The sequence below is a fragment of the Plecotus auritus genome (assembly GCF_963455305.1).
Source record: "Plecotus auritus genome assembly, chromosome: 3".
Lineage (NCBI taxonomy): Eukaryota > Metazoa > Chordata > Mammalia > Chiroptera > Vespertilionidae > Plecotus > Plecotus auritus.
In genome coordinates this window covers 95098885-95170973 of record NC_137772.1, presented here as the reverse complement: position 1 = coordinate 95170973, position 72089 = coordinate 95098885, and positions in this window count along the sequence as shown.

Here is a 72089-nt window from a genome sequence, read left to right as displayed (position 1 = left end):
CACTGGACACGCTTTGGTCTTCTTTTTTGTCTTAGCTGCACTGTAAGCAAATTTGATCTGGCTTTACAGGGCCTGCCCACCAGAATCTGCACATGTCCTTCAATAATTGAGTTTTCCTTAGTCCTTGTGGTTCCTCTTCCCCTCCTCTCCTTCTCCTTTCCTGTTCTCTCCACTCCTCTCCCATGAATGGTTCAGCCGCAGGAATATTTAAAGGGAAGAAATAATTAGATACTATGAAAAACAGCAGAACCATATGTAAAACGATTGAACAGTTTACTCTGTGGTCCTGTAAGTAGGACAATTTCGCCACCTTTTACAGAATGACTAATAGTGAGAGTGCACCTGGACTACCGTGAACCTCCAAATACATGCTTTACCAGTGCTGGGGTATTTCTCAGCCCATGAGAAGGGCTTCTCAGTCTATACTGATGATTGTCAAACTTTAGCCTGTGTGTTGTCTGTTTTTGTAAGTAATTTTTTATTGGGACACATCTTTTTTTTTTTTTTTAAATATATTTTATTGATTTTTTACAGAGAGGAAGGAAGAGGGATAGATAGTCAGAAACATCGATGAGAGAGAAACATCGATCAGCTGCCTCCTGCACACCTCCCACTGGGGATGTGCCTGCAATCAAGGTACATGCCCTTGACCGGAATCGAACCCGGGACCCTTCAGTCCGCAGGCCGACGCTCTATCCACTGAGCCAAACCGGTTTTGGCTATTGGGACACATCTTGATTCATTCCCTTACCTACTGTCTGTATCTGCTTTCACACAACAGCAGAGTTGACTAGTTACAACAAAGACTGCGTGACCCACGAAGCCCAGTATATTTCCTATTTGACCCTTTATAGAGAGTTGACTGGCCCCTGGTCTATACAGACCAAGGATACCATTGATCTTTCAGCTACCTCATCAGTGTTTGCAGTTTCTTCATTTTGGTGACTTGGGATTGGGAGTTTCTCTTCAGGCATAACCCACAGAGGAAAACAGTGCTGCAAAACTCAACAAATAAAAAGCCTTCAAATCTTGAGTGTGGCTTCCTGTGTTAGCTTCTAAATGGTGCTCCCCTCCCCAAGAAATGTGCACTCCTTGGACAAGTGGATGATGTTACCTGATCTTTAAAAGATCTGGGGTGATTTTTTTAAAGTCATTTTAGGGTTTTCTTAAACTTAAAAACAGAAGAAAAAAAGAGCAAGAGCCAAAGTCTTCAGTTTCAAAGAGGATTATTCATACTGGAGAACAATAAATAATTTTACACAAAAAAGGACAAATCACTTTTAAATCTTGCTCTTATATCAGTTCATTGATTGTATTTCTTTTCAGATGATCTAAAACACTCATATACCTGTATAATACTATTCCTGTTTTAAAACTTCAAAAATATCATTGTACTTTTATTATTATTATTTTTTATTTTTTTAAATATATTTTATTGATTTTTTTTACAGAGAGGAAGGGAGAGGGATAGAGAGCTAGAAACATCGATGAGAGAGAAACATCGATCAGCTGCCTCCTGCACACCTCCCACTGGGGATGTGCCCGCAATCAAGGTACATGCCCTTGACCGGAATTGAACCCGGGACCCTTCAGTCCGCAGGCCAACGCTCCATCCACTGAGCCAAACAGGTTTTGGCTATCATTGTACTTTAATTTCCCTGCCAATCTTACAAAGGGGCAAGCATTATTTAACTTATTTTACCAATGGAGAAAATGAGATCCTGAGAAAATAAATAAAATTTAAGTATATTAAGTACACACCTTAGGGCAAAGTAAATATTGCTTAAATTCACTTAACTGAATAGATGTTCTCATGAAATTATGTGGAAAGTAAACCTCTATATGTGAGATTCTGATTTTCAATTTTGGAGGGAATTATTTTGGCTTCAATATATAATAAAATCACAGTAATGCACCAAAAGACAAGCTATGTTTCACTATTTGCATGTATGTACTGTGCAAACACTAAAAGAAAAGTTCATAAAATGGACAAAGAACAATGAGTTGCTGTGGTTTTCACTAAATTCTCATGATCTCTAATAAGATAATGCTATTTCTTTTGTGATGTTAATTGGGAAAGAACTTCTCAAAATATAAAATCATTAAAAATATGAGGTAAGAGATGCTCTGGGTAATTCTTAAAAGTATGGTCTTTGCTTTCAGACAGTTTATAGACTTTCTGAGAAATAGCAATAAAACAGAAAAAGTGTAGCCAGATTTGCTGAGCCTTTGCTTTGAAACAGTTATCTTCAAATTTATTTGTGTGTAAAAGTCCCCCTGTGGGGAAGGGGAACTTGATGCCCAGCACATTTCTGGGACTTACCCTGAAAGATTTTGAATTTTAGTTTAGAGGTGGAGCTCAATAATCTGCATTTTACCAAATACCCATGACTTTCTTACTTAGGTGGTTTATAAGCCATATCTCAGGAAGATGCTCCAGGTTTTTTAAAAGAACAAATGAGCCCAGCCAGTGTGGCTCAATGGTTGAGCATTGACTTATGAACCAGGAGGTCATGGTATGATTCCAGGTCAGGGCACATAAAGGTAGCCTATCAATGATTTCCTCTCACCATTGATGTTTCCATCTCTCTCTCTTCTCTTCTTTTCTGAAGGTGGAAGTAAAGCTGGCATTTGAGAAAGAGGATTAGGCATCCTCTTCAGGGGATAATTAGAGGGACTGATAGGACCATACTTCTTGCTGATTCTCCCAAAGAACTTTCTAACTATTATAATAGGAAAAAAAATTTATAACTAGAAATGCATTTGTTTGGCTTGGAATATTTTCCTAAAGAAATGCAAATAAGTTAAGAGGCAAAGATCATTTGGACCTTAGCCATCATCTATACCTCAGTTTGGCTGACTTTATTAGATCTTCCCTTAGAGAGGTTTTGATGGAGAACAGACGGTGCCAGGGACATTGCTGCCCAGAGTGCAGGGAGGGGAGGCTCTTAAAGTGGACAAGGCTATTCTATGACTTCAAAAAGAATTGAGGATCTGGGGAGGGAAATGGAAAGGAAAAATGAGGTGTATAGATGCCATTTACAAGTCAGCAAGGTCCAGAAAAGGTTGGGGATGTCCATTTACTTGTAAGATCAAAGTAATGCAGGGTTCTTAATAGAATTATAGCATTTATTTTTTGCTCTAGTTTGCTTGTTTGTGTGGATCAAAGTTCCTAAGCTGAAAGTTTGTAAAATGATGTGCTTCTGTATTTGCGACTATTGCTTCATATAGGCATGCTCTAGAATCGCAGCTTTCAGAGATCACCTATAACAGTGGTTGGCAAACTGCGGCTCGCGAGCCCCATGCGGCTCACGAGCTGTGGTTTGCCACTCTGTTGACTAATGAGTTTGCCGAGCATGGACCTAGACTCTCGATTCCAATCATTACAGGCTGTTGTTGTTCCTTGTGATTAAGTCCCTAAGAATCCTAAGACATCTCCTAGTTCCAGGACAGCACATAGATTTCAACTCATGTGCAATCTCCAACTGAGTGGTAGTGACTGCCTAGTATACTGTGTTGCAAATAATTATGTGAATGGTTAGCAGTGCCTTTTTTGTCTGTCATGGGAGTAGGCAAAACGCCATTAGTCTAAAATCCTAATTTTATGCACACCGTAACATTGAAATTCAGACTTAGTCACAGAGAAACCTCAGAAAAGATAGAAAGAAATAAGCCTATGGTTTGTGAATCTTTGTGTGGGCATGAATTTAAAATGACTTCTTGATTTCCTTTACTAGAAAAGTTGCCCACAGGACTCCAGATGTTGAGAGAAGGGTTCACTGTTACATTATTATGGTTTGGGGGTTGTTGTGTATACTATTTTAGTATCCATCCTTTTCCTATTTGTGCATTTTTAGAATGGAATGTACCAAGGGATCAATAAATGGAAGCCTAAATAGTGCAGGGGGGAAATGTGTGAGCAACTTTGTAGAATAAAATTCTTCATATATTTTCAAGCTCTTTTAGGAATATTTAAATTTCTGAGTGCACTAAGGGTTCCTTTTTCTTCACATCCTCTCCAGCACGTTGTTTGTTGATTTATTGATGGTAGCCATTCTGGCAGGTGTGAGATTGTACCTCATTGTCGTTTTACTTTGCATCTCTCTGATGATTAGTGACATTGAGCATTTTTCCTATGTCTCTTGACCATCTATTTGTATGTCCACTTTGGAGAAGTGTCTACCCAGGTCCTTTACCCATTTTTTAATTGGATTGTTCGTCTTCCTTTTGTTGAGTTGTATGAGTACTTTATATATTATGGAAGTTAACCCCTTATCAGATGTATCATCGCCAAATAGTTCTCCCGTACAGTGGATTCCCTTTTCATTTTGATGATGGTTTCTTTTACTGTGCAGCTTTTTATTTTGATTTAGTCCCATTTGTTTATTTTTTTCTTTGTTTCTCTTGCCCCAGGCAATGTATCAGTGACAATTCTGCTCCACGAGATGTTGAATATTTTGCTGCCTACATTTTCTTCTAGGATTTTTATGGTTTCACGACTTACATTTAAGCCTTTTATCCATTTTGAATTTATTCTTGTGTATGGTGCAAGTTGGTGGTCTAGTTAGATTTTTAAATATTTACTGTTGAAAGTATTACATATGTCCCTCTTTTTCTCCCATTGACCCCTTTTATCCCACCCTCCCTTCTCTGCCCCAGGCCTTTACCAACCTGTCCATTATTTCACACCATTTATTGAAGAGACAATCTTTACTCCATTGTATGCTCTTGTCAAATATTAATTGAGCATAATGGGGTAGCCCAAGTGCCCATCCGTAGATGAATGGATTAAAAACCTGTGGTACATTTACACAATGCAATACTATGAAGCTGTAAAAAAGAAGGATTTCTTACCCTTTGAGACAGCATGGAGGGACCTGGAGAGTATTGTGCTAAGTGAAGTAAGCCAGTCAGAGAAAGACAAGTATCACATGATCTCATTTATTTATTTTTTATTTTTTAACATTTTAAATTTTATTTTATTGCTTAAAGTATTACAAATAGTAGTACATATGTTTCCTTTTTTCCCCCATTGACCTTCCCCTGGCCTCCCCAACCCCCCCCCCTGAACATGCCCTTACCCCCCCCACCAGTGTCTTGTGTCCATTGGTGATGCTTATATGCATGCATACAAGTCTTTTGGTTGATCTCTTATCCATCCTTTCCCCAACTCCCCAGCCTTCCTGCTGCAATTTAACAGTCTGTTCGATATTTCTCTGCCTCTGTATCTATCTTTTTGTTCATTAGGTTATAATGTTCTTTATTATCCATAACACATGATCTCATTTATATGTGGAATCTAATGAGCAAAATAAGCTGATGAACAAAATGGATCCAGAGACATGGAAGCATGTAATAGACTGACGTATTTCAGAGGGAAGGAGATGGAGAAAGAGATTAACTAAAGAACTTATATGCATATATGCATAGCCGAGGTACAGATAATAGTGCAGAGAAGGCTTGGGGAGGGGTCGGGATCTAGGTGGAAAGGGTCAATTGCGGGGGGGGGGGGGGGGGAGGGGACATCTGTAATGCTTTCAACAATAAAGATAATTTTTAAAAATTGCTGAGTGCACTTCCACGTTCCTGACAGGACTAAGGACATGGAGCAGAAATCAATGTGCTCGCAATAAGAAGGCCGAATTCACCTCTCTACACACCATACCATTTGCCAGTTGTTGATTTAATAAGAAGTGCTAGGCATCCAAAATAATTTCTTGGGGAAGCCCCACACTCCCTGAAGAGAGAGTGTAGTGTCCCCTCGTATCTAAGCATTTGTCCAAAAGAGTCTAGGTAGGATTGGGCTACTAATGAAAAAGTTAGTATTCCCAGGGATATGACCACTGGTTTTGGTCTGTTCGGAGTTGTTAGTTATAGTAGAAAAGGAGCAGTCTCCAGAAACTCTAATTGGAGACAGGGATGGACTCTCCCAAATGCCTATAATCTACCTGAATCTTACAAAACATAATTCATGTCTGGTCCTTGGCCAGGACAAACACAAGAGCCTTTTGACAGTTGATTTTTAAAATTCCATTTTAAAAAATTAAATCTCAAAAGTACTCAGAAAGCAGCATCTTTCATACTTCCTCCCTCTGGACCTTGGCTCAAGGTTTTGTCTCTTTCTGGATAGTATTCTCCTCCATCTCCATTCTATAACTGGGTGTTAAAGCCCTGCCCCTCCTTCATTTATGGATTCATCTATTGATTCATTCAATTCCACTCAAGAAATATTTATTGAAACAAATTAAATACAGTTTCAGATAACACCAAATGTATCATTACAACTGTGTCTTGTGTCTCAAAAGAGGAGTGGAGGAGACTTACCCTTTATTGAGAAAGAAGTCTTTTATCTGAGCACTGAAAAACAAATAGTGTTGGACTAGGTAAAGTGGGAGATGGGAGGAAAAGTGGAAATAAGGGAAGAGCATTCCAGGGAGAAGGTGCTGGCCAGGTATGGCCACAGGCAGGAAGGAACACGATGAAGAGGACAAAAAGGCCAGTGTGGCCAGAGTAGTCTCTCTCTCTCGCTCTCTCTCTCTCTCTCTCTCTCTCTCTCCCCCTCCCTCCCCCTGTGTGTGTGTGTGTGTGTGTGTGTGTGTGTGTATGTCCTATTTTTGGAGGGTGCCTACTGCAAAATGCCCAAAATGGGACAGAGAAGTGTAAAGAGGAAAGATCCTGTAGATTCTTGTAGGCATGTTAAGTATTTTGTACTCAAGCTTATAAACTACTAGAGGCCCGGTGCATGAAAATTCATGCACTGGAGAGGGGGGGGGGTCCCTCAGCCCCGCCTGCCCCCTCTCACAGTCCGGGAGCCCTCAGGAGCGGGAGGCGACCCAGCGATCAGGGGAAGGTGACATCCCCATCACACCTCTGCTGCTGCCACTGCTGGCAGTGCAAGCCTTGGCTGGCCCTGGTTAACTGAGCCTCGACAGCCCTGGGCGGCTGGGGGGCTGAGGGCAGGTCCAGTCGCAGCATGCGCCTGCCGCTCCCCCTCCCCTCCCTGCCCCTGCTGGGCTGAAAGGACTGGGGGACTCCAGTGGGGCTGAGGAGACTGGGCGCCCCCATCTTTGTGATGGAGTGACTGTCAATTTGTATATTCCCTCTTTATTAGATAGAATGTGAAACCACCAAATGGGTTTAAATTGGAAGCAAAGCACACCTCAGATACCATTTCTTCTGAGAAACTTTCCCATTTTCCTCCAACATGTTATTAGAAAATATTCAATGCTCATCTTGTATTGGAAACACGTAAGTATGGATCTGTCTCCACCATACTGTGATCTCCTTGTAGGCAAGAATTATGTCTTTTTCATATTTATATAATTTGAAGCATAGCTGGCAGGATAATGTGGAAAGAGTTTATTGGCATGGATGGAGATTTGGAATCAGGCAGATCTAGCATTGATTCCTGTCACAATGCTTTTCCAACTCTATGACACTAACCATGTAACCAGGGCACTGTAGTTGGAGGCTCCCCTCCACCTCCCACCCATGCTGCCAATGGGTGCAGGCAAGAAGGCTGCGCATTGCTGTTTAGAATTTAAAAACAGTAATAAACCTAACTGAAAGTCGACCTGCTTTTTATTATCACCATGTGCAGACAATTCTAAATAATGTCAGTGATAAAATACTCCTCCCTAAAATAATCTTTTGTGGACCTTACTATTGAGGTCCCGCTCCAAACATTTTATTATGAAAAATGTCAGACATATAGAAAAGTTGAAACAATTTTACAGTGAAAAGTCACCATCTAGATTCTAAAATTAATGTTACATTACTTCATCTATATCTATTCATTTATCAATTATTTTATTCATTTATCAATCAATTTTTGGATACACTTCAAAGTGGATTCATGAGTCCATTGCTCTATAAATATTTTAGTATGCATATAATTAACCAGAGTTATTACTCATTTATAGAAGTTTGATATTTGTTTAGGCTATTCCTTCTTCTGAAATAAAATTTGCATAGCACAAAATGCATAAATCCTAAGGACAACATTTGATGAATTTTGACAAATGTATACACCTGTGTAACCCAAACCACCATTAAAATACAGAAAATGACATTATACCAACAATTTATCTCTCATGCCTTCCCAGGCAACCCCTCCTCCCATCTTTCCAGAGGAAACCTGTGTTCTGATTTTCTTCTAAGCAGATTAATCTTGCCTATTCCAGAACTTAATACAAAGGGAATCATAAAATATGTACTTTAAGATATCTTTCTCTCAACACAATGTTTCAGATTCAACCACATTGTTGCATTTATCTGTAGATTTTCATTTTTAGTTGCTCAGTGGCATCCCTTTTTATCAATATACCAGTTTGTTTAGTCATTTTCCTACTTATGGACAACTAAGTTGTTTACTGGGTTATGGCTGTTATGAATAAAGTTGCAATTAAATTTCACGTACACCATGGTGTGTGGGCTTATATTTCCATTTTTCTTTTTTTTTTCTTTTTCTTTTTTTTATTGTTTAAAGTATTACAAATAGTAGTTCATATGTCTCCTTTTTTTCCCCCATTGACCACCCCCCAGCCTCCCCTACCCCCCAGTACATGCCTTTACCTATCCCCCCGAACCCCCAGTGTCTTGTATCCATTGGTTATGCTTATATGCATGCATACAAGTCCTTCGGTAGATCTCTTACAGCCCCGCCTCCCCAAACCTCCCCTGCCTTCCTGCTGTAGTTAGAGTCTGTTCAATGCTTCTTTGCCTATGTATCTATTTTTTCACCATTTCTTTCCTTTAAAAAATCTTGCCACTGCAGACTAGAAATAAACATATAATAACAAAAAATGTTTGAGTCCCAATTTCAATGTCCAACAGTTCTGAGTCCCCGTTTCAATGTCAAAGAGTTCCTTATGTGTACATGTCAGCAATGATATCTGGATGGTGGGCACATGGTGGCAATGCAGGTCCGAACATCTCTGGTTTGGTCCTAGGCAACCTGCTGCGATGCACAGCTGCTGACTGCTAGCGTGGCAAGGCGTCGTCAGCGTCTTCCATCTCTGGACTGTTTCTCCTCTTGTCTTCGTGGTTGGAGCAGACCTGTCAATTCCTCTCTGTTGCAGGAATCCACATGGTCTTGGAGTTGTTTTCTGAAAATATACAAACATATTCTCGACCAAAAGTTAATAAAGGAATCTTTTCTATATAATTGATTTGGGATCCTTTTTATTTTTGCCCAAACGATTTTCCTTTGTCTTATTTAGACACCATGTGTATTTTTCATGGGTGTCTTGCTGTTAGCATTACAAATGAAAATGAATTTTGTAAAGTAAAAATTTTCTAGATGTAATTTACTTATAGGATATTTTTCCTTACATGATATTACCATACTATCCTCCCTTTTTTTGATTAATGGAGGCTTTTGTAAATTTTATAATGCAGTCTTGATAACTTTAAATTTTAATTTTTTGCACAAAAATATGACTGCTTTAGGTTCTTTGCATGTTCAGGAATTTTACCATGAGATGAACTACCAATAGAAATTTTAGTTACCACTTAAGGAACAGCTTTTTGTCCAGTACAATTAAATTTTCTTGAATATTCACTTATTTCAATTAGCCTATTTAAATTAATCTGAAAACTTGATTATTATTTTACTGTCAAATTTAATACTCTACCAACAATCTTAGTTTACCCTGTAAATATTAGTGGAAAGGATTATTTGCATTCTTGAGTAGGCCCTGAGCATTCCTGGTGCTAGGCTGGATTTAGATATAGGGCAGCTGCTGTTGGCCAAGTCTCTGTCTGTTACCTGGGTCCCAATCTGAGCTGGGCCAAGTCACTGTCACCTATGTCCCCATCTGAGCTGGGCGTGGGAAGCAAAGCAGCCATGGGGGCAGGAGACCTCCCTCAGATGGGGTGAGGGTTCAGGCCCCTGCAAGGTTGGGGGAGTGAGGGTCTGTGCCCCACCTCTGTTGACCCCCAAGTTCTCTCTTGATGGCCCCTCTGCGACTGTGCCTGTCTTAGGTTGTTCCTTCCCTGAGGAATCTTACCTGTCTCTGGCTAACCAGTCATCCTCCGGGGCCAAGCAAGGTGATGTGAGGTTCAGTTCTGTCTCCTTGGTAGCCTATGCCCCCGTGGCCTGCACGCCCAGCACCTGCCTTGGGATCCCCTGGCCTGCTGGCGGGGCCTCAGCACTGATCACATATCTCGGGGAACTCAGGTTTCTTCTCCAGGGTGGGCCCAGCTCATACGATTGGTCGAGAGACAGATCCATGGTATCAGCCACCATGAGGCTTCAAGCTCAGCATGAACAGAAAGCTCAGGCAACAGCTGAGGGCAATTGGATTGTGAGAAGAGGGTCCCTCTTGGCACAAAAGGCAAGAGGGGCCAATATAGAATGCTCAAGTGCCTTCCCAGTGCCTTGATTCCTTCTAAAAGGGATTAAATCCTTTCATGTCCTTTTTTTTTTTTTTTAAATTGCTGCCAAACATTCAAAGAATTAGTTTGTAAGTTTGTTTGGGATAATTGTACAATATGCTGTTGTAAAGTATCTAAAATTATAATGACATTGTAGAATAATATCATGTAAGGATATTCTTTGCTCTAGGCCATGGCCATCCAATTTCAAACTGGCTGTCAATTTCTTTTTGTAACTTTATATAAACTTTGTCAGGGAGGCAAAAACATTCAAGAGGCCAAATATATTGACTTTCAATTACAATCCTTACGACTTTTGAAGGAAACTTCTCTTTGTTTCCTTCCAAAATAATTTTCGGGCTACAGAGAGTTTCATTTAAAAATCTTTGTCACATGAAACAATGTCTCTTAAGGTTATGGTGACCACTAGTATGGATTAGATTTAATATTTTATTTTTATTTTATTTTACTTTTTTATAATTTTTTTAATTTTTATTTTTTACATATGTGTCCTTATTCCCCCATAACCCCCCACCCCCCACTTATGCCCCACCCCCTTGTTGTCTGTGTCCATTGATTAGGCTCATATGCATGCACACAAGTCCCTTGGTTGATCTCTCCACCTTAGCCCCACCCTCCCCTACCTTCCCTGAGGTATGACGTGCTGTTCAACGTTTCTCAGTCTCTGGATCTGTTCTTGTTCATCAGTCTATGCCGTTCATTATATTCCACAAATGAGTGAGATCATGTGATATTTATCTTTCTCTGCCTGGCTTATTTCACTTAACATAATGCTCTCCAGTTCCATCCATGTTGTTGTAAATGGTAGGAACTCCTTCTTTTTTACCCCAGCGTAGTATTCCATTGTGTAGATATACCACAGTTTTTTAATCCACTCATCTGCTGATGGGCATTTAGGCTGTTTCCAAATCTTAGCTATGGTGAATTGTGCTACTATGAACATAGAGGTGCATATATCTTTTCTGATTCGTGTTTCTGGTTTCTTGGGATATATTCCTAGAAGTGGGATCACTGGGTCAAATGGGAGTTCCATTTTTAGTTTTTTGAGGAAACTCCATACTGTTCTCCACAGTGGCTGCACCAGTCTGCATTCCCACCAGCAGTGCAAAAGAGTTCCTTTTTCTCCACATCCTTGCCAGCATTCGTCGTTTGATGATTTGTTAATAATAGCCATTCTGACAGGTGTAAGATGGTACCACATTGTTTTTTTGATTTGCATCTCTCTGATGACTAGTGACTTTGAGCATGTTTTCATATGTCTCTTGGCCTTCCTTCTGTCTTCTTTTGAAAAGTGTCTATTTAGATCAGTTGCCCATTTTTTGATTGGGTTGTTTATCTTCTTTTTGTTAAGCTGCATGAGTTCCCTGTAAATGTTGGAGATTAAACCCTTATCGTTGATATCATTGGCAAATATGTTCTCCCATTCAGTGGGCTTTCTTGTTGTTTTATTGATGGTTTCCTTTGCTGTGCAAAAGCTTTTTATTTTTATGCAGTCCCATTTGTTTATTTTCTCTTTAGTTTCCATTGCCCTAGGGGCAGTATCAGTGAAGAAGTTCCTTCGGCATATGTCTGAGATTTTTCTGCCTGTGGATTCCTCTAGTATTTTTATGGTTTCCTGTCTTATGTTTAAGTCCTTTATCCATTTTGAGTTTCTTTTTGTGTATGGTGTAAGTTGGTGATCTAGCTTCATTTTTTTTTTCATGTATCTGTCCAATTTTCCCAACACCATTTGTTGAAGAGACTGTCTTGACTCCATTGTATGATCGTGCCTCCTTTGTCAAATATTAATTGAGCATAGTGATTTGGGTCAATTTCTGGGTTCTCTATTCTATTCCATTGATCAATATGTCTGTTCTTGTGCCAGTACCAGGCTGTTTTAAGAACAGTGGCTTTGTAATACAGCTTGATATCTGGTATTGAGATCCCACCTACTTTGTTCTTCTTTCTCAGGATTGCTGCAGCTATTCGGGGTCTTTTTTTATTCCAGATAAATTTTTGGAAAGTTCATTCTAGGTCTGTGAAATGTGTCGTTGGTATTTTAATGGGAAGTGCATTGAATTTATAGAGTGATTTGGGTAGTATGGATATTTTGATGATGTTGATTCTACCAATCCATGAACATGGTATGTTTTTCCATCTGTTTATGTCTTCCTCTATCTCTTTTTTCAGTGTCGTGTAGTTTTCCACGTATAGGTCTTTTACCTCCTTAGTTAAGTTTATTCCTAGGTATCTTAATTTTTTTGGTGCGATGGTAAATGGGATTGATTTTTTAGTCTCTCTTTCTGTAATTTCATTATTGGTGTATAAAAATGCCATAGATTTCTTGGCTTTAATTTTGTATCCTGCTACATTGCCGAATTCATTTATTAAGTCTAGTAATTTTTTGATGGAGTCTTTAAGGTTTTCTATGTACAGTATCATGTCATCTGTGAATAAGGACAGTTTTACTTCTTCTTTTCCAATTTGGATGCCTTTTATTTCTTCTTCTTGTCTGATCGCAATTGCTAGTACTTCCAGCACTATATTGAACAGGAGTGGTGAGAATGGGCATCCCTGTCTTGTTCCTGTTCTTAGGGGAAATGGTTTTAGTTTATGCCCATTGAGTATGATGTTGGCTGTGGGTTTTTCATATATGACTTTTATTATGTTCAGGTATGATCCTTCTATTCCCACCTTGCTGAGAATTTTTATCAAGAAAGGGTGTTGGATTTTGTCAAATGCTCTTTCTGCAGCAATTGATATGACTATGTGATTGTTATCTCTCAATTTGTTTATGTGATGTATCACGTTTATTGATTTGGGAATATTGTACCATCCTTGCATCCCCGGGATAAATCCTACTTGGTCATGGTGTATGATCTTTCTGATGTACTGCTGGTTTCGATTTGCTAGAATTTTGTTGAGGATTTTGGCATCTATATTCATGAGGGATATTGGCCTGTAATTCTCTTTCATTGTGTTATCTCTATCTGGTTTTGGTATTAGGGTGATGCTGGCTTCATAGAAGGAGCTTGGAAGTGTTCCTTCCTCTTGAATTGTTTGGAATAGTCTGAGGAGGATAGGTTGTAGTTCTTCCTTGAATCTTTGGTAAAACTCCCCTGTGAAGCCGTCTGGCCCCGGGCTTTTGTTTGCTGGAAGCTTTTTGATGACTGCTTCAATTTCTTCCATAGTTATCGGCCTATTGAGATGTTTAGAATCTTCCTGAGTGAGTTTTGGAAGGCTGTATTTTTCTAGGAATGTGTCCATTTCCTCCAGGTTGTGTAGTTTGTTAGAATAGAGTTGTTCATAGTATTTTTTAACAATCCTTTGTATTTCTATGGGGTCTGTTGTTATTTTGCCTCTCTCATTTCTGATTTTGTTTACTTGAGTCCTCTCTCTTTGCTTCTTGGTGAGCCTGACTAGAGTTTCATCAATCTTGTTTATCCTTTTGAAGAACCAGCTCTTGGTTTTGTTGATCTTTTGTATTGTTTTTTTGGTCTCTATGTCATTCATTTCTGCTCTGATCTTTATTATGTCCTTCCTTCTGCTCACTGTGGGCTTTTCTTGTTGCTCTCTTTCTAATTTGTTTAGTTGTTGAGTTAGATGATTTATTACCATTTTTTCTTGTTTTTTGAGGTAGGCCTGTAGAGCTATAAACTTTCATCTCAGGACTGCGTCCATTGTGTCCCATAGCATTTGTATTGTTGTGTTTTTATTGTCATTAGTCTCCAGGATGTTTTTAATTTCTTCTTTGATCTCGTTGATCACCCAATCATTGTTTAATAGCATGCTATTCAGCTTCCAAGTGTTTGAATTTTTTGGAATGTTTTATTATAATTTATCTAATATTATGCCATTGTGGTCTGAGAAAATGCTTCATATGATTTCAATCTTTTTGAAATTGGGGAAACTTTTCTTGTGACCCAGTATGTGGTCTATTTTTGAAAATGTCCCATGTGCACTTGAGAAGAACATATATTCTGTGGCTTTGGGGTGAAATGCTCTGAAGATGTCAATTAGGTCCATTTGATCTAGTGCGTCATTTAGAATTGCTGTTTCTTTGCTGATTTTTTGTCTAGAGGATTTATCCAGTGATGTCAGTCGTATATTAAAGTCTCCTACTATGATTGTATTGTTGTCGATCTCTCCCTTGATATCTTCCAGGAGTTTTGTTATGTATTTGGGTGCTCCTGCATTGGGTGCATATATGTTTGCCAGAGTTATATCTTCTTGTTGAATTGCTCCCTTTAGTATTATGTAGTGGCCTTCCTTATCTCTTTTATGGCCTTCACTTTGAGGTCTATTTTATCAGATATAAGTATCACAACCCCAGCTTTTTTCTCATTTCCATTTGCATGAAAGATGTTTTTCCATCCCTTCACTCTCAGTCTGTGTGAATCCTTTGCTCTGAGGTGGGTCTCTTGTAGATAGCAAATATATGGGTCATGTTTTCTTATCCATTCAGCTACCCTATGTCTTTTGATTGGTGCATTTAATTCATTTACGTTTAATGTTATTATTGACAAGTACATGTTTGTTGTCATATTTTTCCTTAGTGTTTGTGTTTCTTTTTGCCTTTCTCTTTCTTCTTTTTACAGCATTCCCTTTAGCATTTCTTGCATTGCTGGCTTCATAGTGATAAACTCTCTTAGCCCTTTTTGGTCTGTGAAGCTCCTGATTCCACCTTCAATTTTGAATGATAGCCTTGCTGGGTATAGTATTATTGGATTCAGACCCTTGCTTTGCATCACTTTGTATATTTCATTCCATTCCCTTCTGGCCTGGTGTGTTTCTGTTGAGAAATCAGTTGATATTCTAATAGGAGATCCCTTGTTGGTAACTTTCTGTCTCTCTCTGGCAGCCTTTAAGATTTTTACTTTGTTGTTAGTGTTCGCCAATTTAATTATGATGTGTCTTGGTGTCAGTCTTTTGGGGTTCAACTTGTTTGGGACTCTATGTACTTCTTGGACTTGCATAGTTTTTTTCTTGCCAATATCAGGGAAGTTTTCTGTCATTATTTCTTCAAACAGGTTTTCTATTCCTTGCTTCTCTTTCTTTCCTTCTGGTATCCTTATTATTTGAATATTGTTTCGTTTTGTGTTGTCCCAAAGCTCCCTTAGGCTCTCCTCTTGCTTTTTAAGTCTTCTTTCCAGCTGCTGCTGTGTTTGTGTGTTTTTTCCTACCTTGTCTTCTAATTCGCTGATGTGGTCCTCAGCCTCTTCTAGTCTACTCTTTAAGCCTTCCAATGTGTTCTTTATTGCAGCTATGTTGTTCTTCATCTCCTCTTGGTTTCTTTTCATGTTGGTGACATTCTCATTCAGCTCCTTATAGTTCTCATTGAGTTGTGTGTATTTGTCATCCATCCATTTAAACATCCTTATAACCATTACTCTGAATTCTTTCTCTGTTAAGCTGCTAGCCTCAATTTCATTTAACTCCCTTTCTGGTGATTCCTCTTTTTCTTTCCTTTGGGGATTGCTTTTTTGTCTCCCCATGTTTTCCTGTAATGTTTTAATTGTAGTTCCAATTGCTTTGCTACCCAGGTTCTTTTGGTGATGGTTCTACTGGTGTAATCTCTCAGTTCTCCTGGGCTTGGTAATCTAGTGTAGCTCCCTACTTCAGCTATTTGGGTTCTCTTGATGTAGGCCTGTGAGCTTGAGAGGCACAACTGTGGTGTCTAGAAATTAGCAGCCATGGAGGGGAGTATCCCAATTTTTGCTGTCTTGCACCCTTAATTGAAATCACGCGTGCCCAGTGGGGACTCACAGTGGCACCAAGGAACTATCGGGGTGATGTGGCTCAGGGGGCCTGCACTCTGGAAAGGCGTGACTCTGGTGCCCAGAGTTCTGTTGTTATGGGGTGGGCAGACTCAGCTTTTGCTACTGCACCTGTGGTGGATAGGTGCTTACTCCCAGTGGTGGCTCACAGGAGCACCCGCGGTAAGTGTGCCAGTGAGGCACACTGAAGCACTCTGAAGGGCCCTAGCTTCTAAAGATTGAGGTGCCTAGCTTCTAAAGATTTCTCTTTAGGGCAGATCCTATGGCCTCAGGGAGTATTAAGATTCCATGGTGTTATTCAGGGTGGGATCTGGGTGTGGCTATATTGGTTGCCTGGAGACTGGAGAGAGGGGCTATCTCTCAGGAGAAAATGGCGACTAGGGCTTAGATATGACTCAGCACCAGACTCACTACCCCCTCTCCTGGACTGTCCGCTGCCTACTCTCCCCAGATTCCACAAGCCCACCCCTTCTTCTGCACCTCAGCCACAGGTAAGTGTCTGTATCCGAAAGGTCCTACAAACTAGGTTCAGTGGAGAAAGGCGCAGGCCCCAGTGCGAGGAGGGACCGCGTCTCTGCAAGTTCCTCTCTTGCCACCACTGTGTGGTCAGGCAGCTCTTCAGGGCTGCCTTTGAGCTCAGATCCCAAATCCAGACTCCAAGTTGTAAAATCCCCTACCTCCCGCAGTCCCGTGGACCCTTTTTATTTTTTTGAGTCAGATGCTTTGCCTGTCCTCAGGTACATGGTTTGGCACTGTGTAGTTTCTCCCTGACCTTCTGGGCACAGAGGTCTGGCAGAATCTACTGCCTAGGTCTTTGATTTTACCTTTATCGGTGGGATCTCTGCCCTTCCCGGCTGCAAACTGTCTCACCAGCTGTGCCTCCTTCGCCAATTCGGGCTGGATTCTACTCGTTTCAGCTGCTCCCTCTATTTGCTCCAGGAGAAGGCTCAGGACACGTACGTCTATTCCCTCCATTTTTCTTGGGAAAATATATAAAAATATATATCCTCATAAGTAGAATTACTGGTTATGGTGTAGGTATATATTTTGGTTTATCAGAAATGGCAAACCTTGTAACTTTTTGTACCACTTTACCCTCTCATCAACAAGGCATGAGAATGCCAGCTCCTCCATATTTTTGCCAACTTTTGCTGTTTTTAGTTTTCTTTTTAAATATTAGTCATTCTAATGAGTTTGTAGTAGTATAGTGATTTTAATTTGAATTTCCTTAATGACTAATGTTGAACACTTTTTCATGTGCATATTGGCCCTTCATATTTCTTTGTTTTTTGCATGCATTATTGCATTTATATAAATTTCCAATATTATTGAGTATATTCCATATGCTATACTTTATTTCCCTGTAACTGTTTTGTAACTACCCATTTTTACTTCTTAACCCCTTTTGTTTTTTCATCAAGCCCCCCAACTCCCTTCTATCTGGTAACCATAGTTTCTTCTCTGAATCTATAAATCGGTATCTGTTTGTTCATTTATTTTGTTCTTCAGATTCTACATATAAGTGAAATCATATGGTATTTTTCTTTCTCTGTCTGACTTATTTTACTTCACATAATACCCTCTAGGTCCATCCATGTTGTCTCAAATGGTAAGATTTCATTCTTTTTTATGGCCCAGTAATGCTCTATTATACCAATTCTTTGTTATCTAATCATTTATTGATGGGCACTTAGTTTGCTTCTATTTCTTGGTGGTTTAAATTATCCTGCAATGAACCCCTGTAGAGGTATACATACATCTTTTTGAATTAGTGTTTTTTATTTATTCCGATAGATGCCTAGAGTTTCTGGGTCATATGGTAATTCTATTTTTATATTTTTAATTTTTTGATGAACCTCCTTACTGTTCTCCAAATTTGCAAACCTACCAACAATGCATGAGCAGTCCTTTTTCTCCACATCCTCCCAACACTTTTTTCTTTGTACTTTTCCCAGGTGTGAAGTGACATCTCATTATGATTTCAATTTGCATTTTATTCTCTGATTAGCAATGCTGAGCATATTTTCATATATCAATTGGACATCTGTATGTTCTCTTTGGAGAAATGTCTATTTAGGTCCTCTGTCCACTTTGTAAACATTTTTTTGGTGGAAAGTTGTATGAATTCTTTATAAATCTTGGATATTAACCCCTTATTGGATGTATCATTGGTGAATATCTTCTTTCAATATGTCGGTGGTCTTATTGTTTTGTTGATGGTTCCTTTGCTGTGTAAAAACTCTTTAGTTTGATCTAGTACTATTTATTATTTTGTTTTGTTTTGTTTTCTTTGCCTGAGGAGCTATATAAAAATATATTATTAAGAGCAATTTCAGAGAGTTTACTGCCTAGCTTTTCTTCTATGAGTTTTATGGGTTGGGGTCTTACATTTAAGTCCTTAATCCATTTTGAGTTTATTCTTTAACTAGTGGCCCAGTGCACAAAATTAGTGCACATTGAAAGGGAATTAATTAAAGGAAATATTTTAATATTGTTATTTGCCCTTTCTCTATAATAGAAGTGTCAGAGATGAAAGAAAATTAGTAAAATGTATACAAAAATCTCCCTCCTGTCAGATTCGGGTGCACCACAGGACCTAGAGTCACGTCCTTGCCCACCACCCACATGTGCTTCAAAAATGCAGAAGAACCAGACCTGGCCAGCCCCACCCCTGTCAAGCTCCTCTGGGCAGGGGGGCACAGCCTCAGGTTTCCCGGCCCAGTGCTGGGTCGGGGGGGAGGCACAGCCTCAGGTTCCCGGCTCAGCACTGGGGCAGGGGGTGCAGCCTGAGGTCCCCTGACAAGCCCTGAAGGGGGGAGGGCATGGACTGAGGTGACCCAGCCCAGCACCAGAGTGGGGGGGGCTCAGCATAAGGTCTCCTGGCCCAGCACTGGGGTGGGGGGCACGGCCTGAGGTCCCCTGTCAAGCCCCACCATGCGAGGGGTGCACTCTGAGGTCTCCCATCCAGCCCCACCGGGCGGGGAAACACAGCCTGAGGTCCCTCGTCAAGCCCCACCAAGCAGGGGGCACACCCTGAGGTTCCCCGTCAAGCCCTGCCAGGCTAGGGGTGCAGCCTGAGGTCTCCCATCCAGACCTGCTGGGCAGGGAGCGCAGCCTGAGGTCCCCTGTCAAGCCCCACCAGGTGAGGGGCACAGCCTGAGGTCTCCTGTTCAGCCCCACCAGGTGGGGGGCACAGCCTGAGTTCCCCCATCAAGCCCTTCTGGGCAGGGGGCATGGTCTGAGGTTCCCCGTCAAGCCCTGTGGGGCAGGGGGTCACAGCCTGAGGTCCCTTGCCCCAGCTAGGCACCATGCAGCCTCAGGTCCCTGCTGTTTGATTGTGATGTTATGGCATCCCAGCTAATTTGCATATTCATCTATTTTTATACTAGAGGCCTGTTGCACAAAGATTCGTGCAATAGGCCTTCCTTCCCCTGGCTGCCAGCACCGGTTTTCCTCTGGCACCTGGGACCCAGGCCTTCGCTCTGGCCGCAGTGGAGAAGCCAAGCCTCTTCAGTCTTCAGTCTTCAGTCGTCTTCAGTCTTCAGTCTTCGCTCGGGCTGGAGCCTTCAGTCTTTGCTCCTTGCCCGTGTATGCAAATTAACCTGCCATTTTTTTTATTGGGTTAATTCGCATACTCACTCCTGATTGGCTGGTGGGCGTCACAGAGGTATGGTCAATTTGCATATCTATTATTAGTGTAGATAAGATATGGTGTAAGAAGGTGGCCTGGTTTCATTTTATTGCATGTACTTGTCCAGGTTTCCCAATATCCTTTATTTAATAGACTATCTTTACCCTATTGTATATTTTTGCCTCCTGATTATATATTTTAATCAATTTGTCATAGATCAATTGATTATGTAGGTGTGGGTTTACTTCTGGGCTTTCTATTGTGTTCCATTGATCTATGTGTCCATTTTTATACCAGTACCATGCCATTTTGATTACTATACCCTTATAGAATAGTACGATATCAGGTAGCAGGAAAACTTCAACTTTGTTCTATTTTCTCAAGATTGATGTGGCTATTCCGGTCTTTTGTAGTTCCATATAAATTTTAGGATAATTTGTTCTAGTTCTGTGAAAAATGCCATTGATGTTTTGATAAGGATTTCATTAAATCTATAGATTGTTTTGGGTAATCTTGACATTTTAATTATGTTAATTCTTTCAACCATTAGCATGGTATATGCTTTTACTTATTTGTATCTTCTTCAATTTCTTTCTTCAACTTATGATTTTCCAAATACAAGTTTTTTACCTGCTTGGTTAAATTTATTCTTAGTTATTTTTGGTGCATTTGTAATTGGGATTGATTTCTAAATTTCTTTCTGATAGCTTATTTGTGTATAAAAATGCAACTGATTTATTAATTTTGTAGTCTGATAGTTTACTGAATTCACTGATTAGTTACAATAGATTTTTAGTGGAAATTTTGGATTTCTCTACATATAATGTCATGTAGACTGCAAAAAAATGACAGTTTCCAATTTGGATGTCTTTTGTTTCTTTTTCTAGTCTGATTTCTATGGAAAATACTTCCAATCCTATATAATAAAGAGGTAATATGTAAATTGACTCTCATGCCCTCACATCACAAGATGGTCACCCCCACATTGTCACAAGATGGCTGCCCCCATGTCATCACAAGATGGCCACCCCATGTCGCCACAAGACGGCCGCCCCCATGTTGTCTCAAGATGGCCACCCCATATCACCACAAGATGGCTGCCACAAGATGGCCACCCCCACGTTGTCACAAGATGGCAGCCCCCATGTCGTCACAAGATGGCTGGCAAGGGAGGGCAGTTAGGGGCAACCAGGCCTGCAGGGGAGGGCAGTTGGGGGTGACCAGGCCTGCAGGGGAGGGCAGCTGGGGGTGATCAGGCCAGCAAGTGAAACAGTTAGATGTCAATTATGCCAGCAGGGGAGCAGTTAGATGTCAATCAGGTCGGCAGGGGAGCAGTTAGGGGACTATCAGGCTGGCAGGCAGAGTGGTTAGGAACAACCAGGAAGCCAGGTGGGCGAGCGGTTAGAAGCCAGCAGTCCCAGATTGTGAGAGGGATGTCTGACTGCTGGTCTGTGGGATTGGGCCTAAACTGGCAGTTGGACATCCCCCAAGGGGTCCCAGATTGGAGAGGGTACAGGCTGGGCTGAGGGACACCCCCCCCCCCAGTGCGTGAATTTCATGCACCAGGCCTCTAGTACTATCTATAATAATAAAAGAGTAATATGCTAATTAGACCGGACATTCTTCCAGTCATCCTCCCAGATGACCTTCCGGATGAAGCCAGGGCTGTGAGGGAAGCCCGGGTCTCGGGTGCCAGAGGGAAGCCAGTGCCGGCAGCCAGGGGAAGGAGGGCCTACCCTTGCACGAATTTTGTGCATCAGGCTCCTAGTGTTGAATAAAAGTGGTGAAAATGGACAACCTTGTCTTGTTCTTGATGTTAAGGATAACACTTTTAGCTTTCCCTTGTTGAGTATGATGTTAGCTGTGTGTTTGGCAGGGTGGCTTTATGTGGTAGGAATCCTATAGGGCCCAATGGCACAATCTCTCTGATCACCTGATTTGTGTGCTCCAGGATTGTCTCTTGTGAGGACTGTGTGTGCCCTCCTACTGTTGCTGAGTCTTGATTGCTGTTGGCATGTCAGTGAATGGGTTGTCCCTCAGGCTAACTGGATGTGAAGATTGGCCATGATAAGAGCGTATGAGTTGCTGTGCAGGGGTGTTGTATTCTTTGTATTTATCCTGGTTGGAGTTTATTGAACTTATTTAATTTTAAATGTGCACTTTTCACCAAAATTTAGACATTTTTGCACATGGTTATTCAAATAATATTTCTACCCCATTTTCTTCTCTCCTTTTGAAATTCTAATGACATGCATGATGAACCTTTTGATTTGGACCACAGGTTCCTGAGACATTGTTACTGTTGTTCTGTTTCCTTCCTCTTTCTTTTTTTCCCCCTCTGCTTTTCAGATTGGGTGATTTTAACCTATCTTCAAGTTCACAGATTTGTTTTAAATGCTCTTTTTTCCTAAATGACTGTGAGTTCAATATGTTTCAATTACCAAAGGAAATGGAGTGACTGGCCATTTTGAATTTTTGACAGGAATAGGGAGGTCAAGACTGGCTAATTAATTTGTGGGGCCCAGTGCAAAATGAAAATGTGAGGCTCCTGTTCAGAAATTAAGAATTTCATGACAGTGACAGAGAGCACTCAACCAAAAATGAGGCCGTCTGAGCACAGGGCCCAATGTAACTGGACAAGTTGTATGTCAATGGAGCTGAGTGTATGGTCATGGTAGACTGCAGAACGTCTAGTGAGATACATCAGAATTTGAATCCCAGATCCATTACTTGTTAGCTGGGTAATCTTAGACAGGTTACTTTTTCTCTTCAAGCTTTAGTATTCTTATCTGCAAAATGAGTCTTCCCTAGGTTTGTTCTGAAATGTGACAGCTAAATAAAGTGCCTAGTATAACATACGATCTATACATATAAAGAGGTAATATGCTAATTTGTCCGTTATGGTGTCCAAGTCACGACCAGGCAGGAGCTGGTGGGTGGGGAAGGGGCCAGGGACTTCCACCCCCAACGCAGGCGTGCACAGGCCTGCCCAGTGCTAACTACATGCTGCCTCGGAGGCTGCTCCCACCTGGTGGGTGGAGACAGGGGTGGCCGGCCAAGCCCCAGTCCAGCTTTGGTGGGGCCAGTGGGAGCCCAAGGCCACCCCAGCCCCCTCAGGTCCCGGGCCGGATGGTGGCTCAGCAGCAGGCGGCATCTCCATGCATGGCGCCCAGGGGTGGCTGCGAGGGGTGCAGGGCCTCACCGTGGGCTGCTGCGCTGCCGCTGCTGCTCAGTGGGAGCCCGGTGGCCTGGAGCCAGAGAGGGCATGCACAGACTGCTGTGTGCCCTGCCCCACCCTGCCCTGGGCCCATGCCTGCCTCCGCAGCTGGCTGCGGACTCCACCCCACGCTTCAGGCATGGGGAGGAGGCTCACAGCCGTGCCCTAGGCCACATGGCCTGTGCTGCCACCTGCCTGGCTGTCAGGGACCAGAGCGTTCTGGGCGAGCTGCTCCCGCCCCTGGTAGAACAGGGAGGAGGACGCTGGGTGCAGGGACTGGACCTCAGCCGGGGTCCTCCCAGCACAGGGAAGGGGCCTGGCATGGGCCCGGTGGGGAGCTTTAGGAAGTCTGGCTGAGCAGGTGCCGGTTCATACCAACTGTTACTCTGCCATCTTCCTCCAGCTCTCCAAGCTAGCCCCCCTGCCCCACCTGCCCGGGGGAATGGGCTCCGGGAGACCTCCCCGAGTGCAGACTGTGGATCTGGAGACTCAAGGAAGAGTGTCTGGCGGGCCTGGGCTGGGGCCAGTGCAGAACTACCAGGGCAGAGCTACTTCGGTGTCTCGGTGAACTTTGCAACCAACCCAAGTAGGAAACCGAGAGGGGAGAGGCCGGGAGCTGTGGATTCCCAGCACTTTAGTCACTTGAAAACAGCCCCGCTTGGAATGCGAGTCAGCTGTACGTTCAGCTGAGAAGTGAGGGGGCTGAACCCCACTGTCGCTGGGCTCCAGTCGGTCCGAAACCCGAGCATCCACCACGACAAGGAAAAAACGGAGGGAGGGGCCTGGAGGAAGGGACGACAATCGAAGAAAATGTGTCTAGACTTCCCCCAGCCCTCTCCCTCTTTCCACTGCCTACAAAAGCCCCAGGCCTGGCCACAGTTCTGTCTCCACCTTTTAGTCCCCTATTCTCCAACCACAGAGGAAAGAAATAAGGAAGGAGTCCGTGCTGCCTTCAGAAAGTATCTATATACCTGATCAGCTGGTCGCATCCCACAGATGGAGGCTGGATTGTGGCTTAAGGGGCAGCAGGCCTAAGCCGTCAGTAGGACATCCTGTGAGGGCTCCCAGACTGTGAGGGGGGGAGGGCAGGCCGGGCTGAGGGACTCGCCCTCCCCCGTGCACAAATTTTCGTGCACTGAGCCTCTAGTATATAATATGATAGAAAAGGAAATTATTATTTTAGGTGGGCTTTATTAGAAGAAAAATGTGGAAGGAAATAGGCAGGCAGGGGACAGAGTTGAAAAATTTGGGGGGCTCGCCCTCCCAGTGAGTGGGAGGAAGCTGGTGGGGAGATAAATTTCCTAACCAGTCTCTGGGTGGCGCTATTAGCCCAGGAGAACTTGGTTATGTTCTAAGTGTACAGGTGAGGAGGGTGTTTTAAAGGATGGGGCAAGGGAAGGGTAGAAACACAGAAAGGAAAACTAATTTGTCAACCAGGCTTTCCTATAAATCAGAACTTTTGAAAATCTGAAGAATGCTGAAAGAGTGTAGTGAGTACTTCTCAACTGCCTAGGTAGAGATAGCAGGACATTTGGTTTATTGAGGTAGAAATATGAGGATTTGGGTTTATGTCTAATAATCTAAAACTTTGGGTCTCGATCTGGCTTTAAATTAGAATCGCATGTGGAGCTCTACAAACTTGTGATGCTCAGACTCTACCTCAGAGATTCTGCTTTATTTGTTCTGAGGTGAGGCCTGGGTGTAATCAGTGTCTTTTGAAAGCTTGTCAGATGATCCTAATGTGCAGACAGGGTTGAGAACTACTAATCTAAAACAATGACATGCTGTTATAATTTTGTCTCTGTATTTCCCTCTGGGGGAAGGATAGGATGGCCACATTTTATATATGTGTGTGTGTTTGGTAACCAGGTGATTAAGCAGCAGTAATGCACACACAAGTGGAAACCATTCAATACCCTCAGCACACCACAGAGTGATGCTTTCACCTGGTCCACAGCTGTATCTGCTCAGGAAACCTCATCTGCTACCCTCTGCGACCCCTACACATAAGTTACTAAGTGTAATGTGTATTTAAACAGCGCCTGGCACATGACAGGGCTAAGGAAGTATTAGCTATTGTTACTGTTGTTACTTGAATTATTTTTGTTGTCACTAAAATTATTTTGTTAGGTCATCTAATAGAATTAAGTTTAAATTAATAAAAAAAAAGGTTAAAGAAATTTAACAGAGTATAATTTTTCCTTTAGGTGGTTCAACTTCATCCTTTCAATTCTTGCATATCATTGTAAACAAGGTTTTTAAAGAGGCAATAGAGTAAGTCATCACATCATAAAGATCACTAAATCATAAATGATAAATTACAAAATGAAAACCTGTCCTAATACTGTGAAAATGGGTACTTGTTGTCTGGGATAAAATTTCCTGTGATAGTATCACATCTGGATTTAAAAATGACTATGTTGTTAAAACTTGGGTGGCAGAGAAAATAGAACATATTAGAATATTGTTTAAAAAAATCAGATTACAAAGTCTCTGACAGCTAACATGCACGTGATACATTTGAATCAGATTGCTTCCTGAAATGTCAGAGTATAATAAGGCAGTATTTCCAAATTAATGAAATGAGTGTATTTAATTTTCTTTTTAGTTTTATGCAATTAATATAATTATATGTGAATTAATAAGTTAAATGTTGCAAGTGGATTTTTAACTACTTCACTTAGATGCTTAAATGTTTATATGTTCAAGTTGGCAAACCACATTTTTTCCTAAATTTACATTTTAGAAAATGGACTTTGGCTTTGAAATTAGGAGTGCCTTGTGTTCAGTATGTAGATATTAGGAAAGGGGCATTATTGAAGATCGGTGCTAAGTAGGAAGAAAAGAAAGGCTCAAATAGCCTTCCTTTTTTTCTATTTATGATTCTTAGCTATTATCATTGAAATATTTGAGAGTGAGAAAGTGCATTATGGGCTTGTTCATAGGCCAGTGAGGTTTTTAGAGAAAAGTCAACTTTTCTTGCAGCTGTCATAGCAACCTTAACAAAATAGGTGCTTTTCTGCCAGCTCTGATATGTCCAACAATTTTTTTTTTTTTTTTGCGGGGGGAGGTGAAGGGGTGATGTGCTATCACAGTGGAGGGTTTGTTTTCCACTTTTAGTATTTTTAAGTACAATATTTATTGTTTTATTCAGTTCATAAATTCATCCATCTCCAATCCCAGGTACCTACCATGTCAGGAGCATGTACATATGTGCCACTTCATTTGCTTCATCTCTTTTACCTAATTGGCCTCAGAGGTTACAACAATATTTTGGTTGAGGATGTAGCCATTGAGTAAATTGGATGCCTCTTCTGCATACTGGTTTGCTGTTGTGACCATGTGAAGCATGTCCCCCTGCTTGCTTGCTTGCAACAAAACCATGGAAATTGCCTCACTCTAAAAAAAGAAGCTCCCAGACAATCTCTTGACCTTTACTCGTTGTGAGACAGACCTCTCTGAAAAATATGGAGGCGGCATTGCTCTCTGGGTCTACTTATCCTATATTTTTCTGCTATCTGCCCAGATGAACCCTTGAATCTCAAAGAGAAATTTAAAATCTTACTCAAACATGTTTAACCAAATCAAGCCTTCTATGCTTCCTTAATTACAGGCTATATGCAATGAGAGAAATGTGTTTCTTTAATCATTTTAAATATTCTTCCTCCTACCATTCTTCTCCTCCCACGCTAAACCCTTCTACTTATATAATAAGGAGGCAGAACAGTAGGGAAGGAATATTTTTATATTGATATAAAATGGAGAGGAACAGAGATCATGATTTTAAAATTCTGGCCTTAGCACTTGAAAGAAATGTGTAACATTTGTTAAAAAAACTGAATAACAATGGCCAAATGTTTATGCATCCATGAACATCCTAAAAGGTGACCAACTTATCAGCAAATGAAGCTGAGAAAACAAACACACTTTTCTATTGCAGGGAGGAAAAAATAAACACTTTCCCACTCCTTCTAAGCTCTTCTGGCTGATCTAATAATCAAATTAATATGAGACAAATTAACAGGAGAAAATGACTAAATTTATTACATATGTACATATGAGGGTTCCATAAGAATATGAGACTTAAGGACAGATGGGGCAGTTGAGGTTTATATGCCATCTGGAGCTAAGGAGGAGAGGGACTTGAGGGGGAGGGTTGTGGTTTGTGACTTCAAAGGGGAGGAAGGCAATTCACATGGAGATGGAAAAGCAAATGTTTGGTAAACACATGTTTGCTGGGCCATCTTTAACAATGGGACACAGAAAACTTTGGTCAAATGGGACTTGCTAGGTTCCTCCCTATCCATCACACACTAGTTCATATTAAATTATAGTTATCCATGATGATCTCTCCCTTCCTGGAGCAGGTCCTCTGCCTAAATTCTTTTAGTCTTTTCTTAGTCTTTTGCTTCTTAAAAATAACCAGCTTAAAATATCAACATTCCAAAATGCATGTTTTGGGTGGGCAAACTCTGCTCTCCCTCACCATTTTATAAGCCCTAGGGCAGGAGAAGGAAAAAATGAGAAGGTCGATGAAGTTGACTCTGGTGTGAGCTTCTGTGACTCTTCCCAAAGAGCAGTCTATGGAGTTTCAGTCCCATCAACCTCTCTGGGGGAAAAAACAGTTTCAGTCCCTCCTCCTCTCTGGGGGAGGATTTCTTTGAAAAATACTTTTGGGGAATGTTGCATTTTCATGTCCTTTTTGGAGATAATACAATGCACATTAACTTATAAAAGTCTTTCTGAAAAGTTCTGTAGTAAAGAACCCTATTAAACTTTGTTTAACCGTGTTTAGATTCTAGATTCTAGAACTCATTTGAGCATAGAAACCTCTTTTGCATACAACTGTTAATATCTCACAGGACCAATATTTCCTAGATAGAATGTAACTAGGGAATTGCAATTTTAGTACTTGACATTTCTTACTTTCCTTTAACTAGTTTCTTACTTTTATTGGAAAAAGCTATGTTTTCCTTTTTTTTCCTCTCTCAAAGCCCATACTAATGTGATTCTTCCCATCTCCTGAGAGGTGTGCTGGTGGTCCCTGCCAGGTACTTCCGAGGCTTGCCTTGAAGGTGTGGTCCCAGACCAGACTGCATCTACCTCGCGTGGGAACTTCTTAAAAATACCAAATCTCAGGCCACACAACAGACATATAGAAGGAGAATCTTCATTTTAACAAGACTCCCAGGTGCTTAACATGCACATTAAAGTTTAAGGATCTTGGTGGAAAGCAAATTGCAGTGAACCAGAGCCTAAAAGGCTGAAAATAGGGAGAAGACCCCTGGTCACAGAAGAATGTGGAATATGGGAAAGTCATCCAGCTAGTGGCATGGCCAGCTTGCTTGGCTTTGACATTGAGATTTTACTGACTGAAACCCAGGGTAGAATATGGCATTGCACATTTTGAAGATAGGGTGGCGGTAGGGCTGGAACTGGAAAAAAGCCAGGGCAGTATAACTTCAAATCTCTTCAGATATGTGAAGGAGACTGGCCCAGGGAATGAGACCAACAGACACAGGAGCCCTGTGGGTATGGAGAGTCCAGCAAGAACATCTAAGCAGCTCTTCACAGGTGTGGAACCCCGGAACAGCTGGGTGTTATGACTCCATTTTCCAGACCAGTGGTCGGCAAACGGCGGCTTGTGAGCCACTTGCAGCTCGCGAGCCGTGGTTTGCCGCTCTGTTGACTAACGAGTTTGCCGACCACTGTTCCAGACCAACAACTCAGTGGGAAAACAAACAAACAAACAAACAAAAAAAACTGACTCCATGCAGATGTAACATCAGGCCTCATTTGGAACTACCTTCAAATTGACTTAGTACTTAGTTGAATATTTTATTTATTCTTAAGCTCGCATACACATACACATGCACTCACTTACAGAGAAAAGGAGAGGGAAAAATACCTAGACATCATGTTTGTGCATATCACAAAAATTATGCCTTAATTTCTACATCTTCATACATTCACAACCATGGTGCTCACACACACATATGCAGTCACACGCATGTACACAAAACTTATTCTCCTTCATCTGATGCTTAGAATATATTCACATATTATAAGCCCCCAAAAAGAAATAGTGGAGCTCACAGGGGTATAGTCTTCAACACTGCAATAATTGCAATCCTCTACCCTCAGAGGACACAGCCCTTCACTCTACAGTTAAGATGAGGAGAATCTCTCTCTATTCCACTGTCTGCTGAGAATTTTGCCCACATTCCTGGGAGTCAAAAGCAGAAGTAGAGTCTATGGTCCTGAAAACAATGCTGTGCAAAATGTAGTTCAGTGTTTAAATTACTGTAAAGTTAAGGATATAGATAATACTACCTTCCACACCTCCTCCCATTTACTGATAAAAAATGATTGAGATGTCTGCATATTACCCAAGAATCTTTGTGTGCCTCAAGGCATGAAATCTCCCCATTCAGTTATGGGCTAAGCTGGTTGCCATCCTCATTCACTAAAACCCGGGGAGTTAGGGAACATATCCAAGGTCAAGCACTAAGTAGGACCTGCTGCCTAGACTCACACTATTTCTGCCTGGAGAAAGAAAGGCATAGCCAATAATTCTTTAATGATAATGTCCACACACTAAAGGGCCTAAATCAAACCATAGGTGGGAAAGCCTGATGCTTTAAGAAGGTCTCTTGACCTATGTTTTCAAATATTTTGGACTTTGGCAAAAACTGGCAAAAAATGCAATATTTACCCTTAATTTAAACCCTTAAGTATTTTCAAGTAACATTTAAGTAAAAAACAAAACAAAACATGTCTTTCTAGTTAAATGGAAGCCTTTGCTAGATACAAAGAGGGAGAGGGAAAGTACTGAGACTACTGCTGGCTGATTCCCAGATGGATTTGGGCTGGGCTCCCACAGACAGCAGCTGAAATTCCTGAATGATATCTCACCTATGGGGGGTTCCCACTGAGAACTCTAAGGTCTAAACCTCAATCTGGGCTCCTGAGCTCAGAGCACCAGAACTGAGAAAGGTGCCCATAGAACATCTGGCTGTGAAAAGCATCAGGGTTGTTGTCTGTCAGTGAGAGATGGCTGGAAATACAGGCACCCTCTTAAAGGGCCAACACACAAAATTTCGTTTGCAGCCACTCACCTTAGGCTGTGACAGAGGGATGGCAGAGTGAACTGGAGCTGTGTGAGGAGAGTCCAGGGTTGGGGGCCCTGGAGTTGGAGCTTGGAGGGCAGGCACCAGTTTACTGTGCTGAGTCATTCCCTTATGCAGCTCAGGTTTATTTTTGCCTGGGGGGAAGGAAGTTCCCCCACCCTGCTAGAAGACCTCTCGCCCCACCCTGTGGTTGATAGTCTGAAGCTACTCAAGGTTGATAACAATCAGACTGCAGGCAGAGGAGGCTCTCTGGAAGCTTTGAGTCTTTGCCTGTTCTCCTTATGGGTCAAGGGCTGGGAAAAGCAGACCCTAGTACACATCTTGGTCCTTTCCAAAGGCACCAGACCCAGCAGAGGGAGGCACAGCTGTGGATTCCTGATACCTTCAAATAGGGTTCTCTGGACCAATAAAAAACAGCATCTGACATTGTCCTGCACTAGAGATTGGAAGTCGAAGCAGATATACCTAATATACAGACACAAAATCAAACAGGTAGCCAAAATTGGGGAAAAAAGAAACCAAGCTCCAAATGAAAGAACAAGAGAATTTTGCTGAAGAAGAGTTAATGAAATGAAGATAAGAAATTTATCAGACATAGAATTCAGAATAATAATGGCAAGGATGCTTATCAGCATAAGATATAATAACTATGAGGAATGACATAGCACTAATAAAGAACACAGTGGAAGGAATACACAACAGATTAGGGGAAGCCGAGGAATTAGAAGACAGGGTAGAAAAATCACTCAATCAGAGGACCAAAAAGAAAAAACAATGAAAAAATAGAAGGACAGTTTAAGGGAGCTGTGGAACAATATGAAACATAACAATATTCACATAATAGGTGTAGCAGAGAGGGAAGGAAGTGAGCAAGGGATAGAGAATGTGTTTGAAGAAATAATGGCAGAAAACTTCCTTAATCTGATGAAGGAAAATGTCACACAAGTTCAGGAGTCACAGAGAGTCCCAAGTAAGAGGAACCAAACAGGCCCATGCCCAGACACACCATAATTAAAATGCCAAAAACTAAAGACAACGAGAGAATCTTAAAGGAAGCAAGAGAAAAATAATTTGTTACATACAAAGCAGCTCCCATAAGGCTGTGTCAGCTGATTTCTCATCAGAAACTCTACAAGTCAGAAGGAAATGTCATGAAGTACTCGAGGTAATGGAAAGCAAGGATCTGAGACCAAGGTTACTATATCCAGCAAGGCTATCATCAAAAATGGATTCTGAAATAAAGAGCTTCCCAGACAAAAAAGGCTAAAGTAGTTTATCATCACCAAGAAATCACTGCAAGAAATGCTAAGAAATAGAGAGAAACATAGTCATTAAGAATTAAAATGGCAATAAATAATTATCTGTCAATAATAAACTTAAATGCAAATGGATTAAATGCTCCAATAAAAAGACATAGGGTAGCTGAATGGATACAAAAATATGATCCAATTATATGCTGTCTACAAGAGGCTCACCTCAGAACAAAAAACTTACACAGGATGAGAGTGAAGGGATGGAAAAGAAAAGAAAAAAAGCTGGGGTAGCAATACTCATATCTGACAAAATAGACTTCAAAATGAAGGCCATAACAAGAGACAATAAAGGTCACTACATAATACCAAAGGGATTGATCCATCAAGAAAATATAACCCTAGTAAACATATATGCACTGAATATAGTAGAACCTAAATGTACATAAAAAAAAAAATTCTAGAGGACATTAAAGAAGAGATCGACAGCAATGCAATCATAGTAGGGTACTTTAACATCCTGATGACTTCACAGTATAGATCTTTCTGACAAAAAATTAACAAGGAAACAGAGTGTCTAAATGACACACTGGATCAGATGGATTTAATTGAAATTTATAAAACATTTCACTCCAAAGCTGCAGAATATACAGTCTTCTCAAGTGCACATGTGTTAGTCTCAAAGATAGACAACATGTTAGGACACAAAACAAGTCTCTACATGTTCAAGAAGATTGAAATCATATCAAGCATCTTCTCATATCACAATGGCATGAAATTAGAAATCAACTACAGAAAAAACACACAAAAACATTCAAACACATGAAGGCTAAATAGCATAGTATTAAACAATGAATACGTTATCAATGAGATCAAGAAAGAAATAAAAAAAATTTCTGGAAACAAATGAAAATGAACATACAAATACCCCAAATTTATGTGAAAGCAGTCCTGAGAGGGAAGTTCATAGCATTACAGGCCTACCTCAAAAAACAAGAAAAATTAACAATAAACTATTTAATCCTACAATTTACAGAATTAGAAAGAGAACAACAAGACAAGCCTAGAGTAAGTAGAAAGAAGGAAATAATAAAGATTAGAGCAGAAATAAATGACATATAGGCAAAAAAAAAAAAAATCAATAAAAAATCAATGAAACCAAGAGCTGGTTCTTTGAAAAGATAAACAAGATTGATGAACTGTTAGCCAGACTCATCAAGAAACAAAAAGAGAGGATCCAAATAAATAAAATCAGAAATGAAAGCAGTGAAGTAACTGACACTACAGAAATACAAAGGATTGTAAGAAAATAGTTTGAACAACTGGACAATGTGGGTAAAATTGATAAATTCATTGTCCTCCTCAAACTATTAAAAAAATCCCAGAGAAAGGAACATTTCCAAGCTATTTTTATGACGACAGCATTATCCTAATTCCAAAACCAGATAAAGCCATTACAAAGAAAGAGAATTACAGGCCAATATCCCTGATGAACATTGATGCCAAAATTCTCAATAAAATATTAGCAAATCAGATCCAGCATTACATTAGAAAGATCAGACACTATGACCAAGTAGGATTTATTTCAGGGATGCAAGGCTAGTAGAATAATCACAAATCAATAAATGTGATACATAACATAACCAAATTGAAAGACAAAAATCACATGATCATATCAATCGCTGCAGAAAAAGCATTTGACAAAATCCAACACCCATTTTTTATAAAAACTCAGCAAAGTGGGAACAGATGGATCATATCTCAACATGATAAAGGCCATATATCACAAATCTATAGCCAACATCATACTCAATGGGCAAAAATTTAAACCATTTTCCCTAAGAACAGGAATAAGACAGTGATGCTTGCTTTCACCATTCTAATTCAACATAGTACTGGAAGCCCTAGCCACAGCGTTCAGACAAGAAGAAGAAATAAAAGGCATCCAAATTGGAAAGGAGGAAGTAACACTGTCATTATTCATAGATGACATGATACTATACATAGAAAATTCTAAAGACTCCACCAAAAATCTACTGGATTTAATGAAGGAATTCTGCAATGTAGCAGAATAAGAACTTAACACCTAGAAATTGACAGCATTTTTATACATCAATAATGAACTTTCAGAAAGAGAAATTAAAAAAAAAAACAACCCATTTTTCCATGTAACAAAAAAAATTAAGATATTTAGGAATAAACTTAACCAAGGAGGTAAAAGACTTGTACTCAGAAAATTACAGGGCATTGAAAAAAGGGACAGAGGAAGATATAAACAAGTGGAAGAATATACCCACTTCATGGATTGGTAGAATCAACATCATTGAAATGTCTATAGTACCCAAAACAATCTACAGATTCAAAGCAATCCCCATTAAAATACCAATGGAATATTTCACAGGTCTAGAATAAATACTCCAAAAATGTACATGGAACCAAAAAATACCCCAAATAGCTGCAGCAATCTCAAGAAAGAAGAAAAAGGTTGGAGGAATCACAATATCAGATATCAAGTTATACTATAAAGCCACTGTAAGCAAAACAACCTGGTACTGGCACAAGAACAGGTATATAGATCAATAAAACAGAACAGAGATTTCAGAAATGGACCTAAGTCATTACGTTCAATTAATATTTGACAAAGGAGAGAAGAACACATTGTGGAGTCAAGACAGTCTCTTCAATAAGTGGTGCTGGGAAAATTGGACAGATACTTGCAAAAAAATGAAACTAGACCACCAACTTATACCATATGCAAAAATAAACTCAAAATGGACAAAAGACTTAAATGTAAGTCATGAAACCATAAAAAGCCTAGAAGAAACCATAGGCGGCAAAATCTCTGACATCTCTTATAGCAATATGTTTATGGACACATCTTCTAGGGCAAAGAAAACTAAGGAGAAAATTAACAAATGGGACTACATCCAAATAAAAAGATTCTGCACAGCAAAAGAAACCATCAACAAAATGAAAAGCATGTTTGGCAATGTTACATCAGATAAAGGGTTAATATAAAAAATATATAAGGAACTCATACAACTTAACAAAAGGAAGACAAACAATCCAATTACAAAATGAGCAAAGGACATAAATAGACACTTCTCCAAAGTGCACATACAGATGGCCAAGAGACATATGAAAACATGCTCAAAATCTCTGATCATCAGAGAGATGCAAATTAAAATGACAATGAGGTATCTCCTCTCACCTGTCAGAATGGCTACCATCACCAAATCAACAAATGACAAGTGCTGGCTGGCAAGGATGTAGAGAAAAGGGAACCCTAGTACACTACTGGTGGGAATGCAGACTGGTGCAGCCATTATGGAAAACAGTATGGAGTTTCCTCAAAAATTTAAAAATGGAACTGCCATTTGACCTGTTGCTCCTGCTTCTAAGAATATATTTTAAAGAGAGCCAAAACAGCAATCAGAAAGAATGTATGCACCCCTATGTTCATAGCAGCACAATTTACAATAGCTAAGATCTGGACACAGCCCAAATGCCCATCAGTAGATGAATGGGTAAAAAAGATGTAGTACATTTACACCATGGAATACTATGCAGTAGTAAAAATGAAGGATCTCTCACCCTCTGAGATAACATGGAAAGTATTATGCTAAGTGAAACAAGCCAATCAAAGAAAGACAAGATCACATGATCTCACTCATATGTGGAATCTAATGAACAAAATAAACTGATGAACAAAATAGATCCAGAGACATAGAAGCATGAAACAGACTGTGGAATCTTAGGGGGGGAGGGGATGGTGGGTGGGTGGGTAGTTGGTAAGAAATCAACCACAGTACTTGTATGCATATATGCATGACCCATGGCCACAGATAATAGGGTGGTGAAGGCCTGGGATGGGGGACAGGGGCAGCTAGAAGGGTCAGTGGGTGGGAGGGGGGGGGATGTGACATATGTAATAGTTTCAAAAATAAAGATTTAATTTTAAAAAACACACAGAAGTAGTACACAGCCTCTCACCCTTTCTAGAATCTGGGAAGCTACTACACAAGTGCACGTCCCTATGGATCAAAGCAAGGTAGAGCAGGAAGAGATGTGAGGAACTGAGGAAATCATAGCCTGATCAGATGATGTGTGACTTGCCTAAGGCCATGAGTCTGGCTAGCCAAGGCTGGACCCAGATTCCCTCCTCCCAGGTTCAGCATGTTCCCTTTGCATATACTTCATACTTGCATGCTTTGGAGGCAGGGTAGCCCACTGCCTCCAAAGAGAAACTCAGGGGTACTGCAAATGGGGGAGCTGGAAATTTTGTTAGATTTGGGATTACATATATCCAGTCAGCCCAGACTATTCTTGTTGTAGATGTTAGTGCTATTTGGAAAACATTTCCAGGTCTTTTTCTTTTTAAGCCTGGGGTAGGATGACCTTCTGCCTCCTTGTTCTTGAGACGGGGAGTGGGGTCATATAAATAGTTTTAGTCAATAGGTTACAAGTAGAAATGATGTTTGTCACTTCTATACTAGTACTAGAGCATTAATTGTTGTGGAAACCTCAAGAGTTTCTATTTCCTCAGGCATGACAACCGGAAACATTTGAGATGGTGATTGCTCCTTCAGTTTGGATTCCTAAGTGATTATGATGAGCAGAACCAACCTCTATATAATGGGTCATACAGCATGAGTGAGTGAGAAGTAAGTGATTTAGGATGTGGAAATTATAGCAAAATTTAACATATTCCAGTTACTGTAGCAAAATTTAACATATTCTGGTTGATAGAGCCTCCAATATTATTTCCAAGGCAATCAACTCTTTGACTGCCTATTTCTTTCCTTACACTATACTAGCTTTCCCTCAAATGTATTTTTGCCCTATGGTGGTAGTCCTTTAAGCTTCTGTTGTTGCTTTTTTTTTTCTACCAGATTTCACCAGTGGAAGGACAGGAAGAAGAGCTGTGATAGTGGTCTATTGATCCTCACTGAATTCTTCTTGATAATAACTGAGATTAGGACCTCATTCTGACTTCACCTCGGAGTCCCAGGGATAAAACATAAATTCAGAAAAGAGCAAAAATAATTTTACAATAGAAATTAATAAATAGGACACTGGAGGTAAAGAAATTAAAGTGTTGATAATTATTTTGAAAAAGAATAGATGGAGAGTAATAGTGACTAATATCATGTACAGAAAATTTTATTAACTTTTTATTAGTTTATTTAAAAGAATGTAAGATTCAAAACTATTTTTTCAATTAGTGATGGGTTATGTACCACCCCAACTTTTGCTGTTAAACATCAACTGACCATCTGAACTTCATAATTTAAAATATTCCTTTCTTTTGAAAACTGTATGTTTTATAAACACAAATATAGTACATTCTCAGTGAATAAAATAACATGGAAAACACAGAGAAACACAAAGAAAAAATTTTCTATAATTCTGCCACTCAGAAAATAAGCATCAACATTTGTTACATGACTTTGGAGACTTTTAAATATATGTATATGTGTATGTGTGTGCCTGTATGGACTTAATTGTGCCCTCCCAAAATTCATATATTGAGGTCCTAAACCTTGATGTGATGGTGTTTGGAGATGAGACCTTTGAGAGGTAATTAGGTTCAGATGACGTCATAAGTGTGAGGTCCCCATCTTAGCATTAGTGCTCTTATAAGAAGACACCATAGAACTTGCTCTCTTTCTTTCTCTCCCATGTAAGGGCATAGCAAGTCAACAGTTATCTGCAAGCTAGGAAGATGACCTTAATCAAAACCCAATCATGCGGGCACCTTAATATTGGACTTCCAACTTCCAGATCTATGAGACACTAAATTTCTGTTGTTTGAGTCACTGAGTTTATAGAATTTTGTTAATGCAGCTCAAGTTGACTATCTATCTATCTATCTATCTATCTATCTATCTATCTATCTATCTATCATCATCTATCTATAATCTATTTACCTATTATCTATTTATCTATCATCTATCTATCTAAGATTGCAGTTTAAAGCTACTAAAAGATGGTATTGTTACAAAATTTGCCAGGTGACCGAAAAATACACAGGAGTACTCAGAGATACAGGAAAAACCCATTTATTTCCAGATGTACTAGTACTGTGACTCAGGGGAGCATGTTCTCAGATCCTGAGCAAGCCAATATGGAGGAAGGATGGTCTTTTTTATTTATTAAATAACTGATTAATATAACATAATTATTTTACTAGGAAAGAACTAACCAAAATAAGGCTTATTTTCCAACTTCATTTGTCCTTGGGTGTGGACAGCAAAAGACACTAATTGGATTTCTCCCATTGGTCTTCCTGACTACTTTGGCATAAGCTATTTACCCTCCATTTAGGGAGGCAAAATGCAAATCATTGAGTCTTAAGTGTCCTTGGTTTAGGGAAGATAGAGTTCCTAGATAGTTGCAAACTTTTGTTTTAATATTTCAGTTTCCCTGTTCTGCTTGTCCTGGTTTACTGGCCTGTATCAATTAATCAATTTCCTCTTAACATTTCTTTTTATAAACTTCTTATAACATCCACAGACATTCTTACAACATTCAGAAACATTCTTACAACTTCCAGAAATAACCAGCTTTAGAAACCACCTCTTTCTCCTTCAAAATGCATAACCATGCCTCAGTCCTTCCATTAAGTATTTCTACTCTAATATTCTTTCTTTATGCCATACCATCAGCAACTTGTACAGACCTTTTCTTTCTTTAAAATGTATTAGAATTCTTCATTCTTAGAAACTTTAATTTTTCAATGATTACCAAAAAGTAAACAGCCAGCATTTCTTAGATTAACATTTATGAACACACTTTAAATGCACTCTTACTTTCAAGAAAATATACCTCCAACAAAGTACAAGAGACCTGTAATAACAGCTAAGAGTGGGTGAATTAAAACTTGTCTAGCAGTTCATGTTTCAGTTTTTTAAAAAATATTCTAGCTGTTTATTATTTAACCCAGCAATGCTCTAAAGTCTTTAAGTTACTGAGGACTTTGGAAAATTATGTATAGGCAAATGAGGCTAGAGAAAAGGCAGGGGGAGGAGGTAGCAGGTCCAGCAACCTGTTCTTAGCCTTTAGACACTTGGATTTAAACTGCTGCATTCTTCCTTAGAGATAACATGCTAAGGTTACTGCTGTGGCTTCTGTTTCTGGCCCTCTGGGCCAGCCCTTTCCTAGGCCACTTGTTTAAAATTGTGAACATTATGTTAGTTTTCTGGTTTTTTTTTTGCCTTTCTTATTTTATGTACATAATCTTCTGAACCTCTTTTAACAGCTCTTCTGCACTTCTATCCTTCTAGTTCTCTAACTTCGCAGTTTTCTTGAGATGTCAGGCCAACTATTGGTGACAAAATGTAATTTATAATATTTCTTAGCCCAACAAGGTCCTCAGGGTCTTGTCCAGAGTACTTTCTCTTTTGATCTTTTAGTCTTGGTAAAATTCAGAAGGCCTTTCTTCTTTGCGTTGCTGAATATTGAAGGCTTTATTTAGGTTCTGAGTCCCACTGGGGCTCCAGGGTTTGGAAATCGTACATCTGCTGGAAGCACACCAGGGCCAGCCAGGTGCTCCCTTTCCCAGATAGCCATAGCAGACTTTCAAATCACTCCCCCTTCCTTTAGTCTGGCTAGTCAGCTAAGTCACATGGTTCTTTCAGCAGAGGTTTTAACTTTTTTTTTCTTTTCTGCTCCAACTCCTTTTGCAGCCTAGAAAAGCTGGTTTCTGGTGGCAGTGGCCTCATGGTGGTTGGAGTCTTATCAAGATAGCTCTCATCCCAAGGGGGAGGCTGGGATTGTAAATTGCCATCTTGGCTGTTCTCTCAAATCATCCCTGGGTTGCATAGGGAGGGGAAGCATTCTTCTGTTTGCCCTTGTTCTCTTTTAGGCGTTTTTTTTTTTTTTTTTTTTTTTTTACTTTTACAGGGAGAAGGAGGACTAGTCCCTTCCTCTTACAGAGAGCACAGTCAGTCTCCTCTTGAGTGACTGGCCTTTCATTATTAATATATTTATAATTATTACTGAAAAGCTGTATTACAAATCCTTCATATTACTTACATCTATTTATTTTATCTTAACAACTTTGAGATTTTTAAAGCCAATTATTACCTAAAGCATTTTCTTGTCCATTTTTGTGACAGGGATAACTCAATGTGAAAGTTCCATTTTATTTTAATTATGCTGTTAACTATTATTGCCCTTTCTGTTCAAAGAAAGGACACACTAATCTGGCTGGGAGTTGTATGCCCCCAGGACCCGGGACCACCCTTGGAATGCAGTTCATCCTCATTCAAGAACCACCCATTATTGTGGAAGCATTAATCTTGTTGTTCAACCCAGCCTGCATAGCTTACTTCCTTATGTAATTTCAAGTATATTATGTTGGTCTAATTTAGTTCAAAAATATTTCCTTTTAGGGAGAGAGAATGAATCTTTGCATCACCTCAGGGCCCTCGGGGTGTCACAAAGCTGTCTCTCAGTTAAATTCTTGAAATATTACATTCAGAAAAGCTTTAAATATTCCCAATTTAAAGATTATCAAAACTTAAAATGGTTTTAACGTTAAAGATTTGGTCTTGATCACAGAATTAATTATTTTCAATTCGGCCATTAAATTTCTACACCCCAGTAACTTCACAGATACAATATACTTTGAATATCACAGAGAAAACACTGGGAGGACACGCCTACCTCCCACCCATTCTCTTGCTGCCATGCCCCTAAGGTCAGCTTAGTTCCGCCTAGACTGGCCTGCATGGGTTTGTGATGTCACAGGCAGGGGCCAGACCACTTCGTCCGTGGTCAGGGCCCATTAATACTTATGCTACTTATGCTGCCAACCGGTATTTAATGGACTTGATGCTGGGTGGGGCTTTGCAAATTTTTCTGCCCTACCGAGTTCGGCAAGTACCACCTCTCATTCTGCAGTTTGTAGAGGTTGAAACCTCGGGGCTTTTACTCAGGGTAAAATGACCCTCTTTTTTTTTTTTTTTTTTTTCATTTCTTCTCCCGCTTTGCCTCAGGTGGGGAAGATAATGGTTTGTTAATCATAAGCAGTCTTGGAATTATCTGGCCTTTGTTTTAAACTTCCCTGGATTACAACCTTCACAAATTTTACACTTTTAAATTAACCTTAGAATCTTAAAATTTTAACCCAGCAAAGCAAAATCATAAATCAGAGAAGAGCAAATTAAAGTCCCTAAAAGTTAGAAAGAGTAAGGAGTCCCCAAAAATAAGGATTCTTGGCAGCTTCTGGGATGTCCTGCAATCTCTGTCATGTGTTCAGCCTCACCACACACAACTGGGTTTCCTCCAAAGGGGGACTTGCCCCATCTTTAAACAAATTAAACAACTAAGAGACATAAAACACCAACAAACACTCATACAGGCACACACAACATACTAAAAGTTCACAACAAGAGCAATTTTTTCTGTTGCTGGTTCAGGGCACTGCCTCTCCCAGAATTTCAGCATTCTCCCCAATGGATTATTTTGGGAGAATAAGTTAGGGGCCCCTGATTTCGTGGAGAGACATCTGCATTGCAGGCAGCGGTCTGGGGCCATCTTAAAATTCTTTAGCATACATTCTAAGGCAGCAGGTTTAGAGGAACTACTTCCCATGTTTCAGTTAAGCCATGTAATCCCCTCCTAGTTAACAGAGACATAGGACAACACAAGGTAGCTTTTGCTTCCTGCAGGCTCTCACACTCACATTCACACATCAGTCAGTCTGAGTTTTGACTTTCACCCACAGAAAGTCCTTGAACTGAGGCAAACAATTTGCCTAAGTAGTGATCAGCTACTTCTTTAGACCCTAAAGGCAGGCCTGAACTCGAACTGGTCCCCAGGGGGAAAACTCACTGGTCAGATGTCTGGTTCCAGAAAGGGCTTTCCTATTCTCCTTGGAGTCCACTGGAACACTAGTGGGGGACCCCGGTCATCCAGGCCTGATGAAGACTTGGACCCAGTAAATCACTGGAGGTGTGCCTTCCTGTCATCAGGTGCTCAGTAGAGTGGGCCCACCCACCTGCTCTCACACAGCAGTGCCTCAAGGGGGCAACTTCAGCTGCATGTTTCTTGGTCAGGGAAACCATTTTTATGTTACAGAATTTACCAGGTGACCGAAAAATACACAGGAGTACTCAGAGATACAGGAAAAACCCATTTATTTCCAGATGTACTAGTACCATGACTCAGGGGAGCATGTTCCCAAATCCTGAGCCAGCCAATATGGAGGAAGCTTTCTCTTTATACCCTTTGGTTTCTTTGTCTCCCCAAAAAGGATCAGATTTCCGGACCTTTCACGGGCTTTGCTAAAAGCCCAGGGTGTTGGGATGGGGACATGAGTCCAAACCTAAAGGCCTGGGCAGGCGCCAGTGCTGATAACCCCCTCTGGGGGTTGTGTATTGTTCATGGTTTATGGTCTTTGTAAAATGTGAGTATTTAGGTAAATAGGTCTTGCAAGACCAGATAATTAAGGAAGGGGCAGTGACTAGACGATAGGCTAATAGGAATATTCATTAGGGATACTGATTAACTAGGTACAGAGTCAGGCTGCTGGTCTTTCCCCCAAAAATGTCCTATTTTCCTCATCATTATGTTATACAATGGTAGCTAATAGATAAATCAAGTGTGTTTGTTGTTGGTAGTGTTTTTAAACTGGGGATGTATGTTTGGAAGTGTTATTAAAGTCTAATTATTAAATAAATTTTTTTTTCTGTCAAGTTTTGCTTATTTAACATAAATTAAATAAGAATGATCAGAAATAGGTAAATTCCTGGACCTAATATTTCCATATGTACAAACAGGGGTACACCATAATATTTAGATTAAAATGTTTATAGAAAATTTATTATAATAAAAATTAGAAACATACTATCCAGCAGAGGATTATTTAAGAAAATTTGACACATTCATTGCTATAATGGAATAATATAGCCTTAAAATTATATTGCAAATGAATATAGGTAAACCTGAGGAGATCTGTGCAATTTATATACAGCAAATCTATGATTCTTTATTTTAGAGTTTCTGGCATTATGTTACTCAGAAAGGGGTTCCCTATCCTGGTTTATGTAATTGTTCGCTTACTTTTTCTAGTTATTTTCTTTTTTAGGGAGTTTTTTTTTTTTTTATCTTAAAAAATTTCTTGTGACTAAGTAAGTTTTACTTTATAAAGAGGGCTGTGAGACCAGCTCTTATTTCTTTAGAGTAAGAGGGAATAGTCCGATACGTTTAGAGGATGAATTTAGGGTGGACTTGAGAATAGAATTTATTTTAAGACTTTAAAAGCTAAATTAGTAAATAATTTATTATGAGATTGAAAAAATAAATAACACTTTCTACTAACCTTGTTGGTCTACAGCCATACTCATAAAGTAACTGTCTGTACCCTTCCACAAGCTCACCTGCTGCACTGCACTGGTGCTCTCACATATACCGCGTTTGATTTCCACAAGTCCTGGGCCTCAGGCAGCAGGAGACAAAGCACTAGATCTGACTTATTCAAAGGATCTTTCCAGTCCAATTTTCCCCTGATTTAGTCATTAGATTTGCAAAAGTCTCATTTTTAATGATCTTACCAAGTTTGGCTGACGTATAAAAATGGAAAGGAAGAAAAGAAAACAGAAAACACGGAATGATATTTGAGGCTAATCCTTTGAATTGTGCCTACTGCACAAAGTGAGAACAAGAATCTAATTTTCTGGTCTGCTTGTTCTAGCATGCTTCTCTAGGTCTGTCATCAGTTGTGAGGGAACACAGAGATTATAAAAGATATTTTAGTTCAAGTGACTATATTCGATTCATTCCATTCTCCTTATAAAACTGCCTGCTGTAAAGTCGTGTCTAATGTGAAACAGTTCTAACTTGGTAACTAAACCACATATTAATTCCTATTAACATCGAACCACTCGCATATTCACCCAGTTGCTGTAACACATGGAAACCCAAGCCTGATGGAACTCTAGGGTGACTGCACCCAGGTCTACACATATAACAGAGATTTAAAAAGAGTTGTTCTCTCTCCATTCAAGCTTGGACCCAAACATCTACACACAACAGCTGTGATATTATTCTCCAAACTTGCCAACACAGAGCTCTCTTTTATATAGCTTATATACCTATAAAAGTTACCCTTTAAGAGTTTCTTAATTTTTGTAATTGAAAACCTCACTAGGAATCTCTGTAGCTGAGGAAAACTTTTTACCTCTGCTAACTGGTTAAGACTCTGGTTCCGTGTATTAGTAAGTTTCAGCCATCAGAAATGGCATTTGTTGTAGCAGATTCTTTAAATTACCAAAAATGTAACATAAACCTGGCTAGTGTTCTGATAGTCTGGTTTATCATACTGAGACTTTCTGAAAGAAATTATTTTCAGGTAGATACGCAGGAGAGGGATTGCTGGTAACTCCATTCTTAATTTTTTGAGGAATCACCGAACTGTTATCCATAGTGGCTGTACCAGTCTACACTGCCACCGGCAGGAGACAACCAAAGTGTCCTGGGATAGGGGATGGGATAAAAAAGATGAATGGAATACTATTCAGCCATAAGAAAAGATGAAATACTGCCATTTGTGAAAACATGGATGGACCTTGAGAATATTATGCTAAGTGAAATAAGTGGTCAGAAAAAGCTAAGAACTGTATGATTTCACTCATATGTGGGATATAAACCTGAAACTCATGGACCCAGACAGCAGTGTGATGGTTGCCAGAGGGAAGGGGGTGGGGAGAGAAGAGGGTCCTAATATGAGGTGACAGGAGAAGATGTGACTTTGGGTGTTGGGCACACAGTGTAATATACAAATCTTGGAACATAGAAACCCAAACCTGAAACTGATATGATCCTATTAACCAATGTCACCCCAATTAATTTAATTTAAAAATAGAATAAAAAGAAAATAAATTATTTATCGTAATGGAGTATAACTTGGTCCCCTGAAGTTAAAATCACAGTGTCTTCCATATTGGAAGTGATATCTCAAAATTTATTTATTTATTTATTACCAAGATTGTAAAAAATAAACCTCACCAGCTGCCTGCCAATGTCTACTGTTTTTGCAGCTTGTTTCCAAGTGGTCTGGTCTGAGCATTCCCATGTATATATGCTAATTCCTATTTCCTTTTACTGTGTTCTTGCAGAAACAGTAAAACTTAATTTTGCTCCCATTGTTGTTGCCAGTTCTTCTTCTTCCCCTGCAGCCCTGGGAACTTTCACTCGGGTTAGCCGTGTATTCTTCTTCATGTTCACACTTAGGGTAAATCCCTGAGTTATTTTCTAATCAAAACCATACAAGGGAAACTTATCAAGTTTCTTTACTTTTATCTGGAATTATAGCAAACTTAGTGGTAATACATATTATCTCATACTGGTCAACAGCACTTCGATAAATAAAAATGGGGAAAAAATTCTTGCTTAACAAATGGAGGATAAAAGAAGTCTTTTATTTTTATACATATTTTTGAAATTTATCTTCATTGTTCAAAGTATTGCATATGTTTTCCTCTCCTCACATCCCACCCCCCCTTCTTGGGCCTCCTCCACTCTACTCCCAGACTGCCCCTCCACAGTCCTATGCCACTATTGTCTATGCCCAGGGGTTAAGCATATATGCATATAAATTCTTTGGTTAATCTCTTCCTGCCCCCTCTTCCCCTTCCCTCTAAGATTCCTTAGTCTGTTGCATGCTTCCATGTGGCTGGATATATTTTGTTTATTAGTTTGTTTTGTTCATTAGATTCCACATATAAGTGAAATAATGTGATACTTGTCTTTCTCTGACTGGCTTATTTTGCTTAGCATAATACCCTACAGGTCCCTCTATGAGATCATGTAATATTTCTCTTTCTCTGACTGACTTATTTTACTTAGCATAATGCTCTCCAGCTTCATCCATGCTATTGCAAATGGTAGGAGTTCCTTCCTTTCTACAGCAGCATAGTATTCCATTGTGTAGATGCACCATGGTTTTTTAATCCACTCATCTGCTAATGGGGATTTGGCTGATTCCAAATCTTATCTATTGTAAATTGTGCTGCTATGAACATAGGGGTGCATATATCCTTTCTGATTGGTGTTTCTGGTTTATTGGGGAATATTCCTAGAAGTGGGATCACTGGGTCAAATGGGAGTTCCATTTTTAGTTTTTTGAGGAAACTCCATACTGTTTTCCACAGTGGCTGCACCAGTCTGCATTCCCACCAGCAGTGCAAAAGAGTTCCTTTTTCTATGCATCCTCACCAGCACTTGTTTGTTGATTTGTTGATGGTAGCCATTCTGACAGGTGTGAGATGGTACCTCATTGTCATTTTGATTTGCATCTCTCGGATAATTAGTGACTTTGAGCATGTTTTCATATGCCTCTTGGCCTTCCTTTGTCTTCTTTTGAAAAGTAACTATTTAGGTCCGTTGCCCATTTTTTGATTGGGTTATTTATCTTCCTTTTGTTAAGTTGTATGAGTTCCCTGTAAATGTTGGAGATTAAACCCTTATCAGAGATAACATTGGCAAATATGTTCTCCCATGCAGTGGGCTTTCTTGTTGTTTTGTTGATGGTTTCTTTTGCTGTGCAGAAGCTTTTTATTTTGATGTAGTCCAATTTTTTTATTTTCTCTTCAGTTTCCATTGCTCTAGGAGCTGTATCAGTGAAGATATTGCTTCAGCATATATCTGAGATTTTGCTGCCTGTGGATTCCTCTAATATTTTTATGGTTTTCCATTTTACGTTTAAGTCCTGTATCCACTTTGAGTTTATTTTTGTGTATGGTGTAAGTTGGAGGTATAGTTTCATTTTTTTGTATGTGTCTGACCAAATTTTCCAGCCCCATTTTTTTTTTAATATTTTATTGATATTTTACAGAGAGGAAGGGAGAGGGATAGAGAGCCAGAAACATCGATGAGAGAGAAACATCGATCAGCTGCCTCCTGCACACCTCCCACTGGGGATGTGCCCGCAACCAAGGTACATGCCCTTGACCGGAATCAAACCCGGGACCCTTCAGTCCACAGGCCGACGCTCTATCCACTGAGCCAACCGGCTTTGGCTCCAGCCCCATTTCTTGATGAGACTGTCTTGATTCCATTGTATGTTCATGCCTCCTTTGTCAAATATTAATTGAGCATAGTGGTTTGGGTTGATTTCTGGGTTCTCTATTCTATTCCATTGATCTATATGTTTGTTCTTGTGCCAGTACCAGGCAGTTTTGAGAACAGTGGCTTTGTAATATATCTTGATAACTGGTATTGAGATCCCTCCTACTTTGTTCTTCTTTCTCAGGATTACTGCAGCTATTCAGGGTCTTTTTTTATTCCAGATCAATTTTTGGAGAGTTTTTTTCTAGGTCTGTGAAATATGTTGTTGGTATTTTAATGGGGAGTGCATTCAATCTATAGATTGCTTTGTGTAGTATGGGCATTTTAATGATGTTGATTCTACCAACCCATGAACACGGTATGTTCTTCTATCTGTTTATGTCTTCCTCTATCTCTTTTTTCAATGTCCTGTAGTTTTCTGAGTAGAGGTCTTTTACCTCCTTAAGTTTAGTTTATTCCTAGATATCTTAATTTTTTTGTGTGCAATGGTAAATGGGATTGTTTTTTAAATCTCTCTTTCTGTAAGTTCACTATTGGTGTATAAAAATTCCATAAATTTATTGGCATTAATTTTGTATCCTGCTACATTGCTGAATTCATTTATTAAGTTTAATAATTTTTGGTGGAGTCTTTAGGGTTTTCTATGTACTGTATCATGTCATCTGTGAATAATGACAATTTTACTTCTTCTTTTCTAATTTGGATGCCTTTTATTTCTTCTTCTTGTCTGAAGATCTTTCTTTTTTATAGCTGCATAGTATTCCATTGTATAAATGTACCAAAGCTTTTTATCCATTCATGTTCTGATGGGGACTTGGGCTGTTTCCATATCTTAGCTATCCTATATAATAAAAGGGTAATATGAAAATAGACCGAATGGCAGACCAACCGAACAACCAATCAAAGTGTAATATGCTAATGATATGCTAAGGCTGCTCAACAGCTTGCTATGACGTGCACTGACCACCAGGGAGCAGATGCTCTGACCAGTAGGTTAACTTGCTGCTGGGGTCTGGCCAATGGGGACTGAGTGAGATGGGCTGGACATGCCCTGGAGCCCTCCTGTGGTCCCTCCCAGGCCCGATCATGCACTGTTGTGGTCCTTCAGCCTGGCCTGTGCCCTCTTGCAATCCGGGAACCCTCGGGGGGATGTTGGAGAGCCAGTTTCAGCCCAATCCCACAGGCCACTCCCCTTGGGAGGGTGCCAGACACAGGGCTTATGGCTAACAAGTGCTGCTGCGGCAGCGTGAGCCTCTCTGATGGGGACTGATTTGGGTGCAAGCCTGTGGTAGGCACAGTGGGGCCTGGATGAGCGGGAGCGACAGGTAGGAGCTGCAGGCAGCATTGGACTGCGGGTTTCGGTTTGATCCCTGCAGGCCACCCAGAGGGACCCCACCCTTGCAGGAATTAGTGGAACAACAAAATCCATGTTTCTCTCTCTCTCTCTAAAATCAATCAATCAAATAAATAAATAATGGAAGGAAGGAAGGAAGGAAGGAAGGAAGGAAGGAAGGAAGGAAGGAAGGAAGGAAGGGAAAGAAGGAAGAAGTACAAAAGAAGCCACATGGAGACTGGTAGGAAGGGCAAAAAGATGGATCAGGAAGGCCCCACATCCATAGTGTGGTGATTAAAAATCAGGAGGGATATCTTGGCTGCAGAGTCTCCTCACCACCCACATCCTTGTTGAGGAGTCCCCACGTCCTCCACAAGGCTCCCCAGCCCAGGGCTCCACAGAGGGCTGCTGAAGTCCCAGGCACAAGGATTATTTGCTGACGGACTCACTCATTCTGAACTCCAGCAATGGGGCAGCAGCTCAAAAAGTGCCAGGGACATCCAGGTAAGAAACGAATTGTCTGGCTTCAAGGTGAGGACTGGATTAACAGCTTTCTCCCAGACAGAAACGCTGACAGACAACATTGTTCCTAAGTAAGCCCTTCATCCACCTAGCCTGCAGGCACAGACAGGCACCAAATCTGAGTCTACACTAAACTGGCTAACACCACTTGCATTACCCTGCTGATTCTCAGAGACTCCATCCAACCCAACTTCCAGGCCCAACCAAGTAACTTCAGCAACTTTTCCATACAAACGGTCTGTCTCCATTCTGCAGCAAACTTTCCCAAAACCTCTCAAATGTTCCCAACTCCAAACAAGCAGCAACTGGCCATGGCATGCCCCGTACCTCTTGCTAAGCAGCCCAAAGACCAGCACTAATGGCAGCTGGCCTCAGTTGGCAGCTTAACCTCTTCCAGGCACCTCCAAGTACAAGGCAATTATCTACAGATCACTTTGTAGCTCATACCAGGTGGCCCTGAGCCAGGCACAAGCAGTGGCTAACCTTAGATTGCATCAGAGCCCCTTCCAAGAGGCCCCACAGCAAACTCAAGTGTCCAGAGCACCACCCCCTCCCAATTGGCTCCACAAACAACACTCCCAAAGGGTGGACTCAGCAGACACCAAAGTCCCAAACAACAGTTTGTCCATTATACTCATGGCCAGTCCTCACAGCAAGTTAGCCTGAGGGTCAATCCAATCCACTGACATGACAATAGCAATCAAGGCTTAACAACAAGAGGGCCCAAGAACCCACACAAGGGACACCCCAGGGCACCCAGCCCAGGTGACCAGGGATATGGTGCCACTGGGCCACATAGGACACCTACTACATAAGGCCAACCTGCCCAAATGAGGAGACATGGCAGATCTACCTAATACATAGAAACAAACACAGGGAAGGAGTTAAAATGAGGAGACAAATGAAAGAATAGAACAAAATTCCAGAAAAAGAACTAAACAAAACCAAAACAAGCAATTTACCAGATGCAGAGTTCAAATCAGTGGTCATAAGGATGCTCAATGACCTTAGGAGAAGAACAGATGAACCCAATGAGAACTTTAACAAAGAGACAGAAAACGTAAAAATGGAGATGAACATAAAAAAGAGCCAGTCAGAAATTAAGAATACAATAATTGAAATGAAGAATATATTAGAGGGAATCAACAGATTATATGAAACACAGAATAAAATCAGTGATTTGGAAGACAAGGTTGCAGAAAACACCCAATCAGAATAGGAAAAAAAAAAATCCAAAAAAATGAGATTAGTTTAAGGCAGTGGTCTCCAACCGGTGGTCTGCAGACCACTGGTGGTCGTGAAGTTCGAAAGGTTGGCGACCACTGGTTTAAGGTGCCTCTGGGACAACATTAAGTGTAACAACATTCATGTCATAGGCGTATCAGAAGGAGGAGAGAGCTAAATGTTGAAAATGTATTTAGAGTAATAATGACAGAAAACTTCCCTAACCTGGCAAAGTCAATAGACATACAAGCCCAGGAAGCAGAGTCCCAAACAAAATGAACCTAAAGAGGTCCACACCAAGACACTACATAATTTAAATGCCAAAGGTTAAATACAAAGAATGAATCTCAAAAAACAGCAAGAGAAAATAACTTAGTTATTATCTACAAGGGAGTTCCCATAAGATTGTTAACTGATTTCTCATCAGAAAATTTGCAGGCCAGAAGGGATTGGCATGAAATATTCAAAGTGATAAAAAGTAAGGACCTGCAACCAAGATTACTCTACCCAGCAAATCTATCATTTAGAACAGCAGTTCTCAACCTGTGGGTCACGACCCCTTTGGGGGTCGAACAACCCTTTCACAGCGGTCACCTAAGACCATTGGAAAACACAGATATTTATATTACGATTCATAACAGTAGCAAAATTACAGTTATGAAGTAGCAACGAAAATAATTTTATGATTGGGGGTCACCACAACATGAGGAACTGTATTAAAGGGTCGCGGCATTAGGAAGGTTGAGAACCACTGATTTAGAATGAAAGGACAAATAAAGAGCTTCCCAGACAAGAAAAAGCTAAAGTAGTTTACCACCACTAAACCTATAGTACAAGAAATGTTAAAGGAACTTCTTTAAGAAGAAAAAAAAAAGATTACAAAATATGAATATTAAAATGGCAATTTCTACATGTCTCTTAACAATTACTTTAACTGTAAATAGGTTAAATGCTCTAATCAAAAGACATGGGGTGTCTGAATGGATAAGAAAACAAGACCCAGGCACATTCTGCCTATAAGAGACCCACTTCAAATTTAAAAAAAAACACACTGACTGGAACTAAAAAGATGAAAAACGATATTTCATGCAAATGAAAATGGAATAAAAGCTGGAGTAGCAATACTTATATCAGAAAAAATTAGACTACAAAACAGGCTATAGCAAGAGACAAAGAAGGACTCAGCAATTCCACTTCTGGATATTTATCCAAAGAAACCAAAAACACTGATTCAAAAAGATATATACATCCCTATGTTCACTGCAGCATCTATCTATATATATAAAAAGCCAGCAACCGGAACACTGTAACAACCAGAATGACCAGTCACTATGATGCCCACTGCCGTCAGCGAACCAGCTCAATTGTGGGTGGGGCCGGGGGCCAACCTCCCTTGGCCATTCCCCCCAGCCAGCCCCACCTACCCCAATAGGGGGTGGGGCCAGCCAGCCAACTTCCTGCAGCCCCACCCCCCAACAGGCCCCGCCCCCAATGGGCCCCCACCACCATGATTGGCCCGCAGCTCCTCCCTCTTGCTGGCCCCACTCCCAATTGCCCCCTTACCCCAATAGGGTGCAGGGTCAGCTGGCCAACCTCCTGCAGCCCCTCCCCCCACCTGGCCCCACCCCAGATGGGACCCCCCACACCCATTAGGGGCAAGGCCAGCCAGCCAACTGCCTGTGGCCCCTCCACCTGGCTGCCCCCAATGGGCCACCACCACCCCAATAGGCCCACAGCCCCTCCCACCAGCCAGCTCTGCCCCCACTCCAATCAGGGGCAGGGCCGGCCGGCCAACCGCTTGCAGCCCCTCCCATTGGCCCCAACCCCAATATGCCCCCACCACCCTGGTTGGCCCGCGGCCCTTCCGCCCCTGACCACCCCCCACACACACCAATTGGGGGTGGAGCCAGCCAGCCCACCACCCACAGCCCACAGCCTTTCCTCATGGCCAATCACCTGTGGACCCTCCTACCCGGCCAGCCCAGCCCTGACTGGGCCCTGATTGCAGGGGGGGTGGTGGCAGCCAGCCAACCTCCCACCATCTCCTCCCAACAGGCCAGGCCCCGATTCTCCCCAATTGGGGCCGGGCCGGCCAGACCCCACCCGTGCACAAATTCATGCACTGGGCCTCTAGTTGTAAATAATGCTTTTATGAACACAGGGGTGCACATATTATTTCTAATTGGTGTTTCTGGCTTATTAGGATATATTCCTAAAAGTAGGATCACTGGGTCAAATGGCAGTTCTATTTTTAATTTTTTGAGGAAATTCCACACTGTTTTCTGTAATGGCTGCACCAGTGTCCATTCCCACCAACAATGTATTAGGGTTCCTTTATCTCCACATCCTTGCCAGCACATGTTGATTGTTGATTCACTGGTGGTAACCTTTCTGACAGGTGGGAGGTGGTTCCTCATTGTCCTTTTAATTTATATCTCTCTGATGATTAATGATGCTGAGCATTTTTTCATATGTCTCTTGACCATTTGTATTTTATAGATTAATAGAATTAACATCTTTAAAATGTCCATACTACTCAAAGCAACTTTAGATTTATGCAATCCATCTGAAAATACCAACAGCATATTTCACAGATCTAAAATAAATACTCCAAAAACTTATATGGAACCATAAAAGACCCCAAATAGCCACAGAAATATTGAAAAAGAAGAACAAAGTTGGAGGGATAATAATACCACATATCAAGTTATACTATAAAGCCATTGTAATAAAAATGGCCCGGTACTGGCACAAAAACAGGCATATAGATCAATGGAACAGAACAGAGACTCCAGAAATCGACCCAAGCCATTATGATCAATTAATATGTGACAAAGGAGGCAAGTGCATATGGAGTAAAAACAGTCTCTTCAATAAATGTTGTTGGGAAAATTGGACAGGTACATGCAAAAAATGAAACTAGACCACCAATTTACACCATACACAGAATAAACTCAAAATGGATAAAATACTTAAATGTTAGTCGTGAAACCATAAAAATCCTAGAAGAAACCATAGGCAGCAAAATATCAGACATCTCGGGTAGCAGAATGTTTATCGATACATCCCTGAGGCCCTAGGCCCTAGGGCAAGAGAAACAAAGAAAAACGAAACAAATGGAACTACATCAAACTAAAAAGCTTCTGCACAGCAAAAGAAACCAGCATCAAAATGAAAAGGTTAACTACTATATGGGATAACATATTTGCCAGAAATACATCTGATAATGAGTTAATTTCCCAAATATATAGAGTTCTCATACAATTCAACAAAAGGAAGACAAACAATCCAGTTAAAAATGGGCAGAGGACCTAAATAGACACTTCAAGTCTTTTAAATCAAGAGTTCATGTTGGGGAAAAGCAACTGATTTAAAGAACAGACGATCCCATAAAAAAGGCCCTAATGCTCTGGCTGTTGTTGCTCAGTTGGCTGGGTGTCATCCTGTGTACTGAAAGGTTGCCAACTGTGGTTGTGGGCTCGATTCCCAGTAGGAGGCATGCAGGAGGCATCGGATTGATGTTCACTTTCAAATCAATGATTTTCTCTCTCTCCTTTTCTAAAAAAAAAAAAAGGTCTTAGGTTTTAATATTCTGGACTGTAAATGGCAGCTTCATTTCAGTAGCATCTCACTAGTAGATTTCCTTCTTTAACTAACAGCCCCCTTATTCTTCTCATCACCAAAATAGGGAGCCTTCAGTCTTCACTGGATTCTACATTCAATCAGTTGCCAAGATTTAGAGCTTCCATCTTTGAGCTTATCCTTTCACTACCTATCTTCTTTTTTTCAATTCCCACAACGCCCAAATGATCCCACTGTCCCAAAGCTTTTCCTCAAGAAAAGTGTCTCTATGTTATATTTCTGATTGAATTTATTTACTAATTAATTATTCTCAAGGAACAATCTAAAGATGACCATTTCTTCTTTCTGAGAGTATCTTTTTACCTAAAGGACATTAATACATTTAAATCAGTGCATCTCAAATTTTAATGTTCATAGAAATTATCTGAGGATGCTGTGAAAACATGAGGTTCAGTAGGTTTTGGGGGAGGGCCCAAGATTCTGTATTGGGATCAAGTTGCCACCTGCTGCTGCTGCTGGTGCTGTTTGAGAGCCACATTTTGAGCAGTAAGATTCAAAATTGTCTCATAGCCATCTCAGCAATAGTAATAATCCTTTAATACTGCTGGCAATTTCTGTATGATCTAGTTCTTCCTAGTTTTGTTTTGTTTTCACTCTGCATGCTAAGTCTCATTCTGGGTGCTTGCTTTTTAACAGAGTAGCAGAATTGATACAACTACCTTAAAACAAAAAGGGAGACACAGTTTCTGGTTGCTTTGGGCATTCCTGCTAATAGGAATTGTAATCTTTCAGGGATGTTCATTGTTAATAACTATGCTATCAGATTACCAATCTTGGCATTAGGGCTACTTGTCACAGCTTCCCATAAAGTGGTCTGATTTATAGACTTGCTGTTCCTCACCACAAAATGAAGAGAAATCATACATTTGAAATTCCATATCTAGCTAATGAGATTTTATGCTATTTGCTGTTTAATTGGCATTTAATTCCATGAATATGAAAATAACTCCAATTTGCAAAATGCACTTAATATTCTGGAAACATCAGCAACTGTAGAGCAGGTTACATGATACAATGAGGACAGTCTCCTTTCTCTAGGTCTGTTTGTTTCCCTGCCCTCTCTAGCCTGCTTCTGGGTTCACTTACCTTTTCCACTACTTTACAGATGATTCATCAACTTTCTGGCATTCCCCCTTACCATCTGTGTCCAACATCCCAGTAAAATCCAATAAACTTTTAATATCTAGCATCCCATTAGCTATATCCATATATATATAGCTAATTCCCTGGGAGTTGATAACCTCAAGAGAAAGGGCACTACAACTTTCTGAACAACCACTCTGTCAAGTTCTGTGCCAGTTGCATCAACTAAATAATCTTATTTAATCCTGAAGCATTAAAGATCTTAAAAAGTTATTTTTTAGATTAGATTATGTTCAGTTTATTAAGAATAAACATCTTATTTCTCCAATTTCGAAAATTATTTTTAAATTTTATTTGCTTGAATGCATAATGTATGTATATGATATTAATTTAAAATATACAAAAGGAATAGAGCAAAAACAGAATCTCTCTCCTTCCCATCATTCTCATCAAGTCTCTGCCTAACCTATTATAGAATATACATAAATAATCATTTACTGATAATACCTTATCACATAGATAGATTACAATTAATAAATATGTTTTCATGACCATTGTGACATTGGATTCTCCCTATAATACTATGACATGGGCAGGGCAGATATTCTTCTCAGCCATTTTACATATGAAAAACTGAGGTTCAAAGAGGTGAAATGATCTGCCCATGTGTATATATTTAGCAGAAAACCCCATTCAAGACAATTAATCTAATGCTCTTTCTGTGACATCAAGGAAAAGTTAGCTCATGGATCATAGATGAAAAATATTATCCCTTCTTAACTAATCAAATCTATACTAATAAAAGAGTAATATGCTAATTAGACCGGGTTGATCGGCCATCTTTCTGATGTCTGACTTCCTTCTGGACAAAGCCATGGTGGTGGGGGCTGAGGCAGAGGCAGTTAGGGGTGATGAGGCTTGCAGGGGAGGGCAGTTGGGGGCAAAATCAGGCCGGCAGGGGAGGGCAGTTGGGGGCGAGATCAGGCAGGCAGGGGAGGGCAGTTGGGGGTGAGATCAGGCCGGCAGGGGAGGGCAGCTGGGGGCAACCAGGCCAGCAGGGGAGGCCAGGTGGGGATATCAGGCTGGCAGGGGAGGGCAGTTAGGGGCAATCAGGCAGGCAGGCAGGGGCAGTTAGGGGCAATCAGGCAAGCAGGCAGAGGCAGTTAGGAGCAATCAGGCAGGCAGGCAGGTGAACAGTTAGGAGCCAGCGGTCCCAGATTGTGAAAGGGATGTCCGACTGCCGGTTTAGGCCCGGTCCCTAAACTGGCAGTTGGACATCCCCCAAGGGGTCCCCGATTGGAGAAGGTGCAGGCTGGGCTGAGGGACACCCCCCCACACCCCCGCCCATGTACGAATTTCATGCACTGGGCCACTAGTATTCTTTATAATGTTAATTCTTTGAGAACTTCCTTTGTTTAATATGGTAGCAACAAGGATTATTTACATAAATCATATATCACATAAAGCTCAATATTCTAGCTTTGCAATTGCAATCATTAAGCTGTAACCAAACACCTCATTCAACAAGGGTTGGAGTTCCTATGAATGGAGTTTCACAGCTCTTCTTCTAAGATAGCTGTTGGTAATCAGAACTGAGAGGCTGCTAAAGAAGAGCTGGTTCATTTATGTACCTGGTCTATTAAACAAAAGAAAACAAGCAGAAATCAACATTATTCTAATTATAACTGACTCACTGAAGTTTTTCTATTTTGTGATCCTAGGCAGACCCATAACTTCTATACTACTCTTGGTATTAACAGATCCTTTGTGTTTTGAGATCTTGAAAGTCCAGTTCAGTCTAATATGAGAGCTTCAACTGCTCACTAGATTCAAAGTTTTCTCCCTCCCCAGCTCAGACCTGCCTCAATCTGAGACCTATACTATAGGAAAGAAGCAGGCATGGGGAGGCTTATCACTCTCCATCTTGCTTTCCTACTACTCTTTGATTCTTTTTGGTGCCTTTGGATACTCCAATATTGATACAACAGTAGGAAAGAAAGGTAAGGTTGTAATTTGAGAGTTTTCTGGGTATGGAGTTGTTTGTAGGCTGGTGTTTTCTCTCATGGGGTATATTTAAAAAATATATATTTTACTTGATTTCAGAGAGGAAGCGAGAGGGAGAGAGAGATAGAGGAATGAGAGAGAATCATTGATTGGCTGCCTCCTGCATGCCCTCTACTGGGGATTGGGCCAGCAACCCTGGAATGTGCCCTTGACTGGAGTAGAACCTGGGACCCTGCAGTCCGCAGGCTGACACTCTATTCATTGAGCCAAACCAGCTAGGGCTCTCCTGGGGCACCTTTAAAGTTCCTCAGAAACACCTCCACTGGCCACTGGGGACTCCCACTGCAGGTTTCCAATACAGATGTCTCCTCAGCTGGCTGCTATTACTTTCCCTTAGCCCCTGGCTTTTGGTAGTCCACCTCTGACTTTGTTCTGCTGGGGTTGCCTGTTGCTCCTGATGGTCCTCTTGGGTGGAGCACCATTCAAGGCTAACCAAGTCCAAATCACTTCCCTGGAGTCCTCACGGGAAACAAGCTGTATCATCAGTGGAAGTCCATGCTCCAGCTATTGCCTCCTTACTCACTCTGCTGCCACAGGATACTCTGACTTTTTCAGGTACCATCTCTATGTGGTAGGCTGAATAATGTCCCCTCCAAAGATGTCCATGCCTTAATCCCTGGGACCTGTGACTAGTTTACAATATGTGACAAAGGGATTTTGTAGATATGATTAAGGTTATAGATTGTGAGATGAGTAGTTATTAGAATGGGCTCAAAATGATTACATGAGCCTTTAAAAGCAAGAGCATTTCCTGGCTAAAGTCAGAGTGGCAACATTGCCTGAGAAGGATTCCATGTGCTCTGGCTGGCTCTGAGCTGGAGGGACCATTGTGCAAGAACCAGAGAGAGGCAGCTAGGAGCCAAGAGTGGTTCCCAGTTGATAACCAGCAAGGAAGTGGGGACCTCAGTCCAACAGCTGAATGGAACTGAATTCTGCCAACTTGAATGAGCTGGAAACAAATTTTCCCCTAGAACTTCCTGAGGGAACACAGCCCAGCCAACACCTTCATTTCAGCCTTAGGAGGCCTGAAGCAAAGAAACTAGCTGAGTCCACAGGACTTCTAACCTATAGTAACTGTGAGGTAATGAATTTTTCACTGTTAAGTTTGTGGTCATTTGTTACAGCAGGAATAAGAAACCAATACACTCTATACAGGTCAGCTCTTCAAGTGCCTCTCTGAAGCCCCCTCTCACTTGCTTAAGATGAGGGGAAAACATGGGCAAGGAAAGAGGGCACATTTCAGCAGCCTAAAAACCATCCCTGATAAAATTCTTGATCTCATAAATTAACAGATCTCCTGTTATATACCTGAGATTAAAGAAGGACTAAGAGTTCCTGGTCCATATTTTGGTTGCCCCTTAATAAGTTATATCTTTTTTAGAATAGATGGACATTAACAACATTTGTTCTCAGCTCTAGGGCATCAGCTAACATAAACAAGAGGAAACATCTAAATTTAATATCCTTTTATATGTATGATACACACCAGCAGAGTTGCCTTCCCTTTCAAGTTTGATATTCTTAATACATGTTGAATAGATTGGGGTTGCTTTGGGAGTGAGATCCCAAAGATGGAATTCACCACTAGGATTGGGGTTGCTTTTATTAGAAAGGGTGACAGAAGAGGGAGTGAGATCCCAAAGATGGAATTCACCACTAGGATAGAGACAAGTCAGTAAAAAACAAAATTGCCCAAGACATGAGTTCATGTGGATGAAACAGCCCTAGACTTTAAAGATAGCAGTATGAGGAGAGTTAGTGTTTGGTGGTTCTGGATGAAGAATGGCTCACAAGTAAGCACATTTATATCTTTCTGCAAGAATCGGCAAGACTAGAATGAACCAGGACTATATAATTGGAGTGTGTACAAGAGTTGACCCTTTTCTCTCTGGGTTTTATGATTTCATAGCTTGAATTTCCAACAGACAATGGGGATGATGGAAGCAGAGGATGGAGTGGCAGTTCTGTCGCAGAACCCATGGTCTGTGTGTGAGTGGGGGCAGACAACCAGGACTCTACTGCCCATTACTAAAGGCCACACTCTGGGCAGACTCTGCAGATTGGTGTATATCTGAAGAGGGAGGCAACTTTGTTACAGTTTCTCTCTCATATTGCTGCCCTTAAAGATCATTTGGAGCCATGATTTCACAGCCCCTAATAATCTAATAATAGTCCAGCTTCCTCTGTTTGGCCTATTCATTGGATGCCTATCCTGTACAGGTCACTGGCCTCCATTCTGAAAGCTGATGTGTCTGGAAGGCTTTTGCTGTTTAGAAATTGTGCTATCATGGATAGAATCCTCTTCCGGACAAAAGCTGACTTATTCCGTAGAGTAAAGGGCAACCATAGAGTAATTTCTAGAATTCTGTTTCCTTTCCATAGTCATTTCAGGAAGAAAGAGATAAATCTGAAGAAAAAATTAATATATAGAAAAGTCTTCTCTGTGGGTAGTTTGAGCTGCAATATCTCAAAGTTAGGACCATTCTATGTATATTTTGTATTTCTCATTTAATTACCTATATTAAACAGCCAAGAAATAGTCATTACCCATATCCTCAGCACCTAATGCCATTTCTGACATACAGTGTAGTACCTAATAAATATTTGTTGAATCAATGAATATGAAAAATGCAAACCAAGCATTTATAATATTATGATATTATTTCTTTTGACTTGAACTCCACAAGAATGAGTGCAGAAGGTCACTGAGAGAGTGTGAAGGCATCATGAGTTTCATATTTCAACAACCAGTGCCAAACTCTTAATGCTAGAAGGGAGGATATGGGATGTTAAACCACCTCTTATTACCAATTTTGTTGACTTCAGCTGCCTCAGTATTATTCTCCAATTGCTTTGTTTCTATGGAGCTCTAACTCCTCATTACCTCTCATTGGAACACCCTGCAAATCATCCTGCTTTCTTTATCCTCTATCACCTCAAAGTAATCCTGTCATCTTGCTCCAGTTGGAGCTGTTTCCATTTAGAAGACTGTGGCAAATTCTCTCTCTACCCCCGTTGCTCTTCAGGAAAATTATACTCTGGATAAGTGGATGTTACAGACACTTTTCAGAATGTATTTAGCCTGAATTTCTCCGGTCTTCCAAGATTCTCCTAAGCCATTACCTTTGCATTGGAGTGGAATTAAATTTAAGGAGATAGAGGTTTTGAATTTCTTCCTTTGACCAGATGGAAATTGTTACATTAGAATGCTGATGACTGCAAAATCTTGGACATATTGTTTTCACAATTAGGACATGGCAAACACAAAGTTCTTCAGTCAAAGCCAGCATTCAAATTCAGCTTCCATTTGCTGCTATAAATTTTGTTCTTGTTGCTGCCAGTAAACACCAACTGTTCAAGTGAAATAGTAAATCCAAATGTGCCTGTTGGATGAGAGTAAAAATATTATTTGCTGCATAAATGCTGATGCAAAAGGATTATTCAATACACTAAACTAGGGAAGAGAAAGGGACAGAGAAAGTTGAACCGAACGCAGTTCTCACTAAGAAATTTTTAGTTGAAAGCACTAAAAATTCTCTTGAGGAAATGTTGATGCAATATACTATTTAAACATCAAGGAGAAAAATAAATACAGAATTAGGATATCTATCTTAAGGTGGGCATACTTTGAATACATTAAAGGGATTATCAGAAAAGGCATTCCCAGGTTGTGAAAGTCAGAGGGAAAAACTCTGAAGGGTCTTTTAAAGCTGATGGGAGCACCTGGCCCAGAAATTATTTGTTAATGATCAGTCTAACAGCTGAAAGTCAAAGTCAGTAGCTAGTGCAATCCATGATATAAGGATTTAATGACTTTCTCACAGATTTACTTTGAGGCTTACCATCAGAAGTTCGTTCTCATGTCTCCCTACAATTTAATTTAATGTACAGCTGGAATTATGACCCAAAAAGGTAGTTTCATAAATGATTTCCTGGAGTTTAACTTTGGGTCACCTAAATTTATAAGGGGTTTCTCTTTTCCTTTCCCTCATTGCTTTTCTGTGATGCTGAAGAACTTAGTATGGACTTTGAACTTAGCTGATCTGAGCCCTGGGGCCCAGTCTGATTCTTATACCACTGAGCCTACTTTCTCATGTGAATAATAGTGCTCACCTCATTGGGTTGCTGTTAGAATTAAATAAGATAATATATGTTAAATGTTTTGCACAAGTCTTACACATAAAAGGACCTTAATAGTAACATTAGTTCCACATCCAGATTATACTTTGCAAACAAATAATTTGAAAAACAGAATATTTGAATCAATTCTTTAGTGTGATGAGGCTCCAGGCTAAGAACCAAGCAATAAAGATGTTCCAAATCAGAACATTTCAACATCTGCAAAAGGCTAAGGCTTTATGTTTGTGTCTAAAATAAGCAGTTTAATATAAAGCAGTTTTTTCTTTTTAAAAATTATTCTTCATTTTCTCATGGAAGGAAAAGCATTTTCAGAATAATGTTTAAAATCTTTCCTTTGTAGATCTAAAGATGTGGGCAAGTTTCATACTGAAGTCAAGATTTGCTGAAAGTGTTAGATGGATATATGAGGACCAGACACTGCTGTCAAAAATAAAACAGATGTTGGTATCTTGAATGCCTTTATGTGAGGCCAAAGTTAAGTGTCTGGCTTATTTTTTCATTGAATTAATTGGTGTATCTAGTTTAACTGGCCAAATTATTTTTGTTTAAATGTTCACTTGCTTCAGTATTGTACTGATATATTCAATGTTTTCAAAAGTACAGAAAATACCAATAATGGCAAATGCAGAGTTGGGCAAAAGTAGGTTTACAGTTGTTCATATGGAAAATAATACAACAAATAATAATACAAGAATAAACTCTGTGTTTTGCATATTCAAAACTATAAACCTACTTTTACCTCACCCTGTAAATGTATTCAGAGCAAGAGAATTTATTCATTTCCAGACCCCAGATTTATTGCAATTTTTATATAAGTATTAGTTTCTCCTTATGGTTACTTCTGAACATGTGTAAATTATCAGAGTCTGTGTGCATTTATTTACAGACACACACACACACACACACACACACACACACAAACACACAAACAATACCAGCAGAGACACAGCTAAGCCAAGTTGAGACTTGTTGGGTGGGTTTGGGGAAACATAGGCCAACTCAGGGTAAGGCAAGCCTATGAGATAAGAAGTATAAAATAGTAATAAGCACCCTTAGAAACATTGTCTTTTGAAAAGACATCCCAATAACATCCTACATATAGACTAGAAAAGACACGCATGTGCTCTATGTGTGATACAGTGAGCAAAACCAAAGGCTCACTCTGAATGTCTAATCCAGCTTGAATTGCAATATTAATGAAGGAAACAATGGTATTGATTCAAAGAAGCTCAGGATTGGCAGGGAGAGAGATATAAAGTCTAAAATCACATCCATCTGTTGCCTGGATCTCCTTTTCACTATTCTGGCAGAGAGATCATCCAGTTGACACTCGAAGTGAACAACTCACCCTTTTACAGCAGGCTTCTCTCTTTGAATAATATTATTAGATTTTTATTTTTATTTTTGGATCAAGGTCTAGTTCTCTGTAATTTCCACTTATTGGTCCTAGTTCTGTCACTCATGGTCAATCCCTGGCAGAACCCCACTTCCAGTGGCAATTAGTCTTACAAACATTAAGGCAAGGAAAACAAATTAGCCTGCATAGTAATTTTAAATAATTACAAATGAGTTATTGAAATTTAAAAATTGGAAAATTACCTATAAAATACATATTTTTCAATTTTCTTGAAACTTTGGAAGCTCTGGAAGCAATGGGCCCACATTCCCAAATGGTAATAATTGGATGAATTGAGTAGCAGGTGCTGTTTTTAGATAGGAAATGTGCTCATCTATTCACCGCAATCCTCACTTCTCCCTATTGTCTTGCACTGGGCTTGCTGCCCTCACTTTATGATACTTGATTGGCCTCTGAGACATTTGTATTTGAAATTCCTTTTGTGTCCTCTATAAGGCTTCTTTGCTTCAGAAGATTTATCCTCAGTTCCATTTTTTCCCCTTTGCAGGATGAACGTCAGGCATGCTTGAAACATAAACCTGTTGAGTGATGCTACACAGGGGAAACTGACATTTGATTCATCTAATTTCACAATTAATTCTGGAGTAAACATGTGGCTAGACACTTTTAATACCTTAAGATAAGGGTGAGGTGTGGAGGGAAGAGGTTATAAAAAAGCCTAAGAGAGTGCCAAGTATAGTCTCTAATCCCTGCTGGAGGCTTAATTCCCAGTAGTCGTTCTTAATTCCCAGTAGTTGTTCTTTCTCCTTCCCTCTGATATCCGTCAGTCTGTGCCAGGCTTTCATGCCTCTAGATCTAGTTTGTTCATTGGTTTATTTTGTTCATTAGATTCCACATATAAGTGAGATCATGTGATAAAAAAGCAGCTATAAAAGGAATGATTTCTTACCCTTGAGACAGCATGGAGGGAAGTGGAGATTACTATGCTATGTGAAATAAGCCAGTCAGAGAAAGAAGAATGCTGGTAGTTGTTCTTATTTGCAGCTGTGAATCCTCATGAGAACTCAGACATGTGGGAAACTAGTATCTACAATGAAGAACATGCTGTGTAGGTTTTTGCTTTGTTTTGTTGCCTCCATGATGTCCAAATTTAATGTAAATTTATTTACTTCTTATTTTTTAAAATCCTCACCAGAGTATATGTATTTTAAAATTTTATTTTAGAGAGAGATGAAGAAAGAGAAACATATATGTGAAAAAGAAACATCAAGTTGCCTCTGGTTCATACCCATACAAGGACTCAAAGCATCAACCCTTCAGTGCATGGGACGACACTCCAACCAACTGAATCACACAAGCCAGGGCTATTTTTGCAAATTTATATCCTCTGACACTATCTGTTGGAGTCTTACTGTCAATTGTATAATAATTCTCCATGTTCTGGAAAGGGGAAGAGTGCTTGATTTTGAATCCCAGCATCTATAATAATAAAAGCATAATATTCTAATTAGCCCGGACAGCTGAACCACCTTCCAGAAGACCTTCCGGACGAAGCCGTGGGAGCAGGGATCTGAGGCAGAGGTGGCCACCACGGCGGTGGGCATGTGCTGAGGCAGAGGTGGTTAGGGGTGATCAGGTAGGAAGGTGAGCAGTTAGGGGCAATCAGACAGGCAGGCAGAGGCAGTTAGGGGTGATCAGGCAGGCAGGTAGGTGAGTGGTTAGGAGCCAGTGGTTCTGGATTGCGAGAGGGATGCTCCACTGCTGGATTGAGCCTAAACCGGCAGTCAGACATCCCCTGAGGGGTCCTGGATTGTGAGAGGGCACAGGCCTGGCTGAGGGACCCCCCCCTCCCATGCACGAATTTTGTGCACCGGGCCTCTAGTCTCTAATAAGTAGTTGAATATTCTGGGATGTCTCTAGGTACTTCCATAACTGGTAATAACTGAATGGACAACTGCAGAAGCCATGTGATGATTATTCTGAAATGAGATTCAGCTCTCCTGCTTTGGTCTTTGAGGCAAAGAAACTCAGGGGTCTCAGACCCCTCAGATATGAAGGTCTAGGATTATTAACATCAGTTATGACCTAGGGATCCTCTTCTGTGTAGGGACTGTAGCTTAGCCCACCAACCCTTCTGTGATAATTCTCTTCCTTTTATAATTGTCAACAACCATCCCATTAAGAATCCATGACAAGACAGATTGAATTTATAATGGATGTGTGTGGATTTGCATGGAGTCAGGATAAACTGTAGCAGATGCTGTCAGTGCTTTATTCATGTCCCTTCAGCCCTTGCCAGTTCAACTTCCAGCATCTTCCAGAACTTACCACCCTCTAGTCCTAAGACAATGACAGAAAGAAACCATAAACAGATCACAGTTTTCTCTGTTGCTCAATCTGAGTTCTGGTTGCTGTAGTTTTTAGCCTATCTAGAGGTCACAAATGTAAACCAGGCCGACAACTTGAGTGAAACCATGGGGCCAAATGTAGACACCAAGAGAATGCTAAGCATTGGCTTCTTTGCAGGTTCCAGCCCATCAGTCACTCAGTTAGTACATCTGTAGAAATGATCTGATATTCTTATTTTCCCATGACAACCTGAAGTGAGCCCTTGGCACCCCTGGGAAGGGCAGCAGGAAGTTGAATTTAATTGTTTAACGGCAAATCCTTTAATCAATTGATTAACAGCTTAATGGAATTTTCAGACAGAAAATTTTGAAAAATGATAGTACTAATTTTATACAGAATAGAAGAGAAGCTATTTAAGGTAAAGGACCAGTTTCCTCCAACATGACCGCTATAGCATTATTTGATGCTACTTTGACCTAAAGGCACAGAGCCACAAAGAGAGTATCTGCAGGAATGAGGGGGACTGGGGTATTGTAATGCTGCCAGCTCAGGACAATGCAGGGAGTCCCACAGTGAATTTTTATTAATTACTTTTTTGTGCCAGGACTTATTCTAAATGTTTTACATTTAGTAACCAATTAATTACTTACAACAATCTCATAATATAGGTATCATTATTATACCTATTGTTCAAATGAGGAGTTCAAATGAGGAAACTGAGGCAGCTTTAGATTACTTCGCATCCCAATAGTCTCACTCCAGATCCTATACTGTTAAGAATTCTTTCTTTTGTACTGTTTACTTCTATTAACAGCTCCGATAGAAGAAGGATTGATTTGGATAGCTTAATATTGGGATGCACTGTATTTTTTTTCTGTGTGTGTTGTGTGTATATGTGTGCACATGTGGGTGTATATTACTAGTACCTGTGTGTTTCTTAGACAAATTCTTATGCAAAATATTCAGTTTGATCTGGAGCTAGTTGGGGTAATGGAGAGAATAACTGAGTATCTGGAAGTTTAATTAGTGGCACTACTTGCTACTGAGTGGTTTTATAGACTTGAGAGAAGCCAGCTCCTGAAGGCTTATTTATTCATCTAGGAAAGAAGGTAGTTGGACCAATCACCTTCTCATTTTCTTTCTTCCCCGGACAGTTTATGGTTCTGTGATTTCTCAAACCTCTAAGGTGTCCTCAGAGTACAACACTTACAAAACTGATGTTCCTTTAGAATTAGGAGACACTTGTGATGGGTAGGACCACAGCTGATTCACCTTCCAATGGAACTGAAAGCTTAGGAAGAGAAGCCATTGCACCCCGACTCTCCACACCTATTAGTAGTATTATCACCAATTATCTGTCATAAAGTTTCAATGAAAGGTAAATTGTTGGTGGTTAAGGTGGACATGAGAGTCAGACAGACTAGACACCCTGACCTCTCTCTATGGGAATCTGGGCGGGATCACTGCATTTTCCAGGCTGTTCTTGTATGGTGGTTAACAACCATACTCGAGGCTTTCATTACTGAATTTGTTTCAGTAATTTCTAAGGGTTAACTATGCTGCTCTGTTTAGTATGTGACTTGATTTTTTCCAAAGGTCCCAAAACGGCAGCCCTGTAAGCTGTCATTAGCCTCCTATAGACACAATCTGAGATATGGACTGTGGATACAGATCAAGGCAGTCTATCCAATCTGGTGTCAAGCATCTTATAATCATCTCCTAAGTAAACAATTCTTCTATCAACCCAGAGATTCTGAGAGCAGATGTGGGGTGTGAAATGCTCACCCTGTGGTCAACCAACTCAGAGAAATTAACTGCATGCAATTATCCTTTCTAATGGGAAACAGAGGAGAAGGTTAGCTACACTACCGGAGGCTCAGAGAGCAAGCACTTGGTTCACCTATTGATGTACAGAGATGCATCAGAGGCTCATCAACACTTACTCCTTATGGATAAGACAAAATCTTCCCTATCTGTTTCTAGAAGTCATTAAACAGTGCCTTACATGTTCTTTTTTTAAAAAAATCTTCATTGTTTAAAGTATTACATATGAATCCTTTTTCCCCCATTGACCTCTCCCCTGCTTGTTTCAACCCCATCTGCACATGCCCTCACCCCCCCCTATTGATTGTGTCCATGGTTTATGCCTATGGGCATGCATACAAGTCCTTTGGTTGATCTCTCACCCCACAGCACGCCCCCCCCACACACACACACACAAACACCCACCCCCACCTACCTTCCACCTGAGGTTGCATGGTCTGTTCAATGCTTCAATGTCTCTGGATCTATTTTAGTTCATCAGTTTATGTTGTTCATTATATTCTACATATAAGTGAGATCATGTGATATTTATCTTTCTTTAACTGGCTTATTTCGCTTAGCACAATGCTCTCCATGTCCATCCATGCTGTAGCAAATGGTAAGAGTTTATTTTTGTGAATGGTGTAAGTTGGTGGATGTGATCATGGTTCCAGCTCTTGTGGAAAGGGTTGCCTGAGTTCTCACTGGTATGTGCTCACAGTGAGATCCTGGAGTTCAGGGCCTGGGAGGAAGAGGTCTTGGGGCCTGAGGCTCAGGTAGTGTGACTTTGGCCAGTGTTGTGTGACTCTTGCTGAGGTAGTGTCACTCTGAAACTCACTACAAGGATCGCATAGCCCGTGTCAGTGAGCGACAGCTGTCCCGTAGTCTGAAGTCTGCGGTTGAGGCAGTGGGGCTCTGGCCAAGGTTATTACCCTCTGCAAACCATGAAGCCAGCAGCTAGGGATGTGGGAATCTCAAGGACTGTGGCTGAAACAGTGTGACCTTGTCCAGGGAGGCAAGTCCTCAGTAATGCACCAAGGTGCCCAGAAGCAGGCAGCCCGGAGAGGGAAGTCACAGATTCAGCTGCGGGAGCCATGCCCCTTGGTTGGAGAGGCACACACCCTGTGGCAGCTCACAGAGGTACCCAGGAGCTGCCTGCTGGGGCCCTATGCATGCGAGGCCCACATGCTGGAGTGGGGCCACCATGGTTTCTGGAGGCTGGCAGCCAGGGAGGGGGACATCCCAGTTTCTGCTGTGGTTGCTGTGCACCCTTGTATAGCTATGTGCGTGCCCAGCTGCAGCTCATAGAGGCGCCTCACAGAGGCGCCCAGGAGCTGCCCGCTGGGGCGGTGGGCTGGCAGGCAGGGCCGGCCTATGTGCTGGCATGGTGCAACCACGGTGTCAAGAGATCAGCAACCAGGGAGGGGAAGTCCCATTTTCTGCTGCAGGGGCTGTGGCCCCTTGGTTGGGTATGTGCGTGCCCAGCGGCTCACAGAGGGGCCCAGGATCTGCCTGCCAGGCAGTGGTCTCAGGGGGCCTGTGCGCTGGAGCTATGTGACCCTGGTATCTGGAGACCAGCAGCCAGGGAGGGGGAAGTACCAGTTTCTGCTGCCAAGCCCGTGCACCCTTGGAGGTGGACATCCTGGGTCTGAGGTATGGGGGAGAGGCAGCACGACTTTGGCTGGAGTGGCTGCAGGGTCCAGGGCAGTGTCCAAGGCCAGAGTGGGTGGTGGTGAGGCTGGGTTCCTAGTGGAGGCCACTCTCCTCTTCAAGATGGCCTGGGCTTCGTGCCCGAGCCCCATAGCCTGGGAGTGCCCGCAGCAGTGTCAGGGGCTCCCTGCCCAGGAGAGCCTGATTTGCCAGCCCCTGATACTCCTGCAGGATCTAACTGTCCCTCAATCACACACACACACACACACACACACACACACACACGCCACACGTCCACACATGCCCCTTTCACCCCCTCACTCACTCACACCCTCTCCCTCACCTCCATCTTGCAAGCCACCATCTTGGGAACTCCCCAGTTTGCCTTACATGTTCTTAAGAAACCATCAACCTCATTTACCACATACCTTCTGCCATGGCTTCCCTCTTTCCCTCTTTCTCAGCCCCTTGCTTAAGTCCATTATTTGTACAACCTCAGACACAATGAAACTGTTGACTTTGTTGATGGGAACATCAATAAAATACTGATGTTCATACCAGGCTGCTGTCTCCAAAGAGCCCAGAGCCACTGGTCCTCAGGAAGCCAGAGGAGTGCTGGGTTGCCTGAGAAGTAGGGAAGAGTCTCTCAGCCCAATATTGCATTTTGTCACATGCATCCCACAGTAGCACTGTCTGTGCACAAAAGACAGAATATCTCAAAGTCTCTCCTGAGGCAATCTCAGTCATTTTCTGGCCTTGACTTTCCTTTCCTCTCAACAGAGTCACTTCTTTGAGGATATACAAGATCCCAGAGGAAAATATATTATTGCTCTTTCCATTCTCTCAATTTCTCTTTGCCATGATAGAAAAAAAAAAAAAAAGCATAAGAATAATCTTCCTGGTTCAACACCTTCATCTTTCAGATAAAACCCAGAGAGGTAAGAATCTTGCCTATGTTCATACAGATCTTGCCCAGTCTCTTAACTCCTTGTTTGCTGCTCACAAATATAACACTTCCTAACAATTCAGTATCCAGTTTTAAAACCTAGTTTATCAGTTTTCTACCACAATAGAAGTGTTTGTTCATGAATATAGCTCTTTGTTCATGAACAGGATCAGATATATGGCAAGACTCAAAGATTCCTAACAGGGTGGAAGCCTCCTTCCTCTTGGGAGCTCAACAGACCCTTAGGGTTCAGCTTTTTGACTGTTCAGACTTAATCAATACTAACACAGATATTAAGACATACATGAGGACCAAGTGTAATGGAATTGACTTCTGGCTTAAAAAAATCTATGGATGACTTTTAAAAATAACTTGAGAGGTTATTTTGTCTCTTAGTATCAAATAAATACATATTACCATAGAAGATTTAGAAATTATAGGGAAAAATTTATACACAATCTCACTCTCAGGAAATAATTGTCATTTGCATTTTGGCATATTGACCCTTTCAGTCTTTGTATCTCTCTCTCTCTCATCACATATTTCAAAAGAGGGATCATAGCATTAGTACTCTCTTATCCAATTTTTTTTAACTTACTATATGATGATCACATTTCCATATAATGAAATGTTTTGTTTCATTGCATGGATGAACTAAAGCTTATTTAATATTTTGACCCTCAGACCCTCAGACCTTTGATTGCCAGCAGTATTGGTTGGCATTAAGGATATTACTTTTTTTTTTCTTTAGAATTTGAACTTTGTGGCCAATAAGTCTCTTTTAGGAAAACTACTTAAGGTTTTCCCCTTAGAATAAATTTTAGAATAAATTTCTATAAATGGAAGCTGGCTCAAGGAGAACTTAAATTTTTGAAGCATTTAGTTCAAGATGTCTCTTTTGACAATAGTTGTTAACTGAAAAGACTAAGAGAAGATGAGCACATAGCGATCTCGGTGGCTGGATCTGAGACCACAACTATACACCTATTGATCTATGGTGTAAATGGCTGTTTTGTGCTTTCCTAACATCTTCTTTTTAAAGTCAGGTTTTTTGAGAAAAACTTACATGTAAAATTCAACCTTTTTGGAGCGTGTATAGTTCTATGAATTCTGAAAACACATACAGTTGTGTATCACTACAATCGAGATACAGGACATTTTTCATCAGCCCAAAATTTCTCTCATGTACATTTATTGTCAAGCTTCTCATCCTACCCTCAGCTCCTAACAATTACCCGTCCCCATCCCCATAGTTTTTTAGCTTCCAGCATGTTATTTAAGTGGAATGATAGGGGAGGTAGCTTTTTAAGTCTGACTTTTCCCCCTTAGCATAATGCATTTGAGTTTATCCACATCATTACCTTTATCATTAATTCATTCCTTTTTATTTCTGAGCCATATTTTATTGTATCAATTTATCCATTTACCAGGTGGTGGTTATTTGGGTTGTTTATTGTTTTTGGAGATATGAATAAAGCTGCTATAATCATTAACATACAGCTTTGTGTGTAGGCATATGTTTTCATTTTTCTTGGGTAAATGCCCAAATGCTGCATCATATAAGTGACATTTAACTTTATAAGGAACTGTCAAACTGTTTTCTAAAATGGCTGTCCTATTTTTCATTACTACAAGCAATTTATGAGTGTTCCAATTGCTCCACATTCTTATTAGTTCTTGATCTTGACAGTTTTTAAAATTTTATTTATCAAATATATATGTATTAGTATTTTATTGTGGTTTTAATTTGCATTTCACTAATGACTAACAATATTGAATATCTTTTCATTTGTTGATTTGCCATCTATCTTCTTTCATGAAGTGTTCAAATATTTTGTTCATTTTTACTGGTTTGTATATCCTTACTTTACAGAGTTCTTTATATTTTTTGGATACCAGTCTTTTGTAATAAATGTGTTTTGAAAATATTTCCCGCAAGTCTGTGGGTTGCCTACTCATTTCCCTTTACTTAACAGTGCCTTTCAAAGAGCAGAATTTTTAGTTTTGACAAAGTCCTGTTTGTCATTTTTTATTTCTTGGTTTATTATTTTTGTGTTCCAGTTAAGAAAATTTTGCTGTACCTATGGTTGCAAAGATATTTTTTTCTGTATTTTCTTCTAGACATTTTATATTGTTAGGTTTTGTGTGTGAGTCTATGTTTCATTTTGAATTGATTTTTGTATATAATGTAAAGTATGAATCAAGGCCCATAATTTTACTATGAATGCCCAAATTTCAGCACAATCTGTTGAAAAATTATTTTTTCTCTATTGAATTTCCTTGGTTTCTTAGGTTTTGGAAATTTTGAATGAAGTTGCCATGTATTTGCATCTACTTTGGATCCAGTTTTATCCTATTGGTTTGCATGTTACTCTTTCATCAGTACATGCACTCTTGATCCCTGAAGCTTTTATTAAGTCTTTAAATAAACTTTGTTCTCTTTCAAAACTGTTTTCACTGCTATTTCCTTTGCTTTCCCAAGTAAATTTTAGAATTATCTTGGCAATTTCTATAAAAACAACTTGCTGGAACTTTGGGATTACTTTGAATTTTACAGGTCAATTGGGGAAGGATTGACATCTTAACAATATTGACTCTTTCTGGCCATCTTTCCATGCCAAATTATTTGTGTGTTTTTTAAAATAGATTTTTATTGATTTCAGAGATGAAGGGAGAGGAGAGAGAGATAGAAACATCAATGATGAAAGGAAGATGGCTGCCGAAGGGAAGGCAGACTGCAAGATAGTGTGTGAGTGAGAGAATGAAGGGGCAGTGTGTGGACCCACGGGGAGTGTTTGTTTGTGAGTTGAGGGACAGCTATACTCCAGGGGACTGTGGGGGATCGCTGGATGGGGTTCCCCAGATGTGGCAACCTCCAGTGCTGCTGGGATCCCTCCCCAATCAACCCGCTCTGACGCGGAGACCGCGCCATCTTGACGGGGAGAGTGGATGTTGTCGGAAGCCTGAAATTCCCGGGAATATACAACAACTGCACCCAGAGAACAGCTGCGAACCCGGGAACACTGGTCCCAAGTGACGCGAGCACACGGATTCGGAGGAGCTCTACACCCCCTCACAGAAAGGTCAGATTTCGCCAGGGATAAGGTGAGGTCTGTGGTCCAGGCAGGACAGGGAAACATGCACCCGGGAGCCAGAGGATCTGGGGAGGTCTTCACCCAGAAAAGTCCGCAGCTGTTGGGGCTGGCGTGATCCACGAATGTGGAAGGGGATCCGCAAGGCTGCTAACAGAAGGGAACTCTAAAAAGCAACCCATAGCTGAACTGGGTGCAAAAGGCCAGCCTAAAAATTTTAAGTGTGCTGGCTGCTTAGACCCAAAGGGAAAAAAGATTGCACAGACTTGCACTGCAGCGCTGGAGTTCGCCACTTACTCTGGCTCCTTTTTCTTTTTCTTTTTCCTCTTTAAATCCTTGCTTTTGATTACTAAGCCCAATACATAGGATCACCCAATTGGGGACACTCTAAGAGACTGCAGGGGAAAGTTGTTTTCATGGAACCTGG